The sequence below is a fragment of the Pinus tabuliformis genome, chromosome 3_1, assembly GCF_031772625.1.
Source record: "Pinus tabuliformis cultivar Carrire ecotype Pingquan chromosome 3_1, CPIR1, whole genome shotgun sequence".
NCBI lineage: Eukaryota > Viridiplantae > Streptophyta > Pinopsida > Pinales > Pinaceae > Pinus > Pinus tabuliformis.
In genome coordinates this window covers 251,983,903-252,055,991 of record NC_142301.1, presented here as the reverse complement: position 1 = coordinate 252,055,991, position 72,089 = coordinate 251,983,903, and the positions used below count along the sequence as shown (strand labels likewise).

The window sequence follows — 72,089 nt, the reverse complement described above, 5'->3', positions numbered from 1 at the left end:
TGCTCTAAAATTTTAGAGGCAAAGAAATCATCAAATGATGATATGTCACACCAAGATGGTAGTGATAATGGAAATTTGTCTCCCAAGAGAGATGAATGTTTCAAAGGACATGCAAAGTCTAGTCCTCATCGTCAAAGTCACAGCCCAAGGGACAAGTATAAGTGTCATGGGAATTTTAAAAATGTTGGTGATTTTGATTATTTATGGGACATGTATCCTTGCACATTTTGTGATGCAATTGACCATTGTGTGGCTGATTGTGAGCAATGCAAAGTGATGGTCAAGAGAATGGACCAAATTCTTGGAATAAAGCATGAAAAACCTCTCTCAAGTTTGAATACTTCCTTATTGATGGGCAAGCGAAAGTATTTTTGTACCCATTGTAACATGAATGGGCATCATAATGAAAGGTGTTGGAAACTTCATCCAGAACTTCGTCCCAAGAAGGACAAAGAGGTCATGTAATCCATTGCAAGGAAAGTGACAGGTGGAAAAGAGGAAATTGGTTTAGTTCCTAAGGCAACCTTCAAAGCAGAGCGGGTGCAGAAAGAGAACCCATAAGCCTAGGATAGGAAAATATTGGGTAGACTGTTTTGTATAGTTTGCTTGCTTTGTAAAATTGTAAATACTTGTTTTACATTCCTGTTTGGGTACTATTACCCACCATTTTGTGGGTGATATCCCTAGGATCATTTTTTTCTCCAAGATGGTCCTCAGCTGACAGGCAGCAACCCCTTGCAGCCACCAACTAGTTTGTTGTGCTATTTCTCCACCATTTGAGCCAACCATATGGTCCCTCACCCATCTTCCATGATCGTATGTTTGAAGGTGGGCCTCTCAAACCTAAAGGCATGTTGCGTCATTTGGTAATTGAGTATTGTAGTTTTCTTATCATGGACATTTATGGGCATGGATTAATGGGGGGATTTGACGGAAAAAGTGGGCTAATTTTGCACTCTTATCCCCTAGACCTCTTTTGGATATTAACCTTGCATTATAGTCCCATGGGATCTCTTTTATTGACCATTTGGCTTCAGGGATGGTATTTCACGAGAAACCTTGATTTTGGTTGCGTGGTCCCGCTCCCTTATCTGCATATATTACCCCCTTTTTACTAATTATTTCCCTATTCATCATTTCTCCCACCTGAGTCCACATTCCTCCATTGGGTCCACATATGGTTAACTTTCCCATCCCCCTTTCCCACGCCTTGGGTTAGGCTTGGAATGACGCCCCAGAGGTTGATGCAGCTAAAAAGAAAGATAAATGCATAATTGACCACATTCAACAAGAAAATGTATCACAAAGTGCAAAAGATGTCCGAACACATTTAGCACATGGGCAAAAGCCAATACATGAGCTCTACCCGATCATCATGGCCATCACCCAAGTTCCTACAAGTTCTATAAGCCTCCTTCTTCATATAGGAAGCCGTGATTGTCCCAACCCTTGGTGGGAAATGAACCACCCTCCCTCAAAAATGGGTGTTCACTACTATATCTCACACATCATGCTCTTACCCCTTGAGCCTCGGGCAATTAATCAAAGAAAAATCATAAAATTGCAAAAGGAATATAAGGAAGGGTGGAAAAATCAAGGTCAGGGCACCTCATGTACCACGATTTCTCCCTCCTATATATTATAAACCCAAGTGTGGGCTTTCCTTTTATTAGCTACGCTTATACCTCGGCATGTGGTTTAGGGTTGCCCCTTCTCATCCCCTACTTCATTTACCTATTTGTCACATGCCACCACCTTTTGAAGGATGTATTGTGAACATATTATCCCCTTTAGAAGTAGAAACCACCTAATAGGATACTTGGTTAACCCCATTTTGAGCTTAAGATACATTGACACATCCAGAAGCCCATTATGGAAGGGCAGGCCAATATGAAGTCCCCACCTATGATCCATGGTTGGTAAGCTCATTTACTCGATTTCTCTAATGACTTGTTGTACTGAAAGGCTAGGGGATGCATTGGATCTTATGCAGGATTGTAGATGGTTTCCATCTTGGGTTTGGTCTCCCTACACGAGGTCCTAATCCTTCAGAGGGCTACATTGGCACATGTAGGGTGTGTGTTAACAGCCATGGGCCTTCAAAACAATAAACAATACTCCATGTATCCCCAAGGATGTTTAGAGATGCTTGATATTCACCCGTTGGATGAGGAATATTGATCCAGGTGGATATTGGTGGCCACCCGCCAAGTCCACTTGGACCCCCACCATTGCTTCTTTCAATTTTTCAGTTTCCTTAATTGTAGCACAATTTACTATTTTTAGCAGTTTTTCGGGTGCTAAACTTTCGGAGTCGTTTTGAGGCCCTAAACGACGTTTTTTTGGAAATCTACCGCCAACGATTTTGGATATTTTATGTCTAAAATCGTCTTTTTGGTCGTAGCCCTCTGAGAGATCTTTCCAACGGGTTATCATGCGCGTCAAACAGAGATAATATGACCAAGTCGCGATCCCGGGAAGTTCGCTGTCCAACTCACCCCAACGGGGCCCATAAACTCTTGGCGTCACATCTCCTCGGGTTAGGGTTTTGTTGTTTAGGGTTTGCTCTTATTGTTCAATAATAAAGAGACCCTTGAGCCTCATTGTAAGGCAGTTCAGAGGCATGTAGCTGCCACATGTCTTCTCAGAGATAAGCTGCCATCGCCCTAGCTGGTTTATTTCCATTCCTATTTGTAAGCATATTTCAGTATTTTACATTAATGAAATGAAGTACTATTTCCGCTGCATCTTTGTGTTTATGGTTATCTCTGTAATTTGTTGCGTTCATGTTTAAATCTGGATCAAAGATGCACCTGGTTCACCTTTTCCCAACCAACCCCACAGATGTACCATACACTTGAAAGCTGACCCAAGACTTGTTGGATGATGTGGCATCACCTACACCATCATTAGGGCCCTTACAGATGATCTACATGCATATTCGACTCATTGGAGACCCATTGATCCGAATGGAAAATGGCATCAACTCATGGTATTCATCCACCCATATTATTCATCCACCCATGGAATTTACCCATGGTATTGTAAATGGCATCCGCCCGTGGTATTGTAAAATCTACCCATGGTATTCATTCACCCATGGAATTGACCCATGGTATTGTAACTGAAAAATACTATAAGTAACAAGTCACATTTTGTAAAAGGACAGATTGTCCGCCACAATGTAGCCTTTACAATTATTATCGGTTTTAATAAAAAGTTTCTTTGTGGTTTTGTTTATTGGGCATTCTCCTATTTTTCTTCTGGAAATTCAAGTTTTCAGATCTTAGGGGTCTCTCCCCCCAAGATCCATTTCACTTTTTTTTTATATCTTGGGAGCCTCCCCCCAAGATCCAGATCAATAATATCTTTTTTTTAGATCTTGGGGGCCTCCCCCTAAGATCCAGATCAGTGGTATCAGAGCAGGTTATGATTCCATGGGAATGAGGGTTTGATGCATATTTCAGTTTCAAATTTTTCAGCAATATTCAACAAACTTCAAGCATGTGTTACATCCTCCACAGAGCATTTTCTTGGGCCAAGCGGGAAGAATTTTTCTTTTTTCATTTTTTTTGCAGGAATGTTTTTGGGCGACGAGTTTGCAGATCAGATTTGAAACATTTGGTACAAAATTTACAAAAAAATAGATCATATTTGGATTCCATGCGAAAAAATACCAAAATTCAAAAAAAAAAATCGGCTGAATTAGAGTCCAGATGAGGGAGATATCGCTGATTTAAAATCAGTTACGTCATAGATTTTATTTTATTTTATTTTTATTTTTATTTATTTATTATTTTTTTTTTTTATGACAACTGGTGGACAGCGACTCTTCTGTCATTTTTTGAAGTTTTTGTGCAGAATTTCAGAAAAAAGGATTGTAGATCTGAGCTCCTCTTGAAAAATCACCCAATTTCAAAAAAAAAAAGGGTCTAATCGGAGTTTGGATGTGGGAGATATCGCTGATTTAAAATCAGCTATTTTTTTAGAACTTTTATGACGACAGAACTGTTGCAGCGCGAATCTGAGATTCTAGAGTGTCCAGATAAGGATTTCCATCACATGGGAAGATGCAAAATGGTCCTTCTACTTCCAAAAACAGGTTATAATAAATATTCTGAGTTATATTGACTGAGTTATGCCCATTTTAATTCTGGAGCAGCATTCGGAGTGGGTTCCCATTGGAGACGTGCCCTCCCACCCCACTTTAGTAGGTACCTGCTTCACATTCATCAGTTTCAACATAGCAGCATTCAGCTTGGGTTATTTGGAAATGTGCCCTCGCACCCCAGGCTATGTAGGCACCTGCTACTTCATCAGCAACCAACATCACGGTTATGGGTCATCCACAAACCCACACTTCATCGAAGTCCATTTGCTAGGCCGCACACTGTTAGTATAGCAGTTGGTCACAAGCATTACAGGGTATCTCTATCCTTGGATCTTCGTTCGTCATGGTTATGGGTCATCCACAAACCCACACTTTATCGAAGTTCATTTGCTAGGCTGCACACTGTCAGAATCACAGTTGGTCACAAGCATTACAGGGTATCTCTATCCTTGGATCTTCGTTCATCATGGTTATGGGTTAACCACATAAAACCCTTATCTTCAATGGTTCTTCGTATTCAACAAGGGCTTTGCAGGAGGGAATTTTACGCAATGGGGACCATTGCTTCTTAAGGAGGGAGGAATGATCCGAATGGAAAATGGCATCAACTCATGGTATTCATCCACCCATGGAATTTACCCATGGTATTGTAAATGACATATGCCCGTGGTATTGTAAAATCCACCCATGGTATTCATTCACCCATGGAATTGACCCATGGTATTGTAACTGAAAAATACTATAAGTAACAAGTCACATTTTGTAAAAGGACAGATTGTCCGCCACAATGTAGCCTTTACAATTATTATCGGTTTTAATAAAAAGTTTCTTTGTGGTTTTGTTTATTGGGCATTCTCCTATTTTTCTTCTGGCAATTCAAGTTTTCAGATCTTGGGGGTCTCTCCCCCTAAGATCCATTTCAATTTTTTTTTTAGATCTTGGGGGTCTCTCCCCCTAAGATCCATTTCAATTTTTTTTTTTAGATCTTGGGGGCCTCCCCCCAAGATCCGGATCAATGGTATCTTTTTTTAGACCTTGGGGGCCTCCCCCCAAGATCCGGATCACCCATGAGGTTATTATTGTGCCCCCACACCCACTAGGAGCACCACAGGATTTTTTTTGGAGAACAAGGGGCCAACCCCTTGCCTATCATTTTTTGAGGGTCCTATTCCTCATAATGCAACCTATGGACCTCATCAAGCCACTTGGAGGGCTTATCACCAAAAATTAGATTATTAGCACATTATTTTTTTTGGGGCTTATGTAGGCCAAGGAGGCTAATTCGAACTCCTCATTAGTGTATATATACAAGCAAGATGAGTTCATTTTCTCATCATCACTTTGGAATGGATATTTTCTCTCTCTTGAGAATTTCATACTTTTTCTAGAGGATGAATTAGAGCTTTATGGATGAATTTTGATGTGTGGATATTGGTCTATCTTATCTTGGAGCTTCTCTTTTGTTAATTGTGGATGGTTGGATATATTTTGTTACATGTAAGTACATGATTTTAATGTTATTCTTGTTTTACTTTGTCATATACATTGGATTGGGATTTCACTATTTTTAAGGCTAATTACGACATGCATTTACTGCTTTAAATTGTGGAATTTTGTGTCTATTATAACATCTCTCAATATATGGGCCATGTAATGTGAACCAAATATCCTAGGGGTAATTCTATCAATGAATTGACCTTGATAAGCCATCTCCTTTACACATCGAAGTATAAAAGATGCAAGATTGCTTCTCTTTGACCTAGAAGGTTAGCGAAGTAGTCTTGAGGCCTCCTTGACCAAGAACCAAAGGCCCTCATTCATATTCATCATAGATTCCATACTCCTAAGACTAATGCATTGATCTACCAAGAGGTGGTCACCTAAAATCACATTATTTTCACCTTTTCCAAGTCTAGCCAAGCTGGATCACCTAGGGCATCATTTTCCCAACAAACTATCCCTCTAAAAAGTTTGATCTACTAGGGTCTCCTGCATTGGTGTCTCCTCAAGGCCTCCTCCAATTTTGAATCCATTTCGATGGTGGAGTTGGGAGAAAAGCCAAACCCTAGCTCCAAGATCAAAATTTTCCCTAGAATCCCCAAGGCTAGTACCTCATAGGATCAATTCAACACCTTCAAGTGAAAATTATTTCTTTGATCCTTTCCCCCACCTTGTCTAGGGTAAGAACATCATTGATTGCCATACTCTTTCCTCCTACCCTAGACTGGGTCCACTTGGTCCCATGTGGTCCCATTCCTTTGAAAAGACAATTCTTCAAGAACCATCCAGGATACCAATTTCAACAAGGATTTTAGGGATTGGGAAACTTCTTCACAAGTCATATCCCATAAACCTAACTCTCAAATCCTCCCTTCCTTTCCCTATAATGCATTGTACCTTTCTTATAAAGCAAGAAAACTCCATCCTTCAAGCTTTTATGGGAAAGGGATTATTTGGGTCACTCATATCCATTCATTGATTTATCCTTCATCGGTGACTCCACAATATATTGGGTCTCCTCCCAACGGTGAAATTTCGTAAATAGAAGGGAGCTTTAGCTGATGTGACAATGGGCTAAATCTCCATTTATTACCCTTAGTCTAGCATTTTCCCTTTAGGTCCCTTGCTAGTTTAAGTGGTAACAAGTACTTTGTAAAGTGAAGACATGAATAATCACTCATTTGCAACAAGTATGTTTTCTTTGACATGTCATGTTGTGTTGGCTTGTTAATGAGTCCAATTGTTTGAGAACTTTTTAGTATGAACATTTGTATGTCCCCTAGTGTGTCTACAGTTGTGTCATGTACTCACCGATTCAAGTGTTTCAAGATGAAGCTTGTTTGTGAATGAAATATTTGATAAATATTACAAAGAAGATGACTATGTTTGTGTGGAAAAAGCCAAGTATGTCATTGAAAAAAGGCAACCACTGTACCTAAGAGTACAAGTGCAATTTGAGGACAGTAAAACATAGTATGAATCAGTGCATTGCAAGCATTGAGTTGCTTCTGATTTCCAAGATGGAAAAATCAATTTTGTCTTTAGCAAAGAGGGACTTCAAGATGAAGTTTGTTTGAGCCAAGAAAGATGGTTTTGGAGAGAATGTTCAGATTCCATCCATCAAAGTTTTTGTTCCTGCATGTTTAGAAGAATTGTGGCTCGATTCTTGACAAGAAGATAAGGACTTCACATAGAGGATAGGTGGAGTACCTTGATTTGAGATTGAAGGCACCAATTGAAACAGAACATAAGGATTTATGTCGAGAAAGTTTATGAGATTTTTCCTCACTTATTTTCCAAGTGGAGATAAACTTTTAGGGTCCAAAAGTTCTTAGTGGGGAGGTATGATCCATAAATCAAAATTAGGCTAAAACCAGAATATCCCAAAACCATCATCAAGTCATAAAGTTCCTTGTCCTGATTCCAGTGACGCTTGAATCGCCTCAATCCGACGTCGTATGACAAAGTTATGATGTTCTAATTTTTTTGACGAATAATTTTTTTTTTGCACGTAGGTTGACTAGGCAGTCCGTACTGCTGATGTCATGATGATGTCAACATACCAATTGGGCATACAATGGACCAAACATAGCTTTCCAAGTGTCAAATCCACATAGGTGTGTGGTGGCATCATTTGATTGGTTCATGGTGTTTGGGTCGCCCAATAGGAAGCTACCATGTGGCGCCTCGTTATTGGTCAAAATATTTTTTTTGGCTCAAAGGCCTTGGTGGGGGTCAAACTCGTGACCTGCAACACACAATCTTCACACTCTATCGTGGACCACATGATGGTTCTTAATATACTATGGTCTCAACTTATATTTAAGTTTGATTTATTCACACATTGGGGGAGAGGGGTTGGGCGTTAGCCCTAACTCCTAGTCGTGTCACCCTCCATGAGACCTTAGTGGAAGGCTTAAGTGGAGAGGGCAGGGACTAGCCCCAACCCTAGTCACAACACCATTCACCAGATCGAGCACGAGAAGGTAAGGTGCGAGCGGAGAGGGTGGGGACTAGGCCCCAACCCTAGTCATATCACCTCCCACGTGACTGAAACAGAGTGCTTAACGGAAAGGGCGAGGCTATAGGCCCTGGTCCGTGATCCCATGGCCACGATATGACCGTTACCAGGAGATTTAGCGGAGGCAGTTGGCCGTTGGCACTATTGACTGCATATGACCACATGCTGAAGAAAAAGGTGCCAGCGTCGGCAAGAGTAGACAATTGGCCCCAACCCCCAACCGTGTGCGCCCATGTGGCCCTAATTTTGCACTCAGGGGTTTATTGGACAAATTAAGAGGTGACATTTTGCAATATTTTCAGTGGAAATATCGTCGAACCCAGGAAAATTTGTCGTTTCACGAGCGCGCAAAAAGAGAAATTTGTCGAACAGATAGCAGTCTGGGTCATTTTGCAAGACAATTAGCATAAGAAACTTGGGAGAGCCATAAATTGCTCATTTTTCAGCCTTTTTGAGCTCATGAAGAGCCCAAATAGGGGTTTTTGGGCATTCTAAATCCATTGGAAGCCTTAGTTTTTTTATTGGAGCACTTTTGGAAGGACTTTTTTCAGGATTGAGTCTTTTAGTGCTAGACAATCAAAGGTTTGATGCAAGTTTGAAGGCATTTTGAGCATGGAGAGAACCTTGTAGGGATTTTCTAGCCTTTTTATTTTACTTGCAACACTTGTGACTTCTATGGTGCAACTCTTCTTTGTTTTTTTCTTTCTCATTATGTGTTTTTTTGAGAGAAGCTCTTTTCAGTACTTCAATGTGGAATTGTTGTACATTTTATGCTCGGTTTTCAGGTGGAGTATAGGGACTTGATGTGTGAGTCATTTTCATGTTGACCTTTTTTATGAATGGTTGTAGGTGGTCATACTTTTGGAGTGAGAATTATTTGCAGGAGAATGTTTCCTTGTAGGGGAAACAAGCCACTCAGTTGTTAACAATTTGCATGTACACTTTTACCATTGAAATCAATGGATCAATTTAGTTGTGTTAGTAGGCCCGGAGATGTAGCCCAGGAGGGGTGAACTCCGTCATCAATTTTTTTTTTTCCTCTCTTCATGTTTTCCATTTTAAGTTTCATGTGAATATGTTACATTTTAAAAAGTTCATGTGAAAACTAACTCACCACCTTGAAGAGATTATAAAACTTGTTTACATTAAGACCCATTTTGTTTACTTGCAAAGCGTCAGAGGACGGCTAGTTTTTGAGAGGAGAAGTTCTCCTTCAGTTTTAGATCATTGAGCTTAGGCTCGAGGCTGTGAAGAGGAGGCGACATGATGCTCCATAGAAGCAGAGGCAGTGGTTCGACGACACTTGCCACCCTATTCCCTGGAAACAACTTGCCATAGGGAATATTAACAAAAATGACAACAACCAAGGAGTTGGGATTGGGAGAAAAAGCTTTGAATACTGAGTTGGCAAAGACAACTTTCCAGTTGGAAAAAAGTAGGAGACCAAGTGGCAAGGTGGCATATGTCGATGAGAGTATCACTGTCCAAGGGGTTAGGAAGAGGTTGATTTTGTAGAGTGTTCCCATTCATGAAGGGTATGAAATTTTAGCTGAATGGTGGACAATAAAGAGTGGTTGGGAGGGCATATATGAAGGCAATGGTTCACCCAATTAGAGTTCTAGGCAGACCCAGAAAAGGTAAACCATAAGTTGGAAATGACCAGACACACTATGCAGTGAATCAAATCAAGGGCATGAAATCGATGCATATGCTCAAAAAATGAGTTCATCAATAAGACAACATAGGATACCAAGAATGGAATGATACAATGATACCAAGAAAGGAAATATAAACTCAAATGCCACAAAAACCAAAGGTAAATAAAACTCTATGATGATAAACAACAATGAAACAAAGCCTTATAGAGAAGAATGTTACCACCATTGTGGAGCGACCATCATTAAAAGGCCAAACACTTGAATGCAATAGGACTTTGATGAGGAGGAGCTATGTATAATCATGATCCCATAGAACCTCAGCGTGGTTGGCTCTGGATATTGCACATGCTTTAAACTATGGACTATTACTAATACAAAGATCCCAAATGCATAAGGATTGATAATTCAACATCCAAAATTAAGAATTAGCCTCGTGAAAAGGATAATTGAACGAAGATGAGCCAAAAGAGCCAAAAATTCGATGCTTTATGAAATCCCTAAGAACCATTTAAGTCTCCAGTGATAATCACCATGAAAAACCTCCTATATGTGCATTAATTTGCAAATCCAATGTAAATTTGCTCTGAATTATGATTCAGGCATGGTCTGTGATTGCTTTAAACTCCAACTAAGCTTGTTTGTACTCTCTTCTACCCTCATTTTTGTTGGAATGCCATTTACCCTTGTGTATATCACTTGCTATCACATTTTGAAGTGACATGCATGCATGTACTACGACAAGTGGGTGGTGCATCACACCCTCCTTTTAACTGCCTCATTATCACATCAAGGTGTTTTTTCAAGAAATGCTACTGATTTTGTTGATATATCCCTAGTTGAAATGTCTTAGAATCAATACTAATTTACAAAACATCTAAAAATATAGATTTACATATATGCATATTACTATGTTCCTCATTCTATTATTCTTGTGGAGGATTATTCTCTTGCTTCATTAGTTCCATCTCCACATCACCGGGGTCCACTGCACCAAGTTTTCTTCCCTAGCCTTCTTTGGTATCAAACCAATTAATAACCTCTATCATGATATCACACACTGTGTGTTTTGTGCCAAACTAGTGGCCACATTTCATACTATGTTCCATTCCTCTTTCAAATTTGCTATTTGCATCCTTTATTAAAGCACTATTTCCAAAACCTTTGTTTGCCCCGCATTCAAACTCACCTCTTGGTTATGGAATCAATTGGTGTAGCCACTAATTGCAGAGTCATTGTTTGAAATTAGACTTTCACGACACCTCAAAACTTGATGAAATCCCAATATCTCATATATAACACACCAATTCAGATGCCTATGCGACTCTATTTCCAATTTTGAGAATTCAAGCAACAAAGCGAAACTAAAATAAGATTTCGCGGGACAAGCTTCCATTGGATTCCAAATTGTAGAGGGAACGTCTAGAATGTGATCCACAAAAGTTAGCCATCTAATTTCTTGATCAAGGACAATATTAAGATGACTTCCAAAATTCATTATTAAAGATTTAAACCACAACAATACCAAACTCAACCCACATGGAGATATCCCACTCTCATTCCCCACTTCAAACGATGATGCCATATTACTAACTCCTCCTCCATCATTATATAAAGAAATATATACATGAATTTATTAACACTATACTATATCTAATACATTCTATTAAATTGTTTATTAATTAAAATTTTATAAATTTGAAAATGATATAATTCTCCATTTTAATATTAATTTACCAATCTCATCAAATTATAAAATAAAAAAATACTTATTTATCAATTTAAAATTTTTAATATATAATTACGATGCATTGAAATAAACCATTTTAATTTTTATTAAATTCTCTAGAATATAATTTCCTAAATTTTTATTTCTCTAATACATCACCAATAATATAGTTTGATTCTACAATCTTTTAATAAAACATCAAAATCTATAATTTTTTAATAAAACATCAAAATCTTGGATTTTATTTTTTGTTAAGTCAAATTCTATTTTTTCTTTCAAACCCATAAAGAATCTCCTTAACTATGAATCATAAATAAAAAAAATAAAGTAATGGGTAAGTAATACCCATTATTATTTTTAAATAGAACGAATACAAAAAAAAAATAATATTTATATGAACAGTTTTTATTTCAATAAAGTTAACTTTTGAAAATCACTCCATAGTCGTTGCAAGAAGTGGGCTGGCTTGACATACGACCATCTCCACTCTGACCCAACCCATTCCCAAATTTAACCACACAAAACAAACAAAAAGGATCGGAAAAAAAGAAAGGGAAAACAAAACGAAGCATATCCAAACACGTCAGACCTGGGAAAAGGTTCCGTTTCTAAATAAATCTCAATAAGAATTAATTTAAAATATACATTTTTCTGATTGTAGCTTCTTTAAAAAATCAGGGAAGTACAGAGACGGTTGATAGAGAGGGTTCTTCAGAGCACCAGAACAATACGTAAACACTAGGGGGTCTGGTCACCGTTGCAGCGCCCAAGCGCTTTCTGTTCCTCCATTCTCTGCTCCGGAGGCTCAAAATGATGGCTTCCTGACCAAATCGCGACCACTGGGACTCCAACATCAGAGATTTTGGGCCACAATTGAGCAAACTTTTTGGTTTTTAATGTCCCTGATTGAAGCCAAGGCCTAAAGTGATTAAAACTAAGGAATCGTCAATCTCGTTCCCGTAAGTGTTTTTTTTGAATTTTTCCTTGTGAGTTGATTTGCACATGGATCCCACAGATCCGATTTACCAGTAAACGTTTTTAGGGTTTTATGTTGTATTGAGGGTTTTGGGATGTTAAGATGGGTTTAAATGGCAATTTTTGAGGCGGATGATCTGACGAATTCAAATTAATGTAGCGGTGAGCCTTGAATTTTTCTGTTTGTTGATTGATGAGGGCGTTTGCATATATGCATGTAAACAGGGAATTTTCATACTGTAAGATATGATTAGATTGATGGGGATTTCTGGCAATCTGTGGTCATGAGTTCAATTCCCATTGAATGAGTCGCCGTGGCATTTCCAGCGGGGGTTTCAGATTAACACTAGATTACATATATTTACAGGTCATTAGAAGTCAATATCTGTTTGGTGTTATGTGGGCAACAATATAAAAATCCCAAGCTCACAGATAGATTTAATATATGACAGAAATATAGCCTTCATATCTATCCAGAGAATCACTTGTGCAAACTCTATAGATCGTTTCTGCTGATCATTTCGATTGTTTTCCTCCCAATATGAACATCAGATTGTCTACGCAAGTTGGTATGCAGAAGTTTACTTCTCCCACCCCGATGAAGTTATTAAGGACATACATGCCTTCTATGGCGTTTGCCATTCAGGGTCTGGATGTTTTACCCCTGCGCTTGCGAGTTGGGGGATCTGCTATGGATGATTCTAACTAGTGGGTCATCGGAAGCTTGATCCCTCTATCTTTGCAGCCCCACACATAATCCAAACGCTGTTGGACCCAGAAATTCAAGGCAACATCCCAGTGGTGTTTGGAAGGTTACTCACCTTATCTAGGCGGTGCCATGTTCTCACCATTGCTTGGGAGGTTTGCACTGACCACACGCTCAATCATCATGATCAAGCGGTCTTGTCCTATGTTGGTCCAAGTTACCAGAAACAAGAAACAACTGTGAAAATGGGAACTGATCAACAAACGGAGGCCGATTTCCAAAGGCTTTTGAGACAAGAAGTGGTCTCTTCTGCACCATGCACATTATGCACATGTAATTTATTGATGTCACAAAATGAAATTACATTCACACAATAATGTATAGTTTTTATTTTTTGGTTTGATTTTGCTTTTAAAAAACCTATGGCTGTTATTTTTCAAATGCTCTCATGGGCAGATAAACACTTAACAAACAGTGTTTTTGTACCGTTTCCATTTCCTAACTGTTTGTTGGAGAAATGGTAGCCTGATGTCAAATTTTTAGTAACAATGGGTGTCAATGACCTGGGGCATTTTCAAAATCACCCTCCCCAAAAGGATTCAAAAAAATTGCTTGAAAGCCCATCAGTCTTGCTTGCCTCTGCATGCTTTGAGGAGATGCCAGGCTCTACTGTATGATCATCAGATCTTTGAAGATAACATAAGTCCATTGCACCGAATACATTTTGCAAATCACTGTGTAGGGTTTGACTTTGCTATAGTCAACAAATGGATACATTCTACATTTTTCCTTTTCAACATGATGGTATTCTGTTATTTTTGACTGGGTCTCAATCAGCTCTGGTGCTTGCCTGACCTTAGTGCAATTTTTTCATCTTTTCTCACTTATTCTATTTGATCGGAAAATTCTGGTTTGAGGTATTAATATTCATAAGCACACATATATTAATCTTTTTTCATTTTTATGCATTGAAATCCAAAATGGCATGAATTAAAGTTTAGTCTATATGGTGCATTTCTTTAAAAAACTTGAAATTTGTTGAATTCGAATTGAATGGCAATTTTCACCATATATATATATATATATATATATATATATATATATATATATATATATCCCATGAGAAATATCTTTATATTCCATATGAGGAACACGCGCCCACACAGATACATATATATAAATTTTATTTTCCATGATAAATATTTTATATTTGATATGAAAAATATACATTTTTCAGCCCTAGAGGGATTACTTAGACAACAAGGCTCAAAGCCATTACAAGAAATACTCATTATGAGCTCAACATGTCACATGTTGGAATTGAACCTGGGTAGGGAGGATAATAACATTTCTTTCAACCATGAACCACCCAAGCCAAATCCAGTTGACATATTTTTTGGGTCAAATTGAAGTTAAAAAAATATTTGTATTTGTTTTTATTTAAATATACAAAGTTATAATTGAATTCATTTAATTGTCTTAATTGAACATAATTGTGAATCTTATCATTGCATAGGTGAAATTTTTTCAAATTTCCTTGCCCCCATATTTGAACATGAACAAAAACTAGGTAATCTTACTCTAGATTTGTTATGAGTTCATAAATCCAATTGTAGATTTTAGAATATCAGGAGTAATTTTTGCCTATCCATTCTGTTGGAACTTGGAATATATTGAGACATCCTTTATTTGGCAACTGTTACAGGCTTGGGTAGTCTTAATGTGCTGAAGGCAGAGCTGTTCTTACTGAATATTATTGCAAGTGGAATATACCAGGAATAAAGACAAGGGTTAAGAATGGCTGCTGCTCTTGTTGAGAGGGCAACCAGTGACATGTTGGTTAGCCCTGATTGGGCAATGAACATTGAGATTTGTGATGTTCTTAATAATGATCCAGGGTAAGCAGCTTATGCTTTCATTTTAGTTTATTTTGTAGCAGCATCTATAATTCATTATCCTGAGTCTTTTCTATATTTATCTTTATATATATATGCTTACGTGAAGTGTTATTTTTCCCTTAGCAAATATGTACAGCTTCTAGGCATGCTCTTGTATATATTAAGGCTAATTGTTAAATTTAGATAACAATGGTATGTTCTATGTTTAGCACAAGTACTTCAATGTTCCTTTAGCAGCCTAATGACAATTTCAATTTAGTTTTCCAATAGCAATCACATTAACCATTAATCACATTGATAGTAACAGTAGATAGAACATGAAACAAAATGTAGAAGACAAGCCAAGACAAGAGGACACCAGATTTGGCGGATGCCAGGGAAAAACCCCAATGTGGGGAAAACCCTTTGATCAAATCTTCTTATTATTATATCAAATGTTCAGCACAGAGAAAGACAGTACAAAAAGTCAAAATTGACTTGCCAATAGAAGATCAAAACAGCCCTGTCAAAGTTCTGCAATACTGTCCCAGTCAACAACAGTCAAATCAGCCCTAATCAGAAAGTCAAAGATGGTCAACGCAGCAGTCAAACTTCTCCTTTGAAGCTTGGTCAAAGGTAGTCAAACTCGGCCTCCAACAGCAATCAAAGTCAGCCCAAAACAGTCATAAAATCTGTGGTCAAACTTGGTCAACCTGCAGTCAACTCAGGTCTAAGTCCTCCTTTTGCCAAGGTTCTTGTGCCTAGAAATGCGGCCAGCTGAGACAGAAATCCACCCTGAAAATCGAAGTCAAAGGATGCCCAGAAGTCAAAGTCAATGCTGGTCAAACTGCAGAATTTTCTGAGATTTTTAGCCCTGTAATTCAACCTCCTTGTGCCACATGTGTGAGAGAGAGAAAATGCCCAATGTTGTACGAACCAATGAGAGAAGGAGAGAGAGTGTGTGAGTGATGATGATGCCAAATGAGGTGAAAGGTCACTTGTATTTATACAAGTCGTTGAGGGTGAAGAGTCATGTCCATTGGGCTTCATGAGCCTACATGATGATGTGGCCGACCTGAACAATTTGCATGTGTGGGCATAAATTCAAAATCACACTTATGCTTGTCCACATGAGATGATCTTTATATCAATTTTGGTCCCCCCGAAAAGAGGAATTTAATGCAATCATCTTCTCCATCAAATGAACTGTCAGTTGCCAATTTTAACACTAATTGCCCTAGTTGCCAATTTTAACACTAATTCTATGCAACTTGTTTTAAACCCTTTTTTTTTCAATTGCATTTACAAGATGCACAATGCATTGTTTTATTGGAAATATTTTTGTATTCCATATGAGGAATATTCATGTTTTGGTCCTCAAGGGACTATTCAAACAGCAAGGCTGAAGCCATACAAGAAATACTTGTTATGAGCTTCTTAACATGTCACATGCAGGAGTTGAAGCTAGGTGGGGAGCATAACAACGTTTCTCCCAACCACCCGAGCTAAACCCAATTGACACAACACACAAACTTACAAAAAATCTATAAGGATATTCTTTGGAAGACTTAAGTTTGTTTCATTATTATTTGGGTCATGCATGCAAACAAAAGGCCTTGATACTTAATCACTAGGAAAAATGACTTTTGCTCATTTATCTTGTTTACCTGATTTTGCTAAGGCCTTTTTCATTATAAGTCAGCTGTCATGTTTTTTCGATTTTCGCTTATAAATTGACATTCAGAGGGCCATGGTGGGATTGATGTATGATTTTGTGTTGGCCAATTTTACTTCGATTGAACAGACAAGCAAAGGATGTCATTAAATCAATCAAGAAGCGCATCGGAAATAAGAACGCCAAGATCCAGATTCTTGCACTGACTGTGAGTATTTAAGAAAAATTAAAATGTTTAGGTATAGTGTATTACAAGTAACTTTTCCTTGAATTAGGGACAAGTTTTGTTTGAATTAGGGACAACTTTTGATGATATATCACTTTACTTATTTAAGAAGATTTATTCATTCCATACATAACTTATAGTGCATGCTTGGTTATCTTTGTAGCTGTTAGAGACTCTTATAAAAAATTGTGGCGATAATGTTCATCAACAAGTAGCTGAACGAGATGTACTGCATGAAATGGTCAAGATCGTAAAGAAAAGGGTTGGTAAATATGCTTATGTAAATGTACTAATATTCAATTTGTAACTATCTTGTTTTTATCATTTGTGGGTCACTGCATATCTTTCTCCCTTCTCGCCGTAGTTTTCACTGTTTGTCCTTCTTATATTTACAGCCAGATTTAAATGTAAGAGAAAAAATATTGGTCCTGTTAGATACGTGGCAGGAAGCCTTTGGGGGTCCAAAGGGAAAATATCCACAATATTACTCTGCATACAACGATTTACTGGTAAGAACTTATAGTCTCTTTATTCTTCCTTTTTTCCACGTTACTTCAGTGTGAGTTGACTTTAGGATTTGTGTATGCTAAAATGCAATGTCCTTTTATGTCAGCAGTAGTTCCAGTTTGATACGTTTATTTTCACTTGTAACCTTGTTGCATATTTTAATGGTTATTAGATGTCAGTGCAATAAATTTATGCACTTCGGGATTTGCCTATGCATTTACTAAACTAAACTACGCGGGATACCTTTAAATGAGTTTTTCTAAAGTTGCATGTGTGGCAAGATACCCACTTTAACAAATATGTTATGTTTCGAAATATAGATAGCTCATTCTGTGTACAAGTACAGTTTCTTTATTGATATTAAATTGTATTGACAATGAACATTGAATAATGGTAACAAACTTTGACCATACAGATTACAAATAGTGACTAGTTGTAAGTAAACACACATGAATACATTGATAAGACTAGATTCATATCAGCGTTGCAGAACTTGGACTTAGATTCATATCAGCGTTGCAGAACTTGGTCTTGGAAACAGTGTTGCGAAAATCACAATTTTTTTAATATTGTGATTTTTTCTGCATAACTATCCGATACAAAAAAAATGTGAACATTTTTGAAAAATGAAAAAATCGTGAACTTTTTTGAAAATTGAAAAAGAAAAGTTTTGTTTTGTTTGTTTGTTTTGTTTTGTTTTTAAATAATTTTGCCAATTTTTTCCGATTTTATCCTGATTTTTATGATGTTTTCTTTTTTTGGACCCTCACCGATTTAATCCTGATTGCTATTATTGCAACATTGCTCAGAAATTACAGCAAAATTTGTGAACAACACAAAAAATGCATAAATTTGAATTTTTTCTAAACTAAATTAAAATATAAACTTAAAACAATACCATGGATAAAAACACCAATTTCCCCCTCTTTGGCACACTGAATCAAAGTTTCCCTGTTGGAAATAAAAGTTGCAAGTGAAAATGGGCAAAGCAGCCCTAAAAAGTGACTTACAAAGTTGCCCCTTCCAACAGTATTTTGAAAAAAAATGGGAAAAAGGTGGCATACGTGCATTCTTTTTGAATAACTCTGAGTCAGCTATTTCTTTCCAGGCCAACCTTTTGTTTTTATATGAGTACTGGTTTAATTGGCAAGTCCTGCAACATTCTGTTATAGCAAGAAGTAGGATTGATTATCTCGAGCATTTCTTATTGTGAACAGTCAAAGAACAGTGAATGCTGATTCTTTAAGATGTGTTTAGAATGCAGATTAATTGAAATTTAAAATGAAAATTTCACTACAAGAAAGGTGATTTTAACACTTCAAGGGTCATTGATATCATCTTTATTATATTGGATTTAGTGAGAATCGCTATTTTAGAGTATTGGCCGATTTATATGATCAACATTAAACTTTAAGATAGTTATTTCCTTACGGATGTTGCATTTGCAAATGCCTAACACGGTATAAATGATGAGCCATGAGAGTAAATTTGGAAGTTTATGGGCTGATTTTTATGATTAACACTAAACTGGAAGATAGTTATTTCCCTACTGGTTTTACTTTTGCAACTACCTAACAAGATAAAATGCTGAACCAGGATTCTAAGTTTTAAGCATTATCATAGGAAATGATTGGTCATTATATCGGATTCAGTAGTGGGTAGTCTGGGCTGTTAGGTTTTTCTGGACTTGCAGGGAATCGGTGAAACCTAACACAAATGTGAGTAATGGTAGCATCGAAAGAATTGTCTATTGTCGATGGTAAAATTGCACTGAACTCTTGACTTCAAAGCAAGCAATTGTGGTTAGGGATTCATACAAAATAATGTGGCCAGGAGCAATGCACTTGAAATACACGAGTAATTCTCTCCAAGGTTTTCTTTACATAGTGGGGATTCTTCTCCATTTTCCTAACTTATTCTTGTATATGGAGAAAATTTAAAGGATTCCAAAGAAAGGGCCATTGCAATTGTTTGTTATATTGCATATATTCTTTTTTCTGAGAAAACCTCGTGGCGAAACCCAAGAGATGTTTCCTCATTCATTGATGGCATCCCTAGTAAAAATATTGCCATAGACTAGTGCACCTAACCCAGGGGGGATTCAAATTGGGCTCCTGTGGGCTCCTGTTGGCACAGAACTAGCCGCACCCCTAACAACGTTTGTGACAACTGATGGAGAATTAAATTGCATATATTATGACAAGTATGCAGCAGATTATTATTGGATATGGACTCTTTATTAGTTCTTCATTGCATATCAAACCTGAATTCATGTAACACCTTGCTATAGTTTTATGAGATGTTTGTAGATGCTTGCCAATTAATGTGCCACTGATTTCAGGTAATTGCTCGATTTTTTTTCTAAACTTGGTGGATCACAAGGGGCTTTCTTTCTTTCAACGTTTTGTTTTTCTGTGGCAGAGTTTGGAGTCTTAATTTTTTTTTTTTTTTTTTTACTTACAGAGTACACTTGCTGTTTTCTTTGACTTAAATACTTGTGACTTGTTTGATGCAAATGGATATTCTAGTATATTTGCACGATATGTTGAAGTAAAGTACATGTTTGACATCTATTGAAGTTACTACCTAGCAAAAATCTGATTTATTTTTTTGATAACAGCGTGCAGGAGTAGAATTTCCACCACGTCCAGAGAGTTCTGCTCCAATATTCACACCTCCGCAGACACAACCGATAACTTATCCGTCTCAGACCTATGGATCTCCAGACTATGAAAATGAAGCAGTTGAGGCATCCCTGGCATCTGATCTTCCTGGTCTTAGGTGTGTTTGGAAAATTAATGCCATGAGATTATGTGTTGGCACAGTTTTAGGCATCTTTAGTTTCCCAGTTTGTCTTTGCTGGTGATTGTGGGCATCCTTTTAGTCACTTTATTGTCTTTGCATTGCCTTTAACTTCAAGTTCTTTTGTGTTATTGTATTCTCTGTTTATACACCCTTTCTGTTTTGGCTGTTCATCAATGCTAATTGTGTCATGGTTAGTTCATTTGAGTGCCCCCCATTAGTTTGGAGCAGTGTTGTAAACATCCCGATTTATCCCAATTTGGCGATTTTTTGGCCTAGCTGACGGTTGCTGATTTTTATCAAATATTTTGGTGGTATCTTGATTTTGATGTTTGCTGATTTTTACCAATATTTTCGTGATTTTTATGTTTTTTTGGTTTTCCGGACCCTTGCCGATTTTATCCTGATGCTGATCTTTGCAACATTGGAAGTTGATGCTTTGAGAGTGTCCTTGAAAATTCTCAAATTCTAACTTGCAGACGATAAAAAAAGCAATGTTTGCTTCAGGCTAAGTTGTTTATGGCAACATGAAACTCTCTTTTGAAAAATATAATTTCAATTTTTTCATTGTTGTATGTGTTGCAATTATTAACTTTAATGTTTAATCTTACTGAACTCTGTTGCTATCTGTAAAGGTGGGTGTATGATTGATAGACAATGCTGCCAAATCAGTTACCCCAAATTCAGGGAAGAAATTTGCAACAATTATATGCAAATCTAATAGTTCGTTTATTTTACTTTTGAGCTGAATGTTTTTCTTTGCTTTCATGACAGTATCTGGAGCAATTTTACTCTGAATTAGAGTGTTTTGTCCATTTTAAAAGTGTTGTGTGAAATAAAGATGCCTATTTAATGAGACCTCCACTGTCAACTGCAGTTAATATTCTTAAGTCTTATAATGATTGATATTAGAAATTGGCTGTTGTGAACGAATGTATTTGAGATTATTAGCCATTCGTTTATACTATATGACATACCCACATACCTTTGCGCATCCTGGTTTTGAAAATTGTGCAGTTGTTCCTGCACCTGCAACCACATAACCTGGTTACTTAGAGTTGAACAGTTATATATTAGACATAATGAAAGTTGGGAGTTGATGAAATATAAGTTGCTATTGTATTTGAAGGTAAAATCTAAAGGTTTCTAATTATGTACATGTTTATGCAGCTTGACAGAAATTCAGAATGCTCGTGATATTATTGATGTTTTAATGCAGATGCTAAATGCTTTGGATCCCCACAGTAAGGAGGTATGTTAGCGCTCTTATATGAATACATTTCTACCTTTTTTTTGCTTCTGCACATATTTGCTGTTTAAGTAATGCTACAGTGGAGGATAATTTGGATGAAACTCAGCAGATTTCAATGGAACTAAATGTTTGTCATTATATCTGTGTAAACTTCATTCTTTGTCATATTGTTTGGTTGAAGATTGGTGCCAGTAGTGTGCATATTTGATCTGCGGTTTTCAAAGATTAGAGGTATGGGTTTCATCTGTAATTTATGTTTGTCTTTGTTGGTTGTTGAGCATTCAAGACATAATTTTTTGTCTAAACCTTTTTGATAATATCTTTACTCACAAACAATAAACAAGTGAATGGTGAAGATTGAACAGGTCATAATTAATTCTGACCACTGCGAGGAGAGGCATGTTCTTTTTTGTATATAATGCTGGATGGCTTGACTGCATTTTACCGTGAGTTTGTTAGTTTTTTAGAGTGCATGCACATACAAGTGAAACACAACAGTGGAGAGAATATGAGACATTATGTTTTATTAATGCTGCAGTGATAATATAACTGAGGGCTAGCCTGAGATAGGCTGTCCACATTCAGACTTACACACTACATTCTTCCATGTACATCCTCCCACTTCACATATTTATGGTACCCTTAGGATGTGAATTTTGGTTTGTGTGGCAACCCCATCCCACTACTGTGTCCAGTGGGACAGGCTGTGTGTGAAGATCCAACTCCTTTGGTTCTGCTAGAGGAATGGGGTACTTGTTACTCTTTTTTGTCTTTCTCTCTCTCTCCATATATATATATACTAATGCCATCTAAACATTGTTTACCAACATTTAAGAATAACTGGGGCTAATCTTATTTAATTTTTTTAAACTATATTTATATATATATATATATATATATATATATATAATAGTATTATTAATTGTAATTTTCCAACCTGCGATTACTGATCCCCGCCATTAGACCCAATGGACCCTACATCCACGTCACCACCTGTGGTTAGTTACACATCTGTCGATCCGATGACTCTCCTCTCTTGGTACCCTGATCTATGGTTTGCGCCGCTGTGACTTGCATGTCCGATAACCCAGGCTGACACCGATGCAGTCAGGGCTAGGGCTCATGGTTCCGGCCTCACATCTAGCGATCCACATCTCCTCTACCAAATTTGACAGACCAGGAGAACTGCGCCTCCCCGCCACATTTTCCAATGACGTTATGGGTAAGGGGCATCACAACATGGTTCTTGTGGGCCTTCCGCTGCCCTCTCCTCCTTTGATTGGTCCACAAGGGATAGTCCAAGACACTGCCCCTGTCAAGTCGCCCTCCCATACCCAACCACGATAAAGCGTGATCTAAGCGAGCCAATTGGGGCCTGCCAAATCTTGGTCTTCCTTCCAGCCAATTGCATTGGTGTATCTGTTTTGGTTATAAGTTAGGTCTTCGTGCAACTCCATTGCATCGCCGTCAAGCATGGGCTCCTTCCGGGTTTGGTTGCAGAGCTCTGAATTCGACATGATTTAGGCCAATGTCCCTACGTGGCCTTTATGAGTTGCTAACCCCTTACATGGCCTTTATGAACTGCTAGCCCCTTACGGGCGTTACCCTCCTGAGCTTACTACCAAACAACTCCTCCTGAATCTACAGGGGTTGTTAAATATGAAAAGGATCTTGAGGAGATTGGTGTCCCTCTTTGATCAGCAGGTCAAGGCGTACACTTAGTCCTACGATGTCATATCTAGTAGCACTGTGAAGCTTGTCGAAGACCTGCAAGACTATTGAAAATGCAAGGCTGTGAGAGCCTCTACTGCAAGATCAAGGGAATCCAGAGAGTAACCTCTCCACCCTTAACCAACACATAGTGGATCCACCCACGCAGGGAATCCAGAACTCACTGTAAATCAACAACAAGAAGGTTTCAGAGGCTCTCCCTCCAGGATTCCAAGGACACACTCCTCCACCCTCAACACTGAGGGAATCCAGAGAAAACCATCTTCACCCTCTGGCTTTACAGAGACTAGAGAGGCATTGCTCCTCACCAAGGAGAAACCACCTGTCTACTAATCTTACCAACATAAACCATTCACTGTCCTTCTCTCTTCTTGCTGAATGCTGAATCCTGTATGGCTGAACGAGTGAGTGAGTATTCTGTCTCTCCTGTGTCCATGATAGTGAGCATGTCTCTTTCTCTTTTCACTGATGTCTTCTCTTCTGCACTTGGATTGATTTCTGACCTTGCGGCCAGCACAGTCAGCTTCATTAATTTAGTTCTCCTTGCCTTGTAAGTGTTTCTCAAGACAGCATGGTCTGCGTACTTCCTTGCAGCCCAAATTAATTCCCTGACCAGTCCATTAAGGCTCACCAACCAACCCTTAATGGCTGTCCCAAAACAGTTCAGGTTTCTGCACAAGAAACCCATTGACATCCCAAGCAAGCAACCTCCTCTCAACTCTGTAATCTGTGTCCCTTGACTCAGTACCCCTTTAAATTTTATTTTTGTAAAATTGTTTACAATGCATTTTACAAGAGAACCATGGTTGGGTCTGTCACAATTTAACTACATAGTGTAAGCTTGAATGCACATACAAGTGAAACACGGCAGTGGAGAGAAATGAGACATTATGTTTTCTTAATACTCTAGTAATAATATAACTGAGGGCTAGCCTGAGATAGGCTGTCCACGTTCAGGCTTACACTATATATTCTTCCATGTACATCCTGCCACTTTACAGATTTATGGTACCTTTAGGATTTTAATGTTGGTTTAACCACCTAGCTCTAAATTTATCATTTAATGCTATATTAGTCACATGTTATTAACCTCTAAAATACATATAACCTAACCACTAACATTAATGGTTGTCCCATGTTACAAACACCAGTGTCATATTGATCACATGTTATCCACCACTAAAATTTATGCAACATAACCACTAACATTAGTATTGGTCACATGTTACAAATGCTAATGTTATATTGATCACATGTTATTAACCACTAAACTTTATATAACCTAATCACTAACATAATAGTGGTCACATGTTACAAACACTAACTCATGGTTATATATTAGCGTAATATTGGAGCCTCTTGTTTGCTTGTCCGACACACCCCTTCAAAAGAGAGTTCCAATAAACCAGCAAAAGCTCTCAACAATTGACTTATAAGTTATTACAATTCCTGCTTCAACACCAAAAACATAAACTTGGCATCAACCTCTACTCTCCACCTGCACTCCCTAGATTTTGTTGTTGGTGTCCACCTATTTTGCCATATTTGAAACTAGAATATGCAGTCTATTGGTGCTATGAACTCATCTAGGCAACCATCATTGAACATTCCATCATAAGTTCATTCTGCTAGGAGGTTTGCTGAAGAGGCTACATTTCAAGCTACTAGTTATCCAAGCCAAGAGGTTAGCTAACCATTCATCCAAAACTTGGTTTGAAGATCGCATATGGGTTAACTCCTATCCTATAAGTCATTTGGGTAACCAACCTCTGTGCTTTCCAGTTCTCTAGAAGAGCAACTTGAAACCATGACATCTTTGGTTTATTTGCTTCTGTTGGGTATAGATTCCCTTTATTGGATAAATCATAACTGTATGCCTTTTGATTAAAATAAGCAATGTATGGGTTCTTGCCTAGTCATCAGGATAATTAGGACAAGTAACCCTTGTGTGTATATTAAGATAAAGGAGAGAGTTAACGTAGAGGCGCTTCTGTATCTATTTCTGGAGATAATGATAGAGGAGAGTGATTACAAGCTTTGGATGATTAATAATTGGCTGAAATTGAGATTCTTTCTATAACTTCGAATTCTTTGTGTTTAATTCCTCTGTCAAATGTAGTTCCTATGAATCTTGTTTTGTTGATGATGCATAGTTCTGAACAATGTTACCAAACTCGGAATTGACAATAACTTGACGAGGCAAAAGAGTGAAGAGTATTAATTGGATTGGGAAAAAATCGGTGAATTCAACAAATAAAGTTATACACATATTGAATTAAAAAAACATTTTTCATTTATATTCAATAAAGCCATGTCCAAACAATGTATAATATCAATAGACGTCCAAAATATCATGATTGAATAAGTATCTCATGTTATGAGTCCAAACATGATCCAAAGTACTGAGTCCTGACTCTACAAAATATTGCATACTAATCAGTAAAAAAACAATAACTTAGACTCTAAGAGTGAGAACTAGAAGCGATTCCTCTCACTCCTTCACTTGCTTGACCCTCAATTCTCCAAGTCATCTAGGCTTAAAAGAGGAGCCTCCTTTGATTGGACCCAATCTGCTGTATTTGTAGTTTGCAGATCTATCTCTTCAAGATCGATTGGTGAATGATCCAAACCTATCATTATCATGAGACATGGAAATGTGAATTAAAGTTTGAACTTTGTGCAAATCAAATTATGAAACCTCTAAATTCAAATACAATTACGCATGACTATGCCAAGCCTTTTGTTCCTCAAGGTTTAGTGTCTCAACTCTCACCTAGTATTTGCTTGTTGTGAAGTCGTAAATTGTAATGGACAAATACAAGGTCATCTAAGTGCTTTTGTGTCAATCGGTTGCGCTTCTTAGAATGTATTTTCTCAAACATGCTCCCGTTGTGTTCACAACTTGAAGCACTGCATGATTGATTTAAGATTCAAATGGCGAATCTCTTCAAACTGGTGTATCACTACCAAAGTTTTGCCACCAAAGACCTAGCAAGTGGCAAGGGTTCGTGAGTAGTAAGTAGTAAGTACAAAGCAAAGATGATAACTAGTAAATACTAAAAGGAAAACAAAATTTAATAAAACATTTAAAATACAGAATAAAGTTTAAACAAATTTTAAGAATTGATGAAGCCTTCAAGCCTCAAAGGGTACCTGACAATATCTTAGTCCTTTCTCGTATAGCATTGGTATAGGCAAATAATTTGGCCGGCGCCCTATAATCTTCTAGTTGGGCAAGGACATGACTTTGAACTTCTTGATCAGGGAAGCACCTTTCAATGCATGTCATATGTCCTCTGCCAACCTCCCCAACCTCATGTAAGGGGCAATGCAATTGCCTATCCCAACGTGCATCAATAATGTCCCAAAGAGGCATATACTTGGCCTCCTCATCCCCATATCTTCTTTTGATGGCCTCCTTTGCGAGATCCATCGCCTCATAAATGTAACCCATAGTAAGTTTGCCACCATCGACCATCCTGAAAGTTCAAGCTTTCAAATTCAATGAAATATGAAACTTTAAAAATGAAAAAGTTAAAAGACTTGAAGTACTTGAGAACTTTGATGAGGGACTTTGTCACAACAATAATCTCTTCATTAAACACAAGTGCAACACTTTCAATGCCTTCAAGAGCCTTGGAATGTTTAGATGCCATCCACTCAGGTCTTAAGAACATCCTCTTCATATTTATCTTTTGCTCAACCACATATTGCAAAGATATGAAATTTGTTGCAAATCTGGGCAATGCGGGTCGAACAATTTCTTTACCTTCTGTGTATTTTCTCATGGTGTTTAGGAAAATTGTGTAATTCTACAGGTATTTGGTTATGGATTTTGCCTTCTCCACAACCTCATGTATCCAATGAAGTTTACCAATGTCCTCAAGCATTAAATCTATGCAATGGGCAACACAAGAGGTCCATAAATTAGTGGGGTGCCTAATCTCAAAAAGTCTACTAGCAACCATATAATTAGTTGCATTGTCGGTGACAATTTGTACATGTTCTTCTCCCACTTCTTGAACAACTTCCTCCATTATTTCACAAATAAGTTGGGTAGTCTTAACCTTGTTTGAGACATCCACTGATTTGAGAAACATTGTGTTTGTTGGACTAGATACAAGGAAATTTATTAAAGTTCTATTCCTTTGATTTGTCCCTCCATCACTCATGATGGTGCATCCTCTTTCTACCCATGATGAATGAAACTTAGATAGCACAAGCATGGCATCTTCAACACTCTCTAACACCACATTTGTCCTAAGGCTCTCAGATGAAGGGGCTTTGAACATTGGACCTGCAATAGCAACTGCATCAATCATAGCTTGCCAATAAGGATTTCTAGCACAGTGGAAAGGTATGTCAGAATAGTACCAAAAGTTAGCAATGGCCTTCCTTGCTTGACTACAGTGTCACAAGGTTCATCGAACCTAAAGGTTGAGGTCTGAAATTCGGCGAATTTCAAAAAAAAATCTTAAAGTTCGATTAGGTTCGCGCAGGTTCGACTTTATCTTAGTTCCTGGCACCAGTTAAATTACATTGATGTTTAACCTTAAATTACTTTAACGTTATTTGACATCGACATTTAAATTAAATTGCTTTAACCTTACAAAACATTATTTAATAAAAAATATCGATATTTAAATTAAATTAAACATCGATATACTTCAAGTTAAATTACATACATTGATGTTTAACCTTAAATTATGTTAACGTTATTTGAGATCGACATTTAAATTAAATTGCTTTAACCTTACAAAACATTATTTAACCAATTTCAATTAAATTAAATTATGGTATGCAGTATTAGACGTGATTTATTATTATCAAGACTATAATTATTAATAATTATTACCTTGGTAGCCTGCAACGGTTAAGGCTGGGACCCACATTACAAACGACGACCTGCCGCAAGCCGATAGGGAGATGTGGGGGGATTAAAGTTAATGTCACAGGTCACGCTTGAAAAACAACAAATTAAATCTCATATTAAATTATATACAAACCTTATGGCAATGCCTTTAAGACTTTAATACAGGCCATTTGAATTCCCTAATGCATCATTTCAAATCTTTTAATTTCAAATTACTGGAACTTAGAAAAGAAATACATTGGACTGGGCCGCTCAGAGTCTTAAATATTTTACGAGAATTATTTTTAATATATTTTAAATTATATTTCATTAACGAAATTAGGGTATTGTTATTTTAAATATTATAAATTAATATAACTTATATTTCCGGAAAATTATAAATTTATTGGTATAGTATATGAAAAATTATAAATATATATTAATTAAATGAATATAAAAGATTTATGTAATTTTAATTATTTTATATATATTTTTAAAATTATATATATCAACGAACCTAATGGCAAACCTCATACGAACCTCATCAAAAAATTCGAACTCGAATCGAACTTAATTGTACTCGAATTCGAATTCGAATCCAGACCATGTGACATTACTTGACTATGTATATTTTTTTCCAACTAGTGGCATCCAAAGCAAGTTAGGAACCGGGTTTTGTGTGGGGAGCAAAAGAAGTGTTTAAGTTTCCACCTCAGGTGTTGAATGTAGGAGGATTCATTTGGCCTTGAGTTTGACTTGGACTTTGAGACACCAGTGGGACATTTGGGCCCGACATTGAGGATTCAACAAAGGGAGATGACAAGGGGGTATTGGAAGAAGAATGGCCAGTCTCAAAAGTTCCTATTTCTACATTTCTTTGCTTTCTTGGCGTTATGCTGACTCAACATATCAAGGGCCAAGATTGCTTGGTGTTTGACATCTTGGTCAACCTTGTTGTAGAGACTTATACCATGGCCGGGTATCTGTGCAAGGTGGTACTTGAATCTATAAATGCCTCCAGTACATTTCACTTCGCAAAATTTATAGAGGAGCTTGGGGTCTCCGGGAGTCTGGTCACAATAAGCCCATGCAAAGTCCTTCTCCCTCGACATTATCGCTGTTTTGGACTTGTGTTTAATTTGTGGTTCCTGTAGGTTGTAATAGACACAAAAAATAAAAAATAAAAAATGATCCAGATATCTGAAAAATTAAATGAAATCAATGCGAACCTGCAAACTTTCTTAATCATAATGAAGACATTAAAAGATACATTTATATTTATTTTTTGTTTTAACTTTTAAATCTCAATATAAAATATTTATGTCCCCTAACCTGTTCCAAATTTATGTAGCAGTAAACTGTAAAATGCATTTATTGATATTCAACATTGACATGATGCATGTAATGTATTTGTACATAACCTCATTGTTTTTATTTTACAATTCAGAAACATTGAATGTTTAGCTCTTAGGCCTAATTTTGTTTTTAGGTAAAAATATAATACTACGCAACATCATATTACATACTTGTGATGTGATGCAACAAAAATATAGAGGGTCTCATGACTTCATACGTTTTATTCTTTCATTTCATCTGATTGTAAATGAAAATGTATCTGTGATGTTCTCAGATTGATTTGGTAAGTAAGCAAAATGAATTGTTTCACTTCCGAGTGGGACATCCATACTAAACTTTACAGTGACAAGAAGATATGCATCACAACGCGATGACAATGATCAAATATCAAGGTTACAGATATGTCTTTTTGTGGAATATAGGTCAGTGGATAGGAAGGTGTAAATGTGAATCATTATAAAGTACTGGACATGTGAGATTGAGGTCGCTAATATAATTTTTCCTAGAATAACAAAAAAAACTTTGCATAAAAAGATAGGAAACATCAAATTTGGCATCATAGAACCAACAAAGGCACAAATAGATTAAAGGCATACCAAGGAGGATGAATCCAAACTAAGTCTCCAACCTCTATCTCAAGATTGCCACTTGTCTGTGAACTGAAAATGGTTGTTAAAACTTCTTTGTGTGAGCTACATTAAATAAGAATCGCAGATTTAATGTCACTGTTACTGTGACCTTGACAAATTATTGTGACAATGGCGTCGTTGTAGTTGATCCACGACGTCTTCGGATAGGAGGGCAATAAGAGAAGTGAAGCTGAACTCCAGTCTCCAAGCGTGATAGCGGCAAGAGAAAATCAATAAGTGAACTTGAAGGGGGTGATGACAAGAAGAAAAGGCAAAAAAAAGTTAGAGCAAAATTTTTACCTAATATTTTCGAGTGGATTGCGCGAGTTGTCTGCAAATCGCCGAGTCGGGAGTCAAAGTTGCGTTGACCACGAGTCAAACTTAGTCAACACGAGTTCGTCTCGTGGAGACATAGATTTGCTTGTTTGGTTGCTGATCCGAGATCGAATCGCAAGCACTCGCAAGTGATTGGCGACTCTTGTTTCACTGGTTTTGAATGGATTGTTAGTTAATGGTTACTGTTCAATCCCTGCAGGATGTTTTGCTATTATCTGATGATGGGATGTTGAGTTTGAAAGATCATGATAATGTTGATGATTATGATACCCGATTAAGTCTAATAGATGTTTAGTTAGCATTAAGAGGGTTTTGGCAGACACTTATCTATGTTCAAGTGGATGCCTATAGTTCTTGTACAGTTCACATATATGAGTAGTTAAGATTGGTTGATGTACTTATATTAAAAGGTCTATACATGGATTAAACTAGATATTTTGCAGTCATATAAAATTCTAAAGACCTAAGGCTGTTTGTTATTTTTGCGCCAAGAGGTGCTTTATAGCCTAGTATGGTAGCGATGTTGTAATGCGTTATGTAATGTAATGTTATGCTGATTGGTCAAATTATTCAAAATAAAAATAAAATTAAAAAATAATAATTATATATTAGTTTGAGTTAGTCATTTGATGGATTTACTGATTGTGGTTTACAAGCCCATTGTATTTGTCCATTGTATTTGTTACGATGAAGCCTATTTAAAGGCTTGAGGAAATCCATTATGTAAGAGTACCAACTTAGATCCATCTTAACTCCAGATTTGATCCCTCTTGGCACTTGGTAGATTTGGATATAAGATGGATCTAGGCTGGTAATATTGTTATCTCAGCTTACCTGAGTCATTTGAAAAAAATTGAAAACCCAAAGCTGTTGCTGAAATTAGCAGCTAACAAATTCAATGTTTTGTGAGTCTTTGGCTCTTCAAACCTTTAGGGTTGGGGATTTCTATCTTCACAAATCATATATTGCTGTTGGGAGGCAACCTTGGTTTTTCCCATCTCTTGGGGGTAAAAAATTGCTCTTTTTTTCTTATTACATCTATTGAGTTTACAGCAGGCTCAATATCAAAATCAATGTGATCGCAACTGAACCAGAAAACCCTCTGAACTGGCAATCGATCAGAATCAGAGTGGAACCATAAAAAAACCGGTCAACCAAAAATACATAAAATATTCAAATATTAAAGAAAAATATATATATTCATGTGCATCTTTATGGATCCAAACCATTTATACTCGGGAGGCTATCTATGGAAGAACTTCTGGCATATTTTTAAAGGATTTTGGCACAATTTTTGAAGTTATTTTTGACATCATTCTTATAGAATTTTGGAGCATATCTTTAATTTATTCTTGTAGAAGTTTGGAGCAGATCTTGAAGTTATGCTTGTAGAAGTTTGAAGCATATCTTGAAGTTATTCTTGTAGAATTTTGGAGCAGATCTTTAAGTTATTCTCGTATAAGTTTGGAGCAAATATTGAAGTGATTCTTATAGAAGTTTGGAGCAGATCCTGATGTCAAAACCTTGTAGAAGTCTTGAAGCAAATTCGAGTTACATTATTGAGGCAGATCAACAGTGTTTTTTGAGGCAAGGTTTCTACGGAAGATCTGAGCTACTAAAAGCACAACCCATGGTCTGTTTTAAGGCATATCTAAAGCAACTGATAGAAGGTATGAATTGGAATCTATTTTGTTGCCTTGGAGGTCAAAGTTACAGTGGCATATTTTTGGAGTAGATATGAAGTTGAATATGTTTAGGTAGAGATAACAATGATTGTATTGTTGTATTTAGGTCATTATCCTTGGTATGGGAGCCCAAGAAATAACTATTTTATCTTTTATTGTTGAGGGTGGCAGGGTGGTGCTAGGGAAAGAAGTTGTAGCTTCCTTCGTGAGGTTGTTGCCTCCTTCCGGTGGGAGCTAATAAATCTTGGGGTTGTAGCCCTTCCAGTTGTAGCTGGTAAATTGGAAGTTGTAGATTCCCTTGCAATATAAATATATTGTTCATATATATCTTGTGTTCATTTGATGTGATGTTATTGGTTAATTGTTTTGATGCTTAAATTGTTGAAATTTATGAAACATTGATTCACCCCCTCTCAATATTTCCAACAATTGGTATCAGAGCCAGTTACCTTCTAACAGTCTAATCACTGGAGGGAAGATCGTGAGCAGATATGGGAATTGAATTTTTTGTGCTTCATTGCATGGAATGGAATCTTTGATGATTTTATTCAAAGATTAAATTTGAAGTCAATGGTGATGTTACCGCTTAAACTAGCAGGGGTCCTAGGAGGGGATCCTATAGAGTAACTACTAGGTCGAGGGCAATGATTGAGTGATAGCCCATTGTCACCTCGACTAAGGCTCCTTGCTCTTTATGGGCTTTTACCGATGGGAGGAGACTCGATATATGAGGAATCACGATGATGAATATATCTATGGAAGAATGAAAGGTGATTCCTAAGGCCTATTCATAAGAGAGACTCAATTGTATGGATTTCTTGCTTGGGAAGCAAGGTGGTATGCTCTCTAGGGAAGGGCTAAAGGGATTCTTGAGGCTAGGGTTTGGGGATGTATCTTGAAGAGATGTTCTCTAAGCCTGAAATCCTTATGGAGACTTGGTTTTTATGTCATCTTTGTGGGATTGGAGTTATAAAGTTAGGGGACCACATGGGACCAAGTGGACCCAAAATTGGGTCAAGCAAGTGGAATTGGTCACTCAAGGAGGATTAATGGGCAAATCTTCTTGGAGCAGAATGCAATGATTCAAATGAGGTCACTAGCTAAGGGAAATCTAGGGCAAGAAACAATGCTGGAGCTAGGGCTTGCCATATCTCAAGATCCCACTGTCGGATTTGCTTCAAATTTGGAGGTCCTCTAGAACAAACTTCAATGCATTTGTGGAACAAAACTCAAAGTTTTTGGATGGCTAGATTGTGAGATAATTGATGCCCTAGATGAGAAGAATAAGTATTGAAAATGATCACCAATGGAGGATTAGTGCCTTGTCCTTTGGGAGAGAAGGAGTCAAGGAGAATTTGTAGTTTGAAATAGATTCACTTGGTCAAGGATGCCTTGAAACAACTTCACATGGGATTAGGGCATGAGAGAAGCAACTTCAAGGTCCTTACACTTCGATTTGCAATATTTGATGACTTATCAAGATAATTTTTGACACTTATTATTATCTCTAGGAACATTCACTCATTTATACATGGCCCATGACACGATGCAATGCTATAAAAGATCAAATTCCCACAATTTCGCATAAGAAAAGCAGTAAATTTCAGCCCATTATAGCGAAAATCCCAGCAATATGCATGTGACAAAGTTAAATAACAAGAATAGCATTAAACGAGCACTTACATGTAAGAAAGAGTATATCCAATCATCAAGATATGCTAATAGAGAAGCTCCAAGACAAAATGAAACAAATCCAAACACCAAAATTCATCCATTCATCCAAACTCGTACTCCAAGAAGGATAGCGAAATTCTCACGAGGGGAGATAACCCAAGTGATCATGATGAAAATGAATCATCTCACATCTATTTATACACTAATGAATTCGATTTAACTAAATTGGCCTAATTGAGCCCCTAAAATAAAATAATGTGCATAATAACAATACTTTTGGTGACAAGTCCACCAAATAGCTCATTAGTACATGAATAAGCATCTCAAGAGGACCAAATGATCAATAAAGTGAGTCGTTGGACCTTTGAGGAGGCCTAATGAAGTCCAAGGGGTGCCATGATGTACAAATGGACTCCCAACATAGTGGACAAGGGGTTGGTCCCTTGTTTTCCAAGCAAGGACTTGTGGTTCTCCCAAGGGGGTGTGGGGGCACAAGAACATCCTCATGGGTCTCCAAGTGGATCAAAAATATGCTTGTAGACCATCTGTAAGGGGCTAGGATGGTGATGGAAGACCTCTTTCCGCAGGGGGTGACATCCTCTAGACCCTGGAACGTTTGCCAAGTGTATGGTGCAAGTGTAGAGCCATCTAGGCATGGTGAACCAGGTGCATCATCCTCATCCAAAAAGGTGGAACACAAACAATCAATGATTGGTGCTGGGGATCCATGAAGTGATATTTGCTATGGTGGAGGCCCATGGCTCTCATTGCTCACCTTACAAGTGCCAATGTGGCCCTCTATAGGGCTACGCCTTGTATAGGGAGACCAAACCACAAATGAAGACCCACTTGCAATCTTGCATAAGATCCAATGCATCCCCTTGTCTTCCAATACAACAAATCATTGGAATACTCAAGTAATAAGTCTTACAAGTCATGGGATCAATGGGGGCACTTCATGGTGGCATGCCCTTCCATAGTGGGCTTTGACATGTACAAGTCTCTCCAAGCTCAATAGAGGGTTAACCAAGGATTCTATTAGGTGTTTTCAACCTTTAAGGGGGGTGACATGTCCATGGTACATCCTTTAAGTGGTAGGTGGAAAATGATATATAATGGAATGGAGTGGGGATCAGGGGAATCAGCTAGACCACATGTCAAGGTTAAAGGGTAGCTATAATAAAGGAAACCCACACCTGGGTATGTGAGATAGGAGGGAGCAAATCGTGGTACATGAGTTACCCCGACCTTTGTTTTTCCACCCTTATTCATATGCCTTTTGCCTTTTATTGCTTTTTCTTCATAATTGCTTGGGGCTCAAGGGGATGAGAGCATGATACCCCCTTAAGGTGGGGTCGTTCATTGCCCACCAAGGGTTGGGACAATCATGGGTTCCTTAATGATAGAGGGGGCTCATCTAGGGCCCATAGGAACTAAGGTGATGGCCATGGATAAGGGGTAGATCTCATGTTTGGATTTCACCCACGCACTAAATATGTATGTCTCAACTGTACATTTCTTGTTGAGAGTGGCCAAATTATGCTTTTTCTTTTCTTTTTAGCTGCATCAACCTTCAGGGCATCATTCCAGTCCCGACCCAAAGTGTGGACAAGGGGAGGGGGAGGCTAATTGTTAATTTTAGCCAACAATGGTATGTTCTATGCTTTAGAGCAATTTTACTTCAATTTCTTTATTAGCCCAGTATCAATATTTAGATTAGCAATCACATCAACATGATAGTAAAATGCAGATAGAACATAAACAAAAGAGTTGAAGACAAGCCAAGGCAAGAGGATGCAAGATGTGGTACCAGCCAAGGACAAATCCCAATGTGGGGAAACCCTTGATCAAATCTTCTTTTAGTCTTCAATAGTTTAGCAGAGAGAGTACAATTTACAAATTTGATAATTTATAACAGCAACAAAAGAGCTTTATCAGAAAAGTCAATGCTGGTCAACATGACAGATTTGATCCTCAGCAAATCAGTGAACTTTAGTCAACTTCAGCCTCCAAACAGCAAGATAAAACAACCCTCAAAATAGTCAAATTCAGCCCAGTCAAAGTCTGGTCAAACAACCCACCTGCGGTTAGCCCTAGTTGCAATCAACATTGGTCAATCTTCAACGTTTGGCCTCGATTTTTGTGCCCATAAATGCGGCTTGCCCAAACAAAGATAGCCCTCACAAAAATGCAGTCAAAGGAGGTCAACACATGCTAGTCAATTCTTGGTCAAATTGTCCAGAAATTCGACCTCTTGAAATTTTGACCTCTTGAAATTTCGCTCTCAAATTTTGGACGTGTGAGAGAGAGAGAGAGGCTTAGAAATCCATACCCAATCAATGAGTAGAGAGAGAGAAGTGTGAAGATGAGTGTGTCCAAATGAGGCTAAGTCACCTTCTATTTATATGCAACATTGAGGATGAATAGACATGACTGTTGGACTTCTGAGCCTACATAAGTTTGTTGGCCGATTTTGACAATTTGACCATAATCAAAATAAATTCATAACTTCATTTGTACATGTTAGAATTAGACTATCTTTAGATCAATCCTACATCTCTCGGAGAGAGGAACTCAAGAAAAATATTAGTAGTCATAAATAAGATGACCCATGTGGAGTTTGGCCCTAGTTGCCAATTTTAACACTAACCCTATTTGGACTCGGACTATCTTTAGATCAATCCAACACCTCTTAGAGAGAGGAACCCAAGAAAAATATTAGTTGTCATAAATAAGATGACCCATGTGGAGTTTGGCCTTAGTTGCCAATTTTAACACTAACCCTATTTGGACCCAGTGGACACATGTGGACCTGGATGGAAAAATAGATGAATGGGGCTAAAATGGGTGGAACAGGAAGTGGGACTACACAACCAAAATTGGGATTTCCCATGTAGTGCCAACGGAAAAGCCAAATGGTCAGTAAAAGAGATCTCACTAGACTAGGATACAAGGGTAACCATGAAATTGGACATTGGAGACAAAAATAGAAGCCTAACCCACTCCTTCCGCCGAATCCCCCACCAATTCATGCCCAATTCATGCCCATGACAAGTAAGGAAAATTACTCAATTATACCAATAAAAAGTCCGTGGTAAGACAGAGGATGCAAGCGTTATCCGGAATGATTGGGCGTAAAGTGTCTGTAGGTGGCTTTTCAAGTCCGCCTTCAAATCCCATACCTTTGGGGTTGGGAGGCCCACCTTCAATCATACATTCATAATAGATGGGCGAGGGACCGCATGGCTGGCTCAGGTGGCAGAGAAATTGGCACATCGAGCTATATGGGGGCTGTTGGCTGCCGGCTGAGGACCATCTTAGGAGAAAAAATTCTCCTGTGCATACTACCCACAAGTGGTGGGTAACCTCTGACTCACTGTGTTGGTGTCAACGTTGATATTTCTCGCACTAGGGTTCAAGTCTTTCCAATGACAAGCTCGTGTTGGTGCTTCTGCTTCTATTCGTGCTTGTGGGCATCTTTGGCAGAATAGATCCCCCTCATTGGAGACCTCGTAGCCAAACGATTTTGAGTTAAATCGTGTTAGTTGTGATTTTTCCCATCTAGGGGTAAGGTGTGCTAGCCACATCATGGTCAGAGAAATCTAGTTTAGAAAAATTAAATTTGAAATGAATTTATTTGCCAAACTTCAATGAATTTATTCGGCTACTCATTAAATGAGCCAGACTTTGAATTTCATCATTTAAATGTGGTGAACATGGTATGATTAGTATCATCGAAGATTTGATTATTGTTTTAATCTCATATTTTGCCACTGTCCATTGTTGTGTCCAGTGTTGTCACCAAGTTATTTATATATATATATATATATTTCCACTGTCCATTGTTGTGTCCAGTGTTGTCACTAGTTATATTTTATATATATATATATATATATTCTGTTTTTATTTTTATTTTTGTTTTTTTGAGGGGTGGTTTCTACAGTGTGTGTGTCACGCATATATATATATATATATATATAATTTTTTTATTTATTTGAGGGGTGGTTTCGACAGTTATTCTTGAAACCCCATCCCCTGTCCCCACACCTTAATGGAGTGTAAGAAAGATAGAACACTATTTGTGATTTAAAGAATTAATTGGAGAATATAAAAAACAACAGTGAGAATATAAGCAACGACCAACAGATGGACTCTATGTGGACGTCAAATGCTAGGATGATCAAGGAGCAGGTCATTGGCTTCATAGGAAAACAAAAAGGACACCGGGTAGAGTCCAACAGCATGAAGAAGAAATATGAATTCGTTTGTGCATTGTTAATAGTCTATGATTTATTTTGTTTTCTTTACAAAGTAACTGTCCTTCAAATCTGTCCTTCAAATCAGTTATCTTTATTTTACCAAATTTCCCTAAATGAGGTACTGGGAGGGGATCTCTCTAACATCCAACTGCTTTTCATATCAAGTGTTTTTGGGATTTAATTAAATTGTCATCAACAAAGTGGAATATACAGTATCCTCTGCTGGATCATCACGTTGTTTCAAATCCTTTTGTACTGTCTGATTGAATCTAAAATCAAATGTGATGTAACTAATATTGTTCCTAATTGTTATTGAGGAATTCACTTTTTGTCATAGAGTGGAATCCTTGTGTGTCTTCCCCTAATCCTGTCATTTTATATATTACCATTAAAGCATGGAAAACTGCCTTGATTAAACGCTTGTCAATTTTCTTTGATAAGATTGAAAGACCTGTATAGTTATCTGTAATCGTAGGAAGCAAGGAGTACTTAGATTTGTTTGTATGTGCAGGGAATAAAGCAGGAAGTGATAATAGATCTTGTAGAACAATGTCGTTCTTACAAGCAGCGGGTGATGCATCTTGTGAATACAACTTCGTATGTTCTGTTGCTCAACATTTTTTTCAAGTCCTTGGTTTTCTATTGTTGATAGAAATTTATACTTGTGTGTTATGACTGTCTAAAACTTAGTATATTTTTTGTTAGGAATAATGCCTTGTTAATATACTAGATTCTTTCCATGTTTATTAAGATGATCAGATTTTATTAATTCATTCTTTCGTTGTTATCACTCTTGTCAAAATTCATTGCAGGGATGAGGGGCTTCTTTGTCAGGGTCTTACATTGAATGATGACCTGCAGCGTGTACTTGGAAAGCATGATGCAATTGTTGCAGGAGCTCCTGTTACATGGGAAAAGACATTAGCTCCTTCACCTTCTCTTGTTAATGTCAACAACGAGGAAGATGAGACAGAGGATGATTTGGTTCAACTGTCTCGGAGGTAGCTCATTTGCCATTGCTGAATGCGTACATATGCTTTCTGTTTAATAGTTTGCTTTTTTATCATAGTTTTCAGAAATCACACCAAATCATGCTTTGCTAGGAGGTGTGCTCTCATACATGCCAGCATTTAGGGAAGCTGCAAGTGCTTTCTACTTTTACTTTTTTTCTGTAATTTGAATGTATCTTTTGCAGTTGGCAGGCTTCTTATTCAAATCCAAAAAATGTTTTTGTTTCTGTGATTTCTAGGTCTTCAAGAGTGAATACACAATCTCAAGATAAAGCTAGTAGCAATGTGAGGAATCAGCCTGCTGCTCCACTCCCATTGTTACCTCCACCACCAGGACTGAAAAAGGTCAATACTCCATCTAACAAGCCTGAGCAAACACTGGATTTTCTCAGTGGTGATGCTTACGAGTCACCAACTACTGCAACTCCACCAGCAGCTAGCCCACCCAGTGGGCAATACATGCAGACCTCACCAGGTTCCATTTCCCAACAGGCTCCATATCCATTTAATTCACAACCAAGTGCTCAAGATGTCTTGACAACACAGCCAACATATTCTTCATCCCAAGTGCTACAACAACCATATCATCCAAATGGAAGTAACTCTTTGGCGATTTCTTCAACACAGCAGCATGAATATCAAAAGTTTCAACCTGAAGGCCAGGAATCACGTCTGAACAATGCTGGCCACGCTTTACAATGGTCAAATCCAGCAGGGCAGTCCCATAAGCCACAGCAGTCAATTCTCGTACATGATGCACAGTCAGTCAATTTGAATGTGCCTGCACAGAAAAGTCCTGGAAGTCTTCCACCTGCTCCTTGGGATGTTCAATCTCCACAGAATGTACCGCAAGTAGCAGACAGTCAGCAAGAGCCTCTTGTATATGGCAGCAATCTCAAACCAGTGATTCCACCCCCTCCAGCATTTTACAACCAGAGACAACAATTTTTCCAGCAGCATCACTCTTCAGGTCCTGGCCAGTTTATGCATGGTTATTCTGAAACTGCACATGATGATCTGATAGGAAGGGCTCAAAACCTGTCACTCCATGATGGCACATACAACACATCATATGGAACTCCCTCATATTCACAGCATTCTTCAACTTCCACTAGACAAGTTAAGCCTGAAGATAAGCTGTTTGAAGACTTGGTAAACTTGGCCAAGGCGAAAGATAAGATTTCATCTGGTAAAAGTGGAAGTTTGTAAAATATAGAGTTTGTTGCATGGGATGGTCGGTATTTATGTTGTTGTGTAGCTTGTTACACGAGATGATTTAGGCGTAGGCATTGTTTTAGAGAATCTACTGTATAGGCTTTTGTTCCATCGAGGTTAATTGCTCGCCATGTGCTCATATTTATCTTAGCACTACTGTTTGATTTATTTTGTGATTTATGTTTCATGAATTTACATGCCCAAATCTTTGTAGATTTGTATATTGTTAAGTAGGATGGCCTTTACCTTCCAGGGAAAACAGTGCAAATTCCAAAATTCTGTTAAATATATTGTAGCTATTGGATAAAGCTAGTGGTGCTAGAGTGCCTATGAAAGAGGAATAAACTATTTTAGAGAAGCTTTTCTGAATATACAAGTATTATGAGCATCATCTCTTCTGAAAATTGTTTACACTTGCTGCATCGTGGTTAATAAGTTGTTTACAGTTATTTATTTATTTATGTAAATTGATGACCATTGACGAGTGATTTTTATAATACACTGTTTTTTACTATTTAGTGTAATGCTTACATGCTGGAGAGGAACGATCCATTTAAAGTTGCAGTGATGCCTTTGGATGACTGGCAGTTCATTATATGGATGTTATCGATCTTCGCATTACACGAATGCACCTGTGACGGCAGGACACCATGTGTGATGTTTTGCAGTGTTCCCCAAAATTGGAACTACGTGCACAGAGAAACGTTTTGCATGTTTGGGTGGGGGACGGATACTTAGATGGCCTCCCATCCACCCCCCCCCCCCCTAACAGATTTCTCCCTTGGAAAAGGTAAAAAAAACCTAAACCAAAGTCTATACCCTAATTCACCTTGCCATCCATTTCACATTTGCCATTACTCTTTAGAGTTGCCACTGAGTTGAGGTAAAGTGCTAGCTGGGTGTGAAGCTGAGGTTTTAAGGAGCTGAGTATTGGAGCTGAGTGTCAAGGAAGCTGCCCAAGCTGTCTGACATTTGCAAATATGTTTGTATCATATACGTACTAGAAATTGCAGTGGTGATTGATGAAGTCCAATTAGTCTTTAGATGTATCAATTTGGTTTATGTTTTCACATGTTCAATTTTTTCTTCATGATTTTAGAGACAGGGTCACCTATGCCAGGATCCCAAATGGTCCCATCCCTCATTATGCCCTCGAAATTTGAAACACTTAAAAAAGTCACGCTAGGAGGTACTTTTAGATATTTTTTAGTCACGCCAGTTAGTTTTTAGATGTATCAACTTGATTTATGTTTTCATATCTTCAAATTTTTTGTTCATAATTTTCAGGACAGGGTCACCTATACCAGGAAAATCCCAATGGCTCCGTTCCTCATGATGCAGCCTAAAAATTTTGGAGGTGTCTCCAGACGTCCCTTGGACCCATTTCCCTGCTCTCACTGTCTATGCCCTGGAAATTTGGTACACTGCAAAATAGTCACTCTGGGAGATACTTCTAGTTAATTCAGACCAAAAGTAAAATCCCTCCAAGTTTTTTTGTCTTCTACAATGTAATAATCTTCAGCACAGTTTATACAGTGGAACAAGCAAAGGCATGTCAGATATTATTGTATAGTTCAATTTATATAATGATTGGATATGTACTTCCGTATGGAGTCTTGTTTGGCAGGTTCAGTTGATTGACACTTTTACATAAATTTGCTTCCGTTTTGGGTATGTTTACCTCTTAAAAAGGTCATTCAGATAGGAAATAATGTTTCTATTCTGACTGTCCATTCTGTTGAAACATTTTTCATGTGCAGTGAGGTCTATTGGAGCAAATTTATATTTTTGAGCGGAGTCCAATTCTACATGCCCGTTTAAATAAAATAGGAAACGCGATTTTGGCTAATATTGAAAAATTACATGTGAACCATGGATCCATTACGTATTCTGTGTTTAATCTTTTCCAAATCAATAATTTAACTATGTTTATCATGCAATGGTATGAAAACATGCATAAACCGAGCGTTGTGATTGTCTCCTTGAATGGAGGCAGATCACTATATCTACAATTTTCAGGCCACTGCTCCATTTGTGTCCATTGATCCCACATGGGCTTGTATGTTGGACTTACATCTTGTCAACTACGTGCCCCACTGGTGCAGAGGACCACAGAGCTCTATCATCTGTATCCGAGTTACTCAGAACTTCAGCACTCCGTGAATTTTGTTAACGGTCATGGCTAACCACTTTGCTAACAACAATTCCTGAACAATCGAATGAACCAGCTCCACCGAGTGGCAATTAATATAATTAAAACAAGATTAGCGAATCTTTTCTCTATTTGAGTTGGCCTAATGGCTTGTTTTGGGCGCGGTTTTTATTGGATGACCACCACAACATTTAGTTGAATTTCAAGGACACAAGAAAAATTGATGGCTGATTGTCGCCAATATTCAATTCCTCGAATAATGAACCACTGCTCTCATTCACTCTCACAGGATTCCAACCCTTTGTTCAATCCACAGGCTTCTGAGTGAGGTTGGCAAATTCAGTTTTTGGAGGCCTTCCCGTGGGTACTTTCTCGAGTTTGATGGCTCATTGGAAAGTAGACATGTGGGGCTACTTGACCTAGGTTCCAGAATTCAAAATGGACTCCTATAAGTCAGTCAAAACCGGACCTGAACTGGCGCGACGCTTCTGCCTCTGGTGGCTTTTGAGCAATGGCAAACACATATGGTAGCAAATTCGAAATTTAGAGGTCTAGATCATCAGAAGAATATGCAGTTAGGATAAAATATTTACAATATTGAGGAGATATATTGATTGATCTTGTTTAGATACATAACTTCTCATAGATACACAATTTATTGGATATCGATCTACAGGATTTCACCATTACATTACAGCAAAATGATTTTCATCAATTGAAGCAAACAATTCCTTGACATAGGATGATGACAGATACACCATGAAACTCCACTTGATCAATTACAGGATTTCACCATGACATTACAGGAAAATGATTTTCATCAATTGAAGCAAACAATTCGTTGACATAGGATGATGACAGATACACCATGAAACTCCACTTGATCAATTATGAAAAGGAAAAACTAAAAAACAGAAATTGTTCTTCCCCCAATGGCCTGATCTACATTCAGTCTCTCTCAAAAAAATGTGTTCCTCATCTTTTTTAATACTCCTATCTAATCAAATTTCTCAAACAAACCAATCCCTAATTAATTGGCCTAACACACACCTAAGCTAACAAACTTAATCATTTCACTGCTAATCTGGGCACTCCAACTTTTTACAAACATATAATAATTAAAGTAAATTTAAGAGGTCCAACCCTCTTTAGTAAATAATTTTGACATCTAGGCACTCCAACAACTTTTTGCAAACATATAATAATTAAAGTAAATTTAAGAGGTCCAACCCTCTTTAGTAAATAATTTTCACTGGCCAGGTCCAAGGGAATCGGTCTCATTTGATGCCCTTGCATAAAAAATGAGGTCTCGTCTACAAATAATACCGTTTTATTTGATTGGCAAGGTAGTTGTGTTACTCGTACAACCTAACCCTTCTTATTCACTATTCCACCAAGTTTTTGGGATCGGGGACATGGGAATTGGGAGATGCACAAGGCGCAAGGTAGTGCACTGGATCCATGTCAAACTAAGTCACATGACACGAGGACACAAGACATGGAGTACACAAAAATAAGTATCTGGCACGCAACACAACAACCCCCTAAAACACGACAATGAGGAAGTCTTGGAAGTCCTCGGTTCGACTCCCTTTGAGTCTCAATTTCGTTTATGGAAATCCTCCCTCCTTGGTCTTTCCTTGTTAAGTATTGTTCTGACCACAATATCCCACCAGCTTCGCTCCGCAAATTATCGGCAACCCCTTATACCTCAGCGATTTGAAGCACTGACCCTCTAGGCTCTGCGCAATCCCGACACCGGCAAAATTCTGCACCTCTTGGCCACATCGTCAATCCTTCCTGGCTGAGAAAGATGACCGAGCATTGCGTAGGTCAGGGCCGCTCCTCTTTGCCACTGCGCTGATCCTCCTCCTAGCTCGAATTGACGATGCAGGCACTCTGCGTCACCCCTTCCTTGATGCTTTCTGTTAAGAACAATTTCTGTCATTCGGGACAACTGTTTTTTGCTGCTACTGCTCTGCTTGGTTGATGCCTTCAGTTATCCTGTGATCTGCAACCACACTCTGCGACCATGTTGGAATTTCTAAGTTTTAACCCGTTAGAAATTCTTCTTGTACTATATGGTTTATTTTTTCCTACTTGTTTAATTACTTAGCAAGTTATTTACCATGTAAACACTGAAAATAAACACAAGTACAGTATCAACATCTACAGATCATCAATTGAAAGAAAAAAAGCACATAAGTGACACTGTTATTTTTGGACCAATGTCCCCAGAAAAACCCAATGCGGGAAAATCGGTGTAGCGATTTAGAGGGTTTTATTATTATGAAGTTTCAGAATACAACTTGGGTGCCATTTCTGGCGCCCAACATAAAATTCCCTTGGCAGTGTTCCCTCTCAGTCGGAGACAGATATTCCGGCTAAAACACCGGATGAACGATCCCACAACAATAATGCAGCTTCTGCTGCTTTGTGTCACTCTAATAGGGACTGCGTCAACTTATCCGACGCTCCAACTCTCAGTCTATGCCACAAAATGCTCCCAGCGCTGCCTCTAGGCCATGCGTCAGCCTCTCTGGGCTTTGCGTTAGCTTCTGGAGCCTTTGCGTCAGACCTTGGACCCTTTGCGTCTCACACGCTGGCCCTCTCCGACTCTGTGTAGCCCCTGGCTGCCTTTGCGTCGCCTCTAGCTGGCTCTGCGCTGATCCCCCTAGTATTAACTCTGCCTCTCTACTATGCATTCACTGCCTCTCAGCTGCAACTGAGATCACTCACTCAATTTCCTTAGCAAACTCTGCCGCAGAAAATCGAGTTCTTGATCTCTCTTGGTGTTTTCTCCAATTGACCCTCAACCTCTTCTTATACTTTTCTCGTTGGTCCATCAATCGCTGAGATTAAATATCTAATCAACGACTGAGATTAAATTTGGCTTGATTCGTGACTTTTGGACCATTCTATCCCAGTTTTATATTAATACCCATTAATATTTTTTTCCTAAGTTTAGACTTAGGAACTCTATTAAAAATATTAATTATTTTAATCTCTCCCAAACTGGTTAGATTCTACCCCAAACACTATCTGGGTCTTGGAGATCTCATGTGCTTTAGCCTCTCCACCAATTTTCGTGGCTAGAGCACATCCAATGCTACCCCAAATCAACACTCCTTCTTAGCGATCACTGTGCTCTAGTAATACTCCTCACTGAGTATCACCTTGATCATCCAACATCGATCCGTGTGCTGATGCTAGGCCTCCCCGCCCAACATCCTTTGCAACGCTGCATCCTCTACTGCTGCCCATGGCCCTGCCACTGCCATTGCCACTGCTACTGTTGTATCTGTACGACATCTCTTTCTGCATCCGTGCTGTTGCCCATGGCCCTGTGACTGCCACTGCCACTTCTACATCTGCACTGCGCCCCCTCTCATCATGCTGCATTGTGCTACCCATACCACATCCACTACTAACCGTTGCACTGCAACTCAATTACTAAGAAGTAAGTAACTGATCCTCGCAACTCTGTCATCTCTGTCACGCTAGAAACACCCCTGATGCTGAAGCTCCCTCTGTCGCTGACAAGTGCTCCCTCCACTGACCTCTGCGCCGCTGCAAAAACTCCATGCATCTCGCACTATTACCTTACGCTGTCTGGCGACTCTTGCACTATAACACTTTCTGTCGCTTCATCCGCATCCATCTCTACCCACATCCGCCAGTCCTGCTACTCTTCGGGGCTCTCGTAGCAAGTTATAATCTAAGAGATTGGGTACCTCAAGGAACCTGCCCCCCATCGTCTGTAGTCTGGCTGACTACAGCTCGATGTCTCCCCACTTCTTCTCAAGTGGTGCATGAACACTCATAGAACAATCGTCATCTATTGCCACTTCTTTCTCTACCCTCGCTGGCGCCGCCTTGGTCTCATAAGCCTCTCCCTTACTCTTCTTCCTTAAACACTGGTTCGCATAGTGACCCAGTTCCCCACAACAGAAACATTTGACCTTGGAGAGGTCCTTCTTTCTCCTCCTGCTTTCCCGTAGATGCGAGAACTGCATCTTCTTCTTCCTCCTCTTTGATTCTGGCCCCTTTTCCGCTACTCCCCGCCTTGGTCACCCGTCTGATCTCTTCTTGACGAAGAGCCGCCCACAGTTCCTCTCAATATGGAAGGCTCGACCTACCCAGTATGCTCTGGAGAAATACCTCCCAATCCTCTGAGACTGTGTTCAATGCAGTTCTCACCGTCAGTTCCTGATCCGGCGTGGCCCCTATGGAAGTTCGCTGATCACGGATCTCCTTCAACCCACCCAGGAAGACATCTATCTTCTCTCCCTTCTGCATATGGCATGACCACAATTGCTTTTCAAGTAACTTCTTCCTCTGCATGGAAATATGTTGGTACAATTTCTTCAGGGCCTCCCGCATCTCATTTGCCATGTCCTTCTCGGCAATATGCGGCATCACATGATCCTTGACCCCATCAAGGATGATGCACTTTTCCCTAGCCATTGCTTCCTCATACTTTTCATTTTCAGTTGGGTCAACTTGCATCTCTATCGTTTTGAAGGCGAAGTGCTTGATGCGATCCCTGTCAAGAATGGACAAGATCATGGTCTTCCAGACTACGAAGTTGGAAGCTCTATCCAGTCTATCCTGATCTCTCAGCCCATTCACTTCCATCTTGCTTCTCTTCTTTCGACTCCTCTGAGTCTATTTACTTCCCTCCTGGAAGTCCTCGGTTCGACTCCCTCTGAGTCTCGATTTTGTTTCTAGCAATCCTTCCTCCTTGGTCTTGCCTTGTTAAGCATTGTTTTGACCACAATACCCCACCAGCTTCGCTCCGCAAATTATCCGCAGCGCCTTATACCTCATCAACCTGAAAAACTGAGCCTCTAGGCTTTGCGCAATCCCGACGCCAACAAGATTCTGCACCTCCTGGCCACAACGTCAATCCTATCTGGCTGAGAAAGATGACTAGGCATTGCGTAGGTCAGGTCTAAGACTGTGTTCAATGCTCGAGTGATGGTAGCTTATCTCTAAGAAGAGATGTGATGGCTACATGCCTTCTAAACTGTGTTATAATGAGGTTTGGATGCCTTTTTATCACGAATAAACATTGAGAAACCCTAAACATCCAAAATCATGACCCTAGGACATGAAGCGCCAAATGCTATGGGCCTTGATGGGGTTATTTGGACTGTCAAACTCCCAAGGTCATAACTTTTTCATACAATCTCTATTTGGCATGCAGGATAACCTGTTAGAAAGGTTTATCCGAGGACAACAAAATTTGATCACAGATGTTAATAAAATACTTCCATATAGCCATTTTCCAAAAAAATGTTGTTTAGGGCCTCAAAATGGTTCCAAAAATTCAGGATTCGAAAAACTACCAAAAATATAAAACTAACGAAATAGGAAATTGTGTTGAAATTAGGAAATTGAAAGGAAATAATGTTGCTGGTCCAAGTGGAATAGGTAGGTGGCCACCAATACCCACCTGGATCAGTCCTACCCCCTTACGAAGTAATGGTCCCCATTTCATTGAGTGCCTCCATGAGATGGGGAAACTTCTAGCTAACTTGGTCCCTAGTGAACCACTTGCCTTGGGTGTAGGTGTTTGTTCAACTTTGACAACCCGATACAACTGGATCTGTTAGGATATTCTGACACATAGGAAATAGTTAAGTATAACTTGGTCTAGTATAGAGTTAGGTAAAGTGTGTTTCTTTACTATGTACTTTTGTAACTTACAATCCGACGGTCACGATATGTTCTAGACATGAAGTGTCCGACGGTTCATTCTCTCCACGTATTACTGACACTTGATCCATGGCTTAACACTCAATTGGTCCATGATATCTATTTAAAGAGCATGGAGAGTCATTTGTAAGGTGACTATTCACGAGCGAAGCTTATGTAAATTTTCTTTCTTTTACATTAATAAATTGTCTGAAATGGCCGCGTTGGCTAATGCCGTGGATTGTTTCCCTCTTTGAGGGTTTAACAACGTCAAGAATACTGGTGTATTGATCTGTGATTTGTTTGAGTGGTGACCTTTGGTTTTCTATCTGAGGAACTTACCCTGTAAATTCCTACATGGTATCAGAGCTATTTGAGGGCCGCATTCGTTGGTGATCCAAATCCGAAGCCAATACAACTGCATCCCACTGTTGTTTCCTAGATCTACTGTTTTTGACTGCTTTTAGGCTGAGAGGACTGCTTTATTGTGTTAGGAGCATCTTATTCCAGTGAGGAACCCTTTCGTTTCAAGTGAAAAGGTTTCTGGTAGCCCTAGCTACGTCATTTTTAAGATCTAGAGGTATAAAATATTTATATGCAGTTTTAGTTATTTATCTCTCTGTTTATTTCGGTTTATTTATCTTTCTGTTTTTTATTACCGGATCTATACTTTTCATTTCTGCGTATGCTCTTTGCCCTGGGACTATGTGCGATCTGGGCAAATTAGAAACAAAAAGGAAGGATTTTTCTCATACATATGCTCTTTTTTGCCATGCCTTAGTGTGATTTCGGAAAATCAGAAACATTGAGGAAAATATTTAGTTTTCAGCAAAAGCTAACTTCAAGCCATAAGGTTTGGGTTTCTTTTGCATGTCCGTGTTGGGTTGTGTGGTTTTTTGTTTTGTAAGCAAAAATAGATTTTTCAAGTAAGCACGCACTCCAAATTTTCAATGACTAAAAAAAAGAAAAAAAACCCTTCATTTTTTCCAAAAATTACCAACCTTTTAAACTAGCTCACTTGGTTTAGAGTTACTTTATGAGAATAGAAGTCTTGGGTTCAAGTCTTTCTTTTTGTTGAGTTACTTTTTCAAAAAACGCATGTAGCTTATGTTTTAAAGTTGCTTTATGTAAAAGTGTTCTCACCCATTATAAAAAATGAATCACTTATAATTCTAAAGTCATTAATTTATTGGGTAGTTCATAAAGTACCATTGTAAAAGTGACTTTCACTTGTTTATAAAAGTGGGTCACATAAAATATTTTTTTAAAGTGAGCCTAATTAGATTAAGTTTGGAAAAGTGCCGGGGTTTTTTTTTTTTTTTTTTGTTCTTAATATAACATTATCATTCACCTCTGCACATTCACGTGCTTCATCCGCATATTCAACAATTTTTCTTCAAAAAGCCATAACTTCAAGCGGAAGCCGTTTTTTTTTAATCGGTCTAATTTTTCGAGATATTTCTATTGGAACACTTAGTTTCAGCGTCTACAACTTCAGTTTATGTTAAAATGGAAAGTGCATGCCAAGTTATTCTTGATAGCACCAATTATTTCCAATGGGTGTCCTACATTGAGGATTTACTTAGAAGTAAAGGTCTTTATAGAATAGCCTTAAGCAAAGAGTCTAAACCTAAAGATGCAGATAAGCAAGCAATGAATCAATGAAGCAACTTGATAAAAATTTTGGAATTAAAAATGAAATTAGAGCCCATCAAATCGAAAATGAGTTGCTTACATTGGACCCAATAATTTTAATTCCATTGAATATTTTTTGTCCAAGTTCAAGGCCCTTAGACTTCTCTTGGAATGTGTTAAGGTTAAGAAAGAAGATGGTAGGCTTATTTATTCCATTCTTACTAAGTTGGGTCCAACCTATTCTGTGTTTGTTTCCACCTTCCATTCTACTAGAGAAACCTTTATTTCTCAAGGACAAGACTACAAATCCCCCTCTTTTGATGTATTTTGTGATTCTTTAATAAAAGAACAAGAAAAACTCTTACATCTTGGTCTTTTTAATCTTGGAAACTCTTCTAAGAAAGCCTTAACTTCATAGCAACAACCAAGTTCAAAGAATCCTAAGAAGCAACATCCTAAACCAACCAAGGGTCCTAAGTACTTTCAGTCTCAAAATGAAAAATCAATTCAACAAAATGATAAGGCAAATAAAAACAAAGGGAAGAAGACTGATAGACATTGCAACTTTTGTAATTGAGATGGCCAGTAAATGCTTTAAGAATATGGAAGCCTTGGAAGCAACAATGAAGAAGCATAACATCCATTTGGATCACTCTTCAACTTCAACTTCATCTTCATGAATAATACTTTCTGCATGTGGTTTTCAAGCATCTCGATCTGGTTATGCACTAAATATATTTTCTTCTTCTCATTCTCATGAGTGGCTCATTGATTCTGGAGCTTCTTATCACATGGAAAAAAACAAAGCCATGTTTTCTTCTTTAAATGATTGTAACACCAAAAATATATATGTTGGTGTTGTAGGGATTGGAACTATTCATCTAGACAATGGTCAATTTAATGATGTATTATGCGTTCCAACCTTATCCTGTAACCTTCTATCTGTATATTAGATAACTCATTCAGGTGAAGGTAAAACTGTTGAATTTTCACCTCACGATGTTGTAACTAAGGACCTAAGAGATACTAGACATATTTTAGCTACTGGAATTGTTGATGATTCTACAAGGTTGTATAAGTTTAACAACTTTGGGTCATCAACTCTTTCCTCGGTATTTATTGCTCATAATGATGAAGTGAGAAAACTTTTGCATGAGCAATTTGGTCACTTAAATATCGCTCCCTTCAAAATCCATGTAAAGAAAATACGGTGACAGGTCTTCCTATGGTATCTTGTAGAGATGGTGTTTGTTTTGTATGTGTACTTGGAAAACATCACCGGGATAGTTTTGAAAAATGTTCCTCTTGGCATGCCTTGCCTCGTTATAGCTTGTGGATATTCTAAAGATGTCAAAGGATATAGACTTCTTCCACCTAAATCCAAAAATGTTATGATTTAAAGAGATGTAAAGTTTACCGAAAATATATCTGCCTATGAGCCTAGTTTGGCGGATGTGCCACCTCTCTCCATCCATTCTACTTTTGAAAATATTTCTTCAGATGGTGACAACGAGGATGACAATCCTCCCCCACCTTCTGAGGATCCTCCTTCAGCTCTTTAGCTTCCAAAATGCGTTTGTGCTACTTGGGATGCAACAGGTGATCTTGCAGGTGATCCTACAGATCATCGACGTACATGTTCTCAGTTCGATAGAGCCTCTTCTTTACTGGCTCAAGATTTAGAAAATTATGATCCTGATATCCTTGTAGAAGCTTCAAGCCATCCAAATTGGGACGCAACTATGAATGAAGAATATCGTTCGTTATTGGTAAATGATACATGGGATCTAGTTCCTCTTCCAAAGGGACGAAAAATTGTTAGATGTAAATGGGTTTATAAAACCAAGTTTGGACGAGATGGAAAAGTTGATAAACATAAATCTTGTCTTGTTGCTAAGGGTTTTTCACAAGTTTACGACATTAACTATACTGAAACCTTCTCCCTTGTTGCCAAAATGAACTCTATCCGCCTTGTTCTTTCCCTTGTTGCCTCTTTCAAATGGGAAGTCCATGAGATGGATGTTAAATTTGCCTTCTTGCATGGAGACTTGCATGAAGAAATATATATGGAACATCCTCCTGGCTTTATACAAATAGACTCCAGCCTTGTATGTCGGCTTAAGAAATCCATTTATGGTCTCCAGCAAGCCCCTCGGTCTTAGTATGCCAAAATGGATACATTTCTTTTAGATACTGGCTTTTTTAGGTGTCATTCTGACAATACTGTCTACACCAAGAAAGAGGGTAAGTCTCTTATCATTATTGTTCTTTATGTTTATGATCTTATCCTTACTGGTAGTGATCCCAACCTTATCAACCATGTGAAGTCCAGCCTTAAAAAGCAGTTTGAAATGACAGACTTAGGACACTGCATTATTTTCTTGGTCTTCAAGGCTTGTAATCCAAGGAACGTATTTCCCTTTCCCAGTCCAAGTATGTCTGTGATATTCTACGCCACTTTCACATGGAAGACTATAAACCAGCCCCTTCTCCCTTTCAGTCTAGATCCGAACTTTTAGTCACGTGTATTTTCCTTGAATTTGATGCTACATTATACCGTCAACTTGTAGGAAAACTTTTGTATTTGACCCATACCCATCCTGACCTTTCCTTTTCTGTTGGCCTTATTGCTCGGTTTATGAAAAAACCACATGAAATTCATTGGAAAGTAGCTAAAAGAATACTTCGCTATGTTTGAGTTACAATTTAGTTTGGGATTCATTACAGTGCAAAAGCATCTCCTCTATTGGTTGGTTTCACTGATTCCGATTGGGCGAGTGACCCTGATGACCGAAAGTCTACTGCAGGTTATGTCTTCACTCTTGGTTATGGACCTATTACATGGGATTGCAAGAAAAAAAGTGCAATTTCTCTTTCTTCAGTAGAAGTAGAGTACCCTGGTGCCGTAGGAGCTAGTAAGGAAGCCATGTGGCTTCGTCAGATCCTGTCATAGTTTGGATTTCAGCAGAAACCTCTGAAAAAACTTTGGTGTGATAATCAAAGTGTCATTCAACTATGCAAAGATCCAGTCTAACACCAGTGCAACAAACACATTAAACTACACACGCACTTCATCAGAAATCTCATTCATGACCATGTTCTTGAAGTGCAATATTGTTCAACCGATGATCAAGTTGCAAACATCTTTACAAAGGCTCTCACAGAGGCGAAGTTTACTAAACTTAGATTTATGGTTGGAGTTAAGGAAGTTGTCACTAAGGGGGGATAGTCTCTAATGCTTCCTTCCTTCTCTTATTGTGTCATATTTGTACATCCTTCAATCCTATCCCAAGTTGTTCTTAGGGGGGGATGTTAGGATATTCCGACACATAGGAAATAGTTAAGTATAACTTGGTCTAGTATAGAGTTAGGTAAAGTGTGTTTCTTTACTATGTACTTATGTAACTTACAATCCGATGGTCACGATATATTCTAGACATGAAGTGATCCGACGGTTCATTCTCTCCTCGGTATTATCGACACTTGATCCATGGCTTAACGCCCGATTGGTCCATGATCTCTATTTAAAGAGCATGGAGGGTCATTTGCAAAGTGACCATTCATGAGATAAGCTTATGTAAATTTTCTTTCTTTTACATTAATAAATTTCCTGAAGTGGTCGTGTTGGCTCAGGTCATGGGTTGTTTCCCTCTTTGAGAGTTTTAACCACGTCAATAATACTAGTGTATTGATCTATGATCTGTTTGTGAGCAGTGTCCTTTAGTGTTCTATCTGAGGAACTTACCCTGTAAATTCCTACATGATCCTCTATTAGTGAGTGTTCTTAATTTGTGTGTCCATGATTCGATTAGTTGTGGAATGTTCAATGCAATCTAGATTGAGATCTGTTGGTGTTAGCTGCTCAACAATGTCTGATGTGCCGAATAATGTTGGAAAGTATGGCCAAAGACATTTCACATTAAATATTGGGTATAGACCAAAGAATGGGGGAGGGGGGGTACTTAGCTCAAAAACATCGTCACCCCTTATCACCAACTTGAAACTTATGTGGCGCCCGATGTTGATCATGATCTTCTTTGTACTTGGAATTGGATTTATCTAGGATATCATGAACCTATTGGTGGATGTGTTGAATGTGTTCAATAAACCAAGTGGCTTTATTAGCTTTAGACTGGACATGTGCAGATTCTGCCTGTGTAGTTTCAAGAGGCATTGCAACATCAATGGGGCACAATGATTGAAATCTCTAGCCCACTCAAAAGGGGTTGTGTCCGTTCGAGTTATGGAGAGCTCTTTTATAGTTGTGTTTCACATAGGGAAGACTCTCATCCCATGTTCATGGATGCTTGAGGATATACATGCATAATATGTGCAATATCATCCTATTTAAGACCTTTGTTTGGCCATTAGTTTGGGGATGGAATGCAGTCGACTTGATGAGATTTGTGTCCAACAATAACCAAACATTTGACCAAAAATATGCTCAGAAATCTCCTATCTCGATTTAATATAATGGCCTATGGGATCCAAAAATGTACCCACACTTGTTCGAAGAAGAATTTGGCAATTTTTTTTTGTTATTGTGCTTTTCTTGCAGGCAACCAATATAACCATCTTAAATGTAACACCCTCCTCCCAAATCTACCCAAGTAACCGACCAACCGGGGTAAACATCCGACGAGAGGCTACTATGGTTGGATTCGACCTCCAGTGTGACCTTAAGGAAATGGAATCGATGAAAACACAACAAACAAACCTTTCACATCAGCTCTAGGACCCCTGCGAACCATGCCAACACTTCAAGCAACTTTCCCCGGGTCCCACTGAAACTTCTGATCAGTTGCCCTCTGGATGCTCTCATGCTATAGGCTTGCCCATGTCCAGGGACCTCTGGACGCTCTCACAGGCCTACATGCCAGCGTCCAGGGACCAATTTGTCAAGTTCTGTGCCAACCTCCCTGAAATTTGAGCCACTTTTTCCGGCCCAGAGCCCAGGTCACTGTCCAGAGTGGAATGATATCTTAAGAGCAATAAAATAACAGGGAAACAATGAAGTATAAACAATTAGTTAGACAACCCCTTAACCAGACCCTTACTAGCCATGATAGGAATTTCGTCAAACATATTGCAAACATGTAGTCTACACGTGTAAACATCAAAATTAAACATAGGGATCTCATACTTACCCGAGAATCGCTAGGAATCACTAAGAACCATTGTTCCCTCATAGATATATTGTCTATTCTCTTACAAGTAAAAACATACTGAGAGCCATACATCGCTGTTGTCATAAAACATACATATAACCAGCATAGTAACAACAAAAATACCATAAATATATCAGCCATAAAATCCACATATAAACCAATACATTTACACATGAGAACCAACGGAGTGAATTTATAATTAATGAATGCAAAAACCAACTAGATATGGGACTACCACGTTCCACTTGACCATAGATTGGCTGAGCTAAGTCTCTCTTCAGCCAATCACCCCCGTGCCATATTCCAAGCATGAATGTGGGACTCATAACCAACCGAAAAGAACCACATAAGCATGGATGCTACTAGAGTTCCCCACTTACACTGTGATCCGGGTCCGGGTGTGATAAAGGACCTTTCCAAGACCTTTTACTTTCGTGATGTGTTAAATTGCATTTTTAAAAGAACATAAATGAATACATTTGCATGCTGTAAAGAAGAGGAACATGACATTCAACAACACATGAAAACATAAGCCATTGATAACAGAGTTCGTCCAGGAGGGACTACGTCTCCGGGCCCCGATGTCAAGATGGTGTAGGCCACTGCATTAAGTGCTGTCAATAGTGATGATGTACATAAGAGGTGACATCGCTATCATACGAGGAAAATGTTCTCACGCAGGAGCGGCTCCAAGAGATGTTCCGCTGCAGGAACTCATTCAAAAAGGACTCCTATCAATATGACCTAAACTCATGCATGATGATAATGAGCATCCCACCAATCATGGCATAAAAAGGGATCTCAATACAAACATACATGGTGAAACATGAGTATCCCATTAACATAACAACAAAGGGATCTCAAACAAGACATGACGAATCATGAAAACAAGCACATCTCACAAATGATTCTGCATCACATCAGGCATGAATCATGAAACAAATAGAAAACAAGATCCCTCATCAAAAAACAAACAGGTATCTTAGCAGCACAATGCATCTCATAGCAAAAATAAGTACATGAACATAATACATATACCTGACATCGTGAGGCCATTTGAAGAAAAGGATGTCAATCTCGCGGCGTCGAATCTCATGGAAATGATTGTTTGCACATGAATGCTGACACCTGCACTCCACTTTGGAAAGTGGCCAAAAATGAAATGGAAAATGGAAAATTTGAATGCACCATCATATTTGTGGCGTCGAATAGTGAAAAATCGACTGTCAAATTTTTGAATTCTAAGAAAATGAAAATCTAGGGCTCAAGGAATATTTTAGATTCCCCCTAGATTCCTCAAAGATTCCCTCCTTCGAGTTCTCTCAAATCGGCCACTCAGATAAGGAAACTGACTTCACTATCGGGTTCATGTTGCCGAGAGGTGTAGGATCAACATAAGGTTTGTCCAATTTGGACACCGCAAAAATTTCACCCTCCTGAGAATTTCACTCAATCATGGTTCCACCTGCAATAAATTAATTAAAAAATCCTCAATCTGCGTGTGCGCTCCTAGTTCCTCCATGCCTGTGGGTGCACTAAAAAATGAGGTTTATATTAAATTTCTGGGCGGAGTTTTTCAAAAATCCCGTTTGGGCGGATTGGTATGAGATCTGAATTTGGTGGAGGAGGTTGGGTGGTCAAACCCCGACTCCTCCATATTAAGACAACCTTCATTTAAAAAAACCATAAACATTTTGTTTTGGGGGGTTGGGTCCGCATTCGGTGGCCCGCCCACATAACCTCCATAGCACATGTTTTTAAATGGGTGCATTGGTTTATGTGGTTGTGCATTTATATTTCTTGGCATGTTGTTTTGGTGTACCATGGGGCCGCCGTGTGGGTGGGGCCTGCCCTCCCGCCGGCCGTGGGTTCAACTCCCACCAACCTCGTTATATACGATGGCATTGATGTGTAAAGGTTGGGTTTGGGCCAGGTCCACCGGAGGTGGCCCGCGCCCAACCCGTGTTAAGTTATAACATGGTTAACAGATAGTTGGAGGGTTTGGCGGGGTCATGGCCGCCAACCCAACATTTAAATAGTGTGGTATGCGGTTGGGCCAGCGCGGGTCATGGCCCGTCGGCGTTTTAATTATTAATTTTTGTTATGTAGTTTTGGGGTGGTGGCCCACCACCTCATATATATATATATATATATATATATATATATATATATATATATATATTATTTAACAACAAATTGGCCATTTTTTAAAATTTGAAAAATGACCGAAGGAGACAAATTAAATAGGCCACAAATTTTCCTGGAATCTAGCCCAGGTTGGTCGGAATCCGGTGGCTGGATTTTTTCCAAATTGCTGCCTCCTTAAGCCTGCCCAGTCAGCAAAAGTCAACCAAAACTTTGACTGGCTCGTTCTCCCTCATACGAGCTCGGATTGACGAACCGTTCACACCGTTACGATAAGGATGACAAGATCTACACTCTGGTCCTAGTTTGAAAGCATTCTGATTACTTTGATTTTTGAGCTTCCATAAGCCCTCTTTGTGCTATGTGTCTCTAGAGCCACCTGGATCAATCCTCCCCATTGAGGAGCTTTTGGTCCTCCAAAAGCATGAAAAATAATTTGCAACTTCTCTGTACCTTGTTTGCATCACAAGCGTTCTGAAAAGGTCTCGCTTCCATTTCCTTCACCTTTGTTCTTCGAAGCCTTCAGCGATAAGCCAACACTTGCAACCTCTACAACCTGTAGTACATTGTTTTTGCAAATTACATGCTTGACTTCCATGACCAACTAATTACCCAAACATCCCACACTTGCCATGATTTTATGACACATACTCGGTGGTCAAGTTTACATTAGGATGGACCCAAATACGAAAACAAGGCCAACATATCATTGTTGCTTCAACAAGTGATGGAAAACACATCATCACTGCAACACATGATTTACAAAAATAAGGCCAAACACTATTGTTTCTTTGACAAGTGATGGAAACATGACATCACTTTCATAGTTTAAAATGCAACACAAAAAAAGATCAGACATCTTGTTGCTTAGCAAATGATGGAAACACATCATCACTTTTACATTTTAAAATGCAACAAACACGACCATGACAAGCTAACATATCTACAAACCATTTTTCACTTATCAAGGTGAATGGGTCGCCTCCTTGTGGTGCATTCGATGGTCGAACAACTGCTTCACCTGGTTCATGCACTGACATTTTGTCTTTAAGGCGCTTCTTTGGATGGAGCCTCCAACATGTGGCTCTTTGATGGCCACTTTTGTCGCCATGACTGCAATACATCTTCTTCCTCCAAATCTGCTTAACATGTTTCTTTACATGCTATTGAGAGGGTCGTTCATGCCTCCTCCTTTTGTGTGCTGCTATTGTTGGACACCTAATCCTAAGTGGGTTAGTGTGGAAGTCGAATGGACAAAAGGAGTCCAAGAGACCTTGGGATCTGAAACCCAAGAGTCACATATTTGTACTATAAATGTATATCTATTGTTAATAAAAAATGAACTCACATGATTTATCTTTCACATTGTTTGCTGTCCATGTGTGTTTAACATGGTATCAGAGCCAGGTTGTGTGGCCTGTGTAGTTTTGTGCAACTGGTCTGAGCACTGGCCTTTGTCATTCTGACTTGAGCACTGTCCTCAATGCCTCTGTCCTCTGAAGGATTAATTTGGTGAATGATTACTTGGTCCAGAGCGGAAGGCAGAAGAATGCCTCTGTTGAATCGACATACCACCCGGTAACATAAATGTTTTTGATGCTCCCTGAAATACGTTTGCTGCTTTGAGTATTTGTACAAATGAATGCAGTTTTTCAAATGTAATGGTATTGAATGCTGCCGTTTTTCAAATGAATGCTGCTCCCTCTGCCGTATTCTGTCATTATTCTTTGTAATGAAAAATATATGTCTCATCGATTCTCGAAGCATCGAATCTGTGTGTACAAACTATTTTGTTGTTGCGTTAAAAGGGGCATGACTATTACTTTCAATGGTGTGTACACCCTGCTCTGCGAAATTTAAGCAATTAAATGGGTCGATTCAGCGATTGAAATTGTTGTTGATTTGAGTTTTGAACGCTGGTGGAAACAAATCACGGCTATTGTTGAATGGTGGTGGAAATAAATTGTTGGTTGACACGCTGTTGAAGAACGCATCATTTCCAAACGCATCTGCATAACGCTCACTGTCAGAGACTCTCGATTGTTTGAGTAAAGTGCAGACCTTGTGTAGAGGAGTTACTCCATGGTGAACGCTGCTTTGATATGACCCCATTGTTGGTTGACACGCTGTTGAAGAACGCATCATTTCCAAACGCATCTGCATAACGCTCACTGTCAGAGACTCTTGATTGTTTGAGTAAAGTGCAGACCTTGTGTAGAGGAGTTACTCCATGGTGAACGCTGCACTGTCACCTATTCTATTGAAACGGGTATCCTAGCGAAAAACGCGCTGGAAGGCAACAACCGTTCAAATCTAATGTTACAACCGTGCACATGATAAGCTTTTCTTTAGTCCAATCCACGGGGTTGCATGAACGAACTGTAATGCGTTGCCTCATCTCATTCATGTATTCGGACTGTGCTACGCTGATACGAAGGACGTGAGGAACCCACATAGCCTTCTTAAGCTCTATCTGGTATGCCTTCTGATCCGCTTCCTCAGATCTAATAGCTAGCTCATCTGCTGTATGCCGAAGGATTTGCTCTGCTTGGTCATTGAAAACAGAAAGCCAGGCTTCAGCGAAATGGTGTGTGCGCCCTGAATAAGTTTTGAAGCTGCCTCTTCTAAGAAGAATTTCGAGTAGAATTGAAATATTGGGGGAGCGGTCGACTCATTTCATTGCTGCGTGGAGTTGTTTGAAAGCCATCCAAATATTTCTATCAGCACTATCGAAGCCACGAAGCCATCGACATTGGTTGTGAGGGTTGTCGCAGTCATTGTGTTGTAGGGTCGAAAGACCATTCTCAGCAGTGAAGTTAATGCGTTTACCGGAGTTGTATCTGCATCGGCCCAACTGCATAGAGGCGCGGATATACAGTCAGCGGATATTATATTTGAGCCTTCGATTACAGGGCGGAGCTGCACATCCATCGGCCTGCGAAAGTTGGAACCGGCGACACATCAAATGCTGCATACAAGAGTATTGCCGTTGATTGGATGAGCTATTGTGATTATACCGGAAGCAGCATCGAGACAGCGCTATATAGCTGGCAATCTATAATCATTGAACCTGTGCGTTGATACAATTTCCGCCTGTAACCTTAGCTGAGCGATTGATATATATACACGAGATGCCGTAGGAATGCGTGAAAAAGGTCCTTCTTGAGCTGTGCGAACAGAACGCAATGATGGCATTATATCGAACCAGACCGAAGCATCCATTAATCTACCTTCCCCTTTCTCTCATTTTTCACAGCGCAGAGACTTCTTTTTAAACAAAGGGATTCAGTATTCCAGAGATTATCATTCTATCAGACCCGTCGTAGGTGGACCGAGAACAGCTGGAGCATCAGGTATAACTGTTTATAACTCTCGGCCATATCTCTATTGTATGCAGCCATTGAAGATTCGTTAATGATATGCTGCTGTTGGCATAAAAAGGGCGTTCGATACATATATACGTGTCCATGGTAAATTAAGCTCATATACATATACGAGTTATGTTTATAATAAGGGCCATCCCATAACCAGCGCAATATCAATTGAAGAGAGAATATACTATGGTATATATATAGCGTAGATATATCTGCAAGTCCGCCTATTGAATATCGCTTCACGAAAGTCACTGTTGTAATAAGCATTTTGTTGCTTTGTTTTTATAAATCATCATGGAGTAAGCTTTTATGCGCACGGTTGTAGAGGATCCTGGTAGAAGTGGCCTGGGAGGATGCGTGGATCTATAATATCCTTGGAGGAGTATGCCAATTGTATTGTTTGATGCAAGGAGTGTTGTTGACTATTTGCATTAAACAGAGATTAGATTTAGAGATTTGATATGACAGTATTGACACATTATTCTTTGTAAATGCCTATGATAAAGCATCTATTGAGTTGGTACTGCTGACATTGTTGATCTATAGACATGTATTGATGAAGTGAAGTATGATTTCACATTCTAGGGTTTCAGAGAGCTTGACATTCCTTGATTCCACTGCTGCATAAAGATTTTGGTGAGCTGATTGTAATATTTTATACTGCACACTGATCATTTGCTGACATTTATAAAGGATATAGAAATTATTTTTCTGCATTAAGACAGATGGCCAGAATCAGTGAAGTATTAGAGTTCATGAAAACTCTTATACAATCTACTGTTGATGATACATTACAAATCAGCAAAGGATCTCTCTCAGAAATTCAGACATGCTTATATAATGCACAGGAAAATATTGAGTTTTTGCAGCTTGAAACAAAGCTACAGCAAGAAGAGCTACATCAAAATAGACACCATTCTGAACCTGTTTTTGTTCAGAACATTGATACAACCACCCATCAGCAGCAAGTCATTAATGTTATTGTTCATTCCAATAAAGCAACAGTTGTACATGCAGATGCAGAAACTCAGTCTGCACTTCCCAAGCCCATCATCAGACCTTGGGAACAGCTTGTCCACAACAAGCACAGAATTGGTCTTGGATATGACAAGGACTTGTCCTTTCATATTCCAGACTATGCCAAGCCCATTCAGTTTCAGAGTGCTGGATTCATTCATGACAGTTCACCTGCTCCTTATGACAGTTCAGCTTCAGCTGTTCCTGATTCTGCCCCTCTTCCACAGCAACAACAACAACAACAACAACAGATCGTCAAATGAAAACAATGTGACCGAGTTGGCCATCTGAAAGATCACTGTTTTGATCTTCATCCATGTGAGCACTGTCATAAAACCAGCCATTCTTCACACAGATGCTTCAGAAACAAACGTCTTGCAAGAACAAAGATTCATCTTGGATGGATCGCTTCTTGGCAATGGGCATCAACAGCCAAGAAGATATTCCAAACACATATCAGAACTTGTCCCAGAGTATTGAACGGTCTTGCAGTTGAGTTTTCTCCATCTTCTCACCTTGTACCTGACAGGGGGGGAAATGATGGTCATTTACAAGCTTCAAAGTCACATCAAGCGAGCCTGAGCCACAACCTGCCACACCAGTTTCAGAGTTGCAGCCAGTGACAAAGATGCCCGTGAACAGATTGAGAACACTTCCTCTAGCAGAAGACTGCAGCTTCTTGCCAGTTTTGGAAGAGTTCCAGGAATTGCATTAAGCATTCCAGAGTTGTTGGTTATCCTTAAACCATCACAGGTGGAGACTTCCCTTTTCAGGTTGAAGTTTTACCTTTTATGTGGGGTGAGACCTCCCTTTTATGGTTGAAGGTTTCCCTCTTTAAAACAATAGGAGCACTTCCTCTAGCAGAAGACTCCAGCTTCTTGCTAGTTTTGGAAGAGTTCCGGGAACTGCACTAAGCGTTCCAGTGTTGGTGGTCATCCTTAAACCACTGCCCTTTATACCAACATTTCATAGAGCACATTGAGCCTAGTGCTGCCATGCATTTTTTGCACATTTTGTATTACAGCTCTCTTCTTGGACTCATACATAACCCTTCGGATTAAGGGGGGGAATGTTGGACACCTAATCCTAAGTGGGTTAGTGTGGAAGTCGAATGGACAAAAGGAGTCCAAGAGACCTTGGGATCTGAAACCCAAGAGTCACATATTTGTACTATAAATGTATATCTATTGTTAATAAAAAATGAACTCACATGATTTATCTTTCACATTGTTTGCTGTCCATGTGTGTTTAACAGCTATTCTTTTCGAACACTTAGAAAATGTATGTTTATGTAATCCACAAAAGGTACATGTTTTTCGATGCCATGGTTTACGTTCATAATTAAAAACATGATTATAATCGAAATGAACATTTGAATATAGAAACTAGTTATACCTTTCCTTGCCATCTCTGGTGTAAGTATGGCGATGAGAGCTTGCCTCGGCTCTTTCCTTGCGATGGAAACTGCCATGGTATGATGGGGATGTGTTCCCATCATTCTCTTTCCTCGACAATTTCGACAATGTCTCGGAAGAATCTGACACCTTCGAGCATTCTCCCTCAGTGTATCTCAAGCCTGCAAATTGAGGTCTCTGCACAACCTCCAATGGTTGAGTTATGCCTTGGTTATTAACACCAAGTTCTTTTTCCTCCTTGTGTCTCGTCCTGGTAAAGAGCCTCGTGTTTGTCCTTGTAATTGGGATCTCCACATCTCCAACATAAATCATACTATGTGAAGACGAAACTGAAAGGAAATCAACATCTTTTACCTCCTCTATCGATTTGGAAATAACTGATTAGGGCTTTTCATCATCTATTATTGGTGGTTCGGTGGCTATCTCAGCGCATTCCCCAACTTCCTTTCTGACATACCCAAGTCCCGCCTGACGGGGTAATTCTTCTACTTTGATGGGGCTGACAATGCCTTGGCCGTTAATGCCCAAGCCTTTTCCTTCATAACCCATTTTCTTCAATAGTTTGGAGCCAATTCCTGTCGTATGATTTTCAAAAATAGTGAAATCATCATCAGGAAACATACATGAAGATGGAGAACTACTTTTTACCTCACATGGTCGTGCTGCAGATTTTCAAAGGCCTCGTCCTTAGCTTGCAGCTGTCGTAGCAAACTCTGTTTCTCCTCTTTATCTTCTTGTAGAAGCATCTTCAATTCAGCGTTATTTGTTTGAAGACTTTGGTTGTTGTGCTTTAGTTCTTCCAAGGCCTCTTATGTGGCTTGCAACTGAAGCTGCAATCGCTCCTTTTCCTCTGTCTCTCTTTGTAGAGCTTCGTACATTATTTCCACCCTTTCGGAAATTTTGAGCATGTATCGTACATCGTTTTTTCATCCTCTGTCGCTGCATGTTCCATTGTTCACACTTGCAATTCACATCCGCGCAAAGACTGCTCCGATACCACTTGATCTGGGTTTGTAAGTGACAAAGGACCCTTCCAAGACCTTTACTTCCGTGATGTGTTAAATTGCATTTTTAAAAGAACATAAATGAATACATCTGCATGCTGTAAAGAAGAGGAACATGATATTCATCAACACATGAAAACATAAGCCGTTGATAACGGAGTTCGTCAAGGAGGGACTATGTCTCCGAGCCCCAATGTCAAGATAGTGTAGGTTGCTGCATTAAGTGCTGTCAATAGTGATGATGTACATAAGAGGTGACATCGCTATCATACGAGGAAAATGCCCTCACGCAGGAGTGGCTCCAAGATATGTTCCGCTGCAGGAACTCTCATTAAAAAAGGACTCCTATCAGTATGACCTAATCTCATGCATGATGATAATGAGAATCCCGCCAATCATGGCATAAAAAGGGATCTCAATACAAACATACATGGTGACACATGAGTATCCCATTAACATAACAACAAAGGGAACTCAAACAAGACATGATGAATCATGACAACAAGTACATCTCACAAATGATTCCGCATCACATTAGGTAGGAATCATGAAACAAATAGAAAACAAGATCCCTCATCAAACAACAAACATGGATCTAAGCAGCACAATGCATCTCATAGCAAAAAGAAGTACATGAACATAGTACACTCACATCTTGAGGCCATTTGAAGAAAAGGATGTCAAACTATTGAAGCTGGTCGCACCATCAATCTCGTGGCATCGAATCTCATGGAATCACTGTTCGCACATGAACGCTAACACCTGCACTCCACTTTGGAAAGTGGCCGAAAAATGAAATGAGCAAATGGAAAATCTGAATGCACCATCATATTTGTGGCATTGAATAGTACAAAATCCACTGTCAAATATCTGAATTCTGAGAAAGTGAAAATCTGGGGCTCAAGGAATCTTTTAGATTCCCCCTAGATTCCTCAAAGATTCCCTCCTCCAGGTCCTTTGCAAATCAGCTGCTCAGATAAGGAAAATGATTGCGCCATTGGTTTCGTGTCACCGAGAGGTGTAGGATCGACATAAAGTTTGTCCAATTTTAACACTGCAAAAATTTCACCCTCCCGAGAATTTCGCTCAATCATGGTTCCCCTTGCAATAAATTAATTAAAAAATCCTCGCTCCGCATGCACGCTCCTGGTTCCTCCATGCCTGTGGGTGCACTAAAAAATGAGGCTTATATTAAATTTCTGGGCAAATTTTTTCAAAAAATCCCGTTTGGGCAGATTGGTATGAGATCCGAATTTGGTGGAGGAGGTCGGGTGGTCAAACCCTGACTCCTCCATATTAAGACAACCTTCATTTAAAAAAACCGTAAACATTTTGTTTTAGGGGGTCGGGTCCGCATTGGTCGGCCCGCCCCCATAACCTCCATAGCACATGTATTTAAATGGGCGCGTTGGTTTATGTGGTTGCGCATTTATATTTCTTGGCGCGTTGTTTTGGTGTACCGTGGGGCCACTGCGTGGGCGGGGCCGGCCCTCCTACCGGCCGTGGGTTCAACTCCCATCGGCCTCGTTATATGTGATGGAATTGATGTGTAAAGGTTGGGTGTGGGCTGGGTCCACCGGAGGTGGTCTGCGCCCACCCCGTGTTAAGTTATAACATGGTTAACGAATAGTTGGAGGAGGGTTTGGCGGGGTCATGGCCACCAACCCAACATTTAAATAGTGTGGTGTGTGGTTGGGCTGACGGGGGTCATGGTCCGTCGGCCTTTTAAATTAATTTTTTGTTATGTAGTTTTGGGGTGGCAGGGGTGGTGGCCCGCCTCCTCATATACATATATATATATATATATATATATATATATATATATATATATATATATATATATATATATATATATATATATATATATATATATATATATATATATTTGTTTTATTTAACAACAAATTAGCCATTTTTGAAAATTCAAAAAATGACCGAAGGAGACAAATTAAATAGGCCAAAAATTTTCCCAGAATCTGGCCCAGGTTGGTTAGAATCCGGTCGCTGGATTTTGTCCAAATTGCTGCTTCCTTAAGCCTCCCTAGTCAACAAAAGTCAACCAAAACTTTGACTCGCTCGTTCTCCCTCATACGAGCTCAGATTGACGAACCGTTCACACCGTTGTGATCAGGACGATGAGATATACGCTCTGGTCCTAGTTCGAAAGCATTCTGATCATTTTATTTTTCGAGCTTCTGTAAGCCCTCTTTGTCTTGTGTGTGTCTCTAGAGCCACCTGGATCACACCGCGAGGAATTTTAGTGCCTCCTAGTGTCTCAAGATTTACCGTAATCCATAGTCCAATCCAAGGTTCATTAGCCCCTACACCAAGACCCACCCTCTAGACTTTACCGTACATCCCATCTCAGGACTACTAGGCCCAACAGAGAGCAACCCACCTCTTGGATTTACCATATATCCCGCCATTCACCGACAAGGATTCTTAGGCCCACCAAGACACACAATCCTAGCTTTATCGCAACCCACAGTCTAGCTCAGGTGTTACTAGGCTAGTGGATTTATCGTGATCCATAGTCTGGTTCAGGGACTGCTAGGCCATGTGTTTGTCATTTCAGAGATCCACCCCGCTCAGCTTCGAATCCATCCGGTAATCCAGCTCAACCGAAGTATGAGAACCCGTCTCATCAAGGCTATCTAGAAATGGCAAGGCTAGGCTAAAAACATTGTCACACCTCGCAAAACCCTTGCCATGACAGAAAACAACCACATGCAACACCATGCATGCCAAATATAGCAAGGATAATACACATGCAAATTGATACCTGCAAAGAATCCTACTGTAGCTGTTTGATCCTACCTTTCCATGTTTGATCTTTTCTTCCTCTTGCCTTCTTTTCCTTTCTTGCTCCAATGCCAAAGTGCTCCAAGAAAACTCTAAGTGTCCAAGAGTGTGAGGGAGAGAGAGAATAATAAGAGAGCTCCAAAAATGATCTGACAAAGCAGATCCTCATAAGCCTTTTTATTAACGAGGCCTCTATTTTCTTCATTTTCCATTATTTTCCTTCAATTTCCTCCTCACATGTAGCCGATGACCTTTCACCTCCTCTTTCTCCTAATTTCCATTATTTTCATAAATAAATGTGCCAAAAATGCCATTTTTCCTTCCCAAAGCCTTAGCCATTTCCTTTGCCAATTTGCTTGGCCATAAACAACCAAATGAACACCCCCTAGGATGCCTTGCCAAACATTCAGCTTGGAATAAGTATCCCATCAACCGTGGTTATTATTTTATAATTTTTATTACATGGAATTTTCACCGGGGATGTTACAGAACCCTCCCCCTTGGGGTACACCATCCTCGGTGTTCAATCATACATATACCTCAACAAACCCCCGAAAAGAAAATATATTGCTCATGGAGATTTATAACATATCTCGATGCAGTATTTACAATGATCACCTTGCTGAGTGCCAACCCACATGACAACATAACAACATGATAGCATAGTAACATGACAATATAGCAACATGAAAATCATAATGACATGACACCCATACTGCTTATTGGAGCTTTATAACATAACTCATGGCAGTATTTACATCCATATACATATGCAAATATAGCAATATCAGAAAATCATACACCAAAACATATACCAAGGCACCATATCAAAATATATACCAAAACACCATATCAAAACCTATATCAAAACACCATATCAAAATTGCTTTGCCTCAACTGGAAAACAAGGAAGGATACATGGCCTGCATCTGATTGCCATCTCCTATGTAGCTTCATCGGGCCCAAAGTGCTTCCACTGCACTTTAACCTGCTCGATTGCTAGGTTCCAGAGCATAAACACATTTTTCTGCAATATACACTGAGGCTCCGACTAGAATTCTCCATTTGGTTCCACCTATAATACAAACCCGTCAATCACATGATCAAAATCCTTAGCATACTTCTTAAGCAACGATACATCGAAAACATCATAGACTTTCACTATCGGAGGTAGTGCAAGTCGCTTGGTTACTGGCCCAATCCTATCAATAATACTAAAGGGTCCACAAAACTGTGGTTCCAACTTGGCACATGATCCAATTCGTAAGGAGCTCTTTTTTGGTTTGATGTGCAAGTAGACTTGTTCTCCAACCTGAAACTCCTTGAACAACCTGTTTCGATCTACATAGCTCTTCTTCCTATCCTGTGCTGCCTTTAAATTCTTCTTGATCACCTAAATTTCTTGTTCCATGTCTGGTCCAATCAACACCCCATTCACTGGATCAGTCCAACTGATAGGATTATTGCAACTCCGCCCATACAATGCCTCAAAAAGACTCATCCTCAATGACTCCTGATAACCATTGTTGTATGCGAACTCAACCAAGGGAAGATATTCCTCCCATTTCCACTGCTGATGCATCACATACATCCTCAACATGTCCTCCAATATCCTATTGAACTTCTCTGTCTGTCCATTTTCCTACGGATGATAAGTTGTACTGAAGGCCAACTCGGTGCCCAAACTTGCAAACAACTTCTTCCAAAAATTGGAAGTGAACTTTGCATCCCTGTCTGACACAATCTTCTTTGGAACACCATGCAACTTGACCACATGTCTGATGAATACCTATGCCACATCTCTAGATGAGAATGTAGACTTCACTGGAATGAAGAGTGCAAATTTTGTCAACCTGTCCACAACAACCATGATGGAATCATGTTGTCTCACTGTCTTCGGAAACCCTGTGATGAATTCCATGGAAATTACCTCCCATTTCCACTCTGGAATTGCAATCGGTTGTAGTATTCCACCTGGATATTTACACTCTGCCTTTACTCACTAACAATCAAAACACCTAGCCACAAACTCTGCTACATCCCTCTTCATATTTGGCCAATAATAAAATTTATTCATCGCACTTAGTGTCTTCTGATAACCTGGGTGACCTGAATAAGGTTTCGCATGAAACTCTCTCAAGATAACCTTCTTGAGCTCACTGCTATTCGACACATATATCCTGTCCTAAATCCAACCAATCCATCTGTTATAAGGAAATAGTCCACATCCTATGCACCTGCACCTGTACTTGTACATGTACCCATACTACCACTTGTACATGCACATGCACTATCACCTGTACCTGTACCTATACTGCCACCTATACCTGTACTAGTACGCTGTTGCAACCTGTGCACAATCTCCATATACCAGACATCCTGCTGACCTACCTGCAATATCCTATCCTGTAAGTCTGTCCCATAGGATCTCATAGCTACTAAGTGATTTACCTGTACCCGCCTGCTAAAAGAATCTACCACCCTGTTCTCTTTACCTTTGATGTACTTGATCTCGAAATCAAACTCACTGATCGTGGCCAACCTGCTAGCATGTCAGGCGTTCAAATTCGAATGGTCAAACAAATACACCTCAACCCAATATGATAACTCATCAATACAAGCCTCTCGCCAAGAATATAGTCCCTCCACATCTCCAATGCATGTATGATTGTTGCTAACTCAAGATCATGTGTTGGGTAGTTCTGTTCATGCTCGCTTAGTTTCCATGACTCATAGCATACCACCTGTCCATCCTGCATAAGGAATCCACCAAGTCCTCTCTTGCAAGCATCTGCACATACTACAAACTCTTTTTCCAGATTTGCAATTTGTAGCATTGGTGCATGTGTCAACAACTACTTAAGCTGCTCAAAACTAGCCTCACACTCCTTTGTCCATTCAAACTTCTTACTGTTGGGTTGTGTTATATTCTTTCCACGACTAGCCCACGTAGTTAACTGGGGGGTGGGGGGGGGGAGCCCCCTTCGTTGCGCAGATTGTGTAGCGGGGGGGGAGGGGGGTCATAGGGGGTTTGAGGCGTACCCGTAACCCCACTTTATGGGGTTTGGGGCAACGCCCCAAATTTTTTTGGTTTTGGACCTTTTGTTAGGTTGGGCAGACCCACCTATGGTTTTGTGCAAGATTTTCGCACATGTTTTTTGGATGCAATGGTTTTCGGTCCATGGTATTGGATGCTTCAGCGTGTATAAATATGTATTATAACATTGAAATGAACATAATGAAAAATCAAGCTGGTAGTCCCGCTTTTGGGATCCAGGGGAAAATCTCTGTGCATATGTGTTTTATGTGTTATGCTCTCGCATTGTTTATTTTATGTGTTTTAGAATTCGTATGCAGGTAATTTCTGTACGGGGTTAAAACCTACATTTGGTATCAGAGCTGTTTTGGCTTCAAGGGGACGCCTTTGTTGCTGATGGGTTTCACTCGGGCCTGTGGTAGACCCTGTTCAGTGGGAGATCTGCGAGATCGATTTTAGTGGTGAAAGAAAATGGCGAGCAGTGGAAAGATAGAGATCGAGAAATTTAATGGTCAGAGTTTTGAGTTGTGGAAACTCAAGATGGAGGATCTGTTGGTGGATAAAGATCAGTGGATTGCGGTAGATCTGGGTACTAAACCAACGGGAGTGTCCGATGAAGAATGGAAGAAGTTGGATCGGAAGGCAAAGAGCACAATATGATTGTGTGTCTCAGATTCAATATTGCTGAACGTATCAGGGGAAGCTACAACAAAGACTTTGTGGGACAAGTTAGGGACTTTGTACCAATCTAAGTCTCTGGTGAATAAACTTTTCCTGCGGAAAAAGTTGTATAACCTAAGGATGAAAGATGGAGACTCGGTGACAGAGCATCTGAACGCATTTAATACTGTGGTAAGTCAGTTAGCATCTGTTGATATTAAAATTTTAGATGAAGATAAGTGCATCCGTTTGTTGTGTTCTCTACTAGATTCATGGGATAGTATGGTTATTGTAATAGGTAGCAATGCAACTGCCTTACATTTTGATGAAATAGTCTCATCCTTTCTGACGGAGGAGATGAGACGGAAAAATATGGAGAGCTAGAATGGTGATGCCTTGTCTGTACGAGGATGGTTCCAGAACAGAAACAAAAATAAGTCACGAGTGGGAGATCTAAATCTAGAGGGAGATCTAAATCTCCAGGAAAACCTGTAAAAGTGGTGTGCTGGAAATGCGGAAAGGAAGGGCACTACAAAAGGAACTGTAAATCTAAAGCTCCTAACAAAGGAAAGGGATTTGATGATGCTCCTTCTGTAGAGGCGAAAACCACCTCAGATGAAGGTGGGGATGTGTACTTGGCTTCTTCAAGTACACATGTAGATCATGAGGCATGGTTGATTGACTTGGGTGCATCCTTTCACTTCGCTCCCCATAGAGAGTGGTTCTGCGAGTATGAGAAATACGATGGTGGTGATGTATTCTTAGGGGATGATAGGAAGGCTAGAATCATTGGTCGTGGAAAAGTAAAGTTGAAGCTGCAAGGTGGAAGGGTTAGAACACTTCCGGGTGTTCTGCATATTCTTGCATTAGCCAGAAATCTAATTTCTGTTAGCAAGTTGGATGATGCAGGTGTAAAAATAGTGTTCGAGAAGGATACCTACAAAATGGTTCAGGGAGCATTGGTATTGATGCGGGGAGTTCGAATTGGAACTCTGTACAAGCTACAAGGTAGCACTGTTGTTGATGGGTGCAACAGTTCCATGGTTCCTGAAAGTGGTGTAGAAAATCTAGTGGTCTCTGGAGAAAAGATCATGCTGTGGCATCAAAGGCTTGGACATATTGGAGAGAAGGGCCTTCGAATACTTCATGGTAAAGGTATGGTAGAAGGTATGAGTAATAGCTCTCTGGATTTTGATTTCTGTGAAAATTGTGTATATGGGACGCAGAATCGGGTGAGTTTCCCCTCTGGTAGTAAGAGGGCGAAACAAATATTAGAACTTGTGCACATTGATGTGTTTGGACCTGTGAAGGTCCCATCACTGGGTAAGTCTATGTACTATGTATCATTTATATATGACTTCTCAAGGAATACATGGATATATTTCCTTAAGAAGAAATATGAAGCCTTTGACAGGTTTAAAAAATTTAAGGCTCTCGTGGAAAATCAGACAGAGAAGAAGATAAAGGTGCTGAGGACAGATAATGGTGGAGAGTTTTGCAACAAGGAATTTGAAGAATTCTATAAGAAGTGTGGTATAACATGACAGAAGACTACTCCATATACACCTCAGCAAAATGGAGTTGCAGAAAGAATGAATAAGACGTTGATGGAAAGGGCAAGAAGCATGCTCAGTGGCGCTGGGTTAGGATATGAATTTTGGGCAAAGGTAGTGGATACTGCATGTTACCTGGTCAAC

The 72,089-nt window shown here is 39.1% G+C and overlaps 1 protein-coding gene across 1 annotated transcript; it reads left to right on the top strand.

Moving 5' to 3' along the window:
• Positions 1-12,170: 12,170 nt before the first annotated feature.
• On the top strand, positions 12,171-40,504 carry LOC149186742 (TOM1-like protein 3). The gene is made up of 10 exons (XM_089411114.1): positions 12,171-12,475; positions 14,903-15,095; positions 16,879-16,957; positions 17,139-17,237; positions 17,371-17,484; positions 20,103-20,263; positions 21,455-21,536; positions 38,570-38,655; positions 38,871-39,059; positions 39,308-40,504. Exons 2-10 carry the CDS (start codon positions 14,995-14,997, stop codon positions 40,275-40,277), a joined length of 1,881 nt encoding a protein of 626 aa, XP_089267240.1. The 5' UTR covers positions 12,171-12,475; positions 14,903-14,994; the 3' UTR covers positions 40,278-40,504.
• Positions 40,505-72,089: the final 31,585 nt, after the last annotated feature.

Excerpts from the sequence above, each read along its gene's own strand:
- LOC149186742 (XM_089411114.1), top strand. The coding sequence starts at position 14,995 with ATGGCTGCTGCTCTTGTTGAGAGGGCAACCAGTGACATGTTGGTTAGC. Across the intron at positions 16,958-17,138 it reads TCCAGATTCTTGCACTGACT|CTGTTAGAGACTCTTATAAA; the intron begins GTGAGTATTTAA and ends TTATCTTTGTAG. Across the intron at positions 38,656-38,870 it reads CATCTTGTGAATACAACTTC|GGATGAGGGGCTTCTTTGTC; the intron begins GTATGTTCTGTT and ends AATTCATTGCAG.